General features: G+C 32.3%; 6 protein-coding genes across 6 annotated transcripts; 3 read left to right on the top strand and 3 right to left on the bottom strand.

The window, feature by feature from the left end:
• Window positions 1-6,948: 6,948 nt before the first annotated feature.
• LOTGIDRAFT_238301 (hypothetical protein) lies at window positions 6,949-15,407 on the top strand. Its single transcript, XM_009049866.1, has 3 exons — window positions 6,949-7,830; window positions 10,886-10,943; window positions 13,835-15,407. Exons 1-3 carry the CDS (start codon window positions 7,336-7,338, stop codon window positions 14,089-14,091), a joined length of 810 nt encoding a protein of 269 aa, XP_009048114.1. The 5' UTR covers window positions 6,949-7,335; the 3' UTR covers window positions 14,092-15,407.
• A 3,200-nt stretch (window positions 15,408-18,607) lies between these two features.
• Window positions 18,608-18,967, bottom strand: LOTGIDRAFT_139816 (hypothetical protein; the record flags this gene model as incomplete). Its single annotated transcript, XM_009049865.1, has 1 exon — window positions 18,608-18,967. A coding segment is annotated over one exon (360 nt), but the record flags the coding sequence as incomplete, so codon positions are not given.
• A 12,902-nt stretch (window positions 18,968-31,869) lies between these two features.
• On the top strand, window positions 31,870-34,145 carry LOTGIDRAFT_139771 (hypothetical protein; the record flags this gene model as incomplete). Its single annotated transcript, XM_009049864.1, has 6 exons — window positions 31,870-31,939; window positions 32,400-32,488; window positions 32,624-32,698; window positions 33,055-33,179; window positions 33,560-33,658; window positions 34,013-34,145. Coding segments are annotated over 6 exons (591 nt in total), but the record flags the coding sequence as incomplete, so codon positions are not given.
• Window positions 34,146-34,861: 716 nt separating this feature from the next.
• On the bottom strand, window positions 34,862-37,900 carry LOTGIDRAFT_238298 (hypothetical protein). The gene is made up of 6 exons (XM_009049863.1): window positions 37,706-37,900; window positions 37,369-37,492; window positions 36,974-37,033; window positions 36,317-36,478; window positions 35,774-35,858; window positions 34,862-35,423 (listed from the first exon to the last, which is right to left on the bottom strand). Exons 1-6 carry the CDS (start codon window positions 37,867-37,869, stop codon window positions 35,167-35,169), a joined length of 852 nt encoding a protein of 283 aa, XP_009048111.1. The 5' UTR covers window positions 37,870-37,900; the 3' UTR covers window positions 34,862-35,166.
• A 2,818-nt stretch (window positions 37,901-40,718) lies between these two features.
• Window positions 40,719-41,849, top strand: LOTGIDRAFT_139782 (hypothetical protein; the record flags this gene model as incomplete). Its single annotated transcript, XM_009049862.1, has 1 exon — window positions 40,719-41,849. A coding segment is annotated over one exon (1,131 nt), but the record flags the coding sequence as incomplete, so codon positions are not given.
• Window positions 41,850-45,718: 3,869 nt separating this feature from the next.
• Window positions 45,719-50,507, bottom strand: LOTGIDRAFT_139785 (hypothetical protein; the record flags this gene model as incomplete). Its single annotated transcript, XM_009049861.1, has 10 exons — window positions 45,719-46,137; window positions 46,414-46,650; window positions 47,169-47,325; window positions 47,733-47,881; window positions 48,129-48,284; window positions 48,517-48,722; window positions 49,393-49,531; window positions 49,664-49,746; window positions 50,090-50,212; window positions 50,383-50,507. 10 exons carry the CDS (start codon window positions 50,505-50,507, stop codon window positions 45,719-45,721), a joined length of 1,794 nt encoding a protein of 597 aa, XP_009048109.1.
• Between the last annotated feature and the right edge of the window lie 6,284 nt (window positions 50,508-56,791).

Genomic DNA, 56,791 nt, shown 5'->3' with positions numbered 1-56,791 from the left:
CAACGTGTTTTTCTCGACTTATTAATAGATCAAACATTGTACACGGAAATAGGTGACGGATTCTGCGGCCGTTGCTGAGTTGGTTGCTCATGAAATATGGGTCAAAGTGAAGGATTCATAAAGAAAATCGAAATAAACCAATTTTAATTATTTTGTAGATTATCTGAGGAAACATCTAGGACATTTAAAAAAATTTCCGTTTTTTTATCTTTGACGAAATTCGGTGTTGAATCCTTATAACCACGAAAATAGGTAAACGAAAAAAAAAATTTATGTCTTAGATGTTTCCTCAGATATTTTACAAAATACTAGAAATTGGTTTATTTCGATTTTCTTAATGAATCCTTCACTTTAACCCATATTTCATGAGCAACCAACTCGGGAACGGCGGCAGAATGCGTCACCTATTTTCGTGTACAATGTTTTATCTATAAATAAGTCTAGAAAAACACGTTGTATGGATACCGGGTGATATAATTAACTTCTCTTAGTATTTATCTTTAATATCAATCCATTATAACTAGTGACAATTCCTTCAAAGAAGCACGATTTAAAAAAAAAATAGTGACTGACAAAATAAGATACGTTTTTTTTTTTTTCTTTTTTTTTACACTCAGAGTCCGTTCAAGGCATCTACAGCACTCTACTAGGCAATAACACAAGCTTGGATCCCTAACATTAAAATATTTTTGCCATTGACTAACATTATTTACATATAATTTAAAACTTACTTTAAAAACATATAGACAGATAGTGTTAGTATTGTTAGTCAGAAGGGGTGCAGTGATTAAAAGCCTAACACTATATACATGACAATAACAAGGTTCTTATGACTGATTTATCCAAGCTTATGCCTCATCACAGTGTACTTTTCTTTTGCTTTTATTAACAACATATATACAAGAATTTACATGAAAAATATCCAGCAACACAGAGAAAAAGAGAAATATATATATATATATACATAAATTAAATTAGAGGAAAAGGAAGGAAAAGTGAAAGCAAATGAAAAAAAAAAAAAAAAAAAAAATATTGTACGCATTATATTCGGAAATATACATTTTAAGTTGAATTTTTGAATTTTGAAATTTTTTGTGTTAATTTTGAAATTTTTGAATTTTGTTTTAGGATTTGCCAATATGAAATTATTCTAGAGTTTTTTGCCAAATATTAAGAAATTAGAGCCAAGAATAAAACAAGTTTGCAGAGTTAAATTTAGTTACAAAAATAGAACAGGATAAGTGAAATATAGAGATATAAGAAAATGTACAATACAATTAAAAACATAAAAAACTACTATTTGTAGGTAATAATATACATATAAACATAAATACAGAATAAAAACAGAACAATCTACTGTCTGTAGGTAATAATATACATATAAACATAAATACAGAATGAAAACAGAACAATCTACTATCTGTAGACATAACAAGCACACATCAAAAGGGAAACTAGGTAGGAAAAAAAAAAAAAACCAAAATAATGGTAATTATCTACTACCTGTAGACAAGAGAAACACTTGCCGAATTATTTTTAAAATCTTAGCTAAAATTTATGCTGAAAAAAGGAAAAGTGGTGCTGTGCTGAAAGAAGAAGGATGAATTGGTAAATTAGTTTGTTGTTTAGAAGTGCAGTGTTTAATTTCCTATTCTGCCAGACAGTGAAAGTGAAAGTATAGATAAAAGGAAAGAATTTTGGGTCAGTGTTAAGAAATAAAGAAGTTTCAGAGATAGAGAATGTGGAGGTACAGAGAAAGTTATTTATAAAAGTATTTACAAAGTGGCGGAATGGTTCAATGGCTGTACAATTTAAAAACATATGCTGTAATGTTTCTACCCCATATTTACAGTAATTACAAGTTGTAATAAGGTGCCTTAAACGTGCTGATAAAACTTCCTTTGTGGGGTGCGCATCATGCAGGGAGAGAAATAGGAAATCTTTTTCTTTACTAGAGTGTATTGTTGATAAATTTTTCCAAGTTTGTTTGAAATCTATGAAGGGGTGCATAGTAACAGTTTTTAAATTAACAGTGCGTGTGGCAAGAAGTGCTTGATATATCTGTTTGCATTTTTTCAAATTTCTAAGGTTACAGTTGTGATCTTTATGACTTGGGATATTTGTTGAAGTTGCATTGCCAAAACTTTTAGGTCTAAATTAGGGATCCCAAGTCCACCTTGTTCAGGATTTAAATGAAGGGTGTCACGTTTGATGAGTTCAAAGTTGTTATTCCATAGAAATTTGAAAATCGCAAAGTTTATTTGTTTCAGTGCGGACTTGGATGGTGGGACAATTCTTGAAACGTACACGAACAGACTAATGATATAAGTATTAATGACAATTAGTTTTTCCCTGAAACTGAGTTGTCTGTCTGTCCACCTTAAAGCCATACTTAAAGTCTTAGCCGCTATTATATCCCAGTTTTTCCCAGTCTGACCCTTACCAAACCAAATACCTAACATATTTATGACGTCGCGGATCGAATGTTGATTTTGAACGGGTATAAAGTTCCTGGAATTGTTCATACACAATATTTCGGTTTTCTCTACATTTAATTTGGACCCTGATACCTTACTAAATCTATCAAATTCCTGTAATATCAAGCCAAATGATTGTTTCGAAGTGGTAATAGAAGATAAATCATCCGCGTGTTGAAATATTTTAATTTCTCGACTGAAATTAGGGACCTTAATACCTTTAATACCATCATTGTTCTGAATATAAACTGCCAACGGATGAATTGCAATGGAGAATAGTGCCATGCTGAGAGGGCAACCCTGTCGGACACCTGAAGGCACCTGAAACCTCAACCTTACTAGTGATATCTTTGTAGAGTTTGCTTACCCATCTGATGAAATATTGTGGAAAATTTAGATATTCTAATAAAATGATAATGTAGTTAATCTCGATTCTGTCAAATGCTTTTTCTTGGTCAAAAGTAGAAAGATTAGAAGGAATGTTTTTCTGATTGATATAAAGAAGAAGATAATCAATGGATAGTAGATTGTTGATAATAGTCTTGTCCTCCCCCGCCCCAGTCTGAATGTCATACACAATAGAATTAATCACCCTCTTAAGTCGCTTAGTAATAATCTTATAGTCAGAGCAGAGAAGAGAAATAGGGCGATAGTTTTTGAGTAGTCTTGTCTGTCCTTTCCCCTTATACGCCAAACTGCAGGGCACAAGTAACGGGGCGACGTAGGCGAAAAAGTCGCCATATGGTTCCAAAAGTCGCCTTATATTTTATTCCTTGCGATTCAAGTCGCCTCAATTCAAAAATTCGGCCTCGAAAGGCGAAACAGCATGATTGTCTTCTATTTACTTTGGCTATTAATAGTTTAGTCGACGGTTATCAAGTCGATAGCGAAGGCCGTATACAAATTATTTTTGTTAGATAATCACGTCTATAATTTTAACCAATGGAATCCCTCTCAAGCATTTGATGCCAGTTTTTAACTTTTAATTACCGAAACTTTTAGTAAGTAATAACCCCCTCCCACATATCATCCCCTAAAATGTCCCAATTTTCTTCATAAAAAGCCTTACTTAAACCGTCAACCCCCGGAGTTTTACCATTCTTAAAAGTCCTTTATTGCCGCCAAAATTTCATCTTTCGAGAAAAAAGGGTCGCTGATGAGGGATAGATCAGTGTCAGTGAAAGATAATTGTGAATGTCGTGTTCTTTTACATGCTGTGAAGTGTAGAGTGTTCTGTAAAAGTCATGAATTATGTTAAGAATATCTTCTCGGTTTGTACAAATATCCCCCCTTAAATTTTCAAGTTTATCTATACACTTTTTTTTACCATTTTTTTATTTCTATATCTTTATACATATGTACATTTTCAACATTATTATTTACATGATCCGCTTTAGCCCTTATATACACCCCCTTAACCCTTTGGTGCTCAAGTGTAGTTATATTGTGCTTAACTATATTTATAAGTGATAAATTATAGTCGGTGTCATTTTCCAGTTGTTCTAGAGTGTTATATTTATGAATTAAATCCTTTTTTCTCTATTTACTTAATATAGCCGAATAATCTTTACAAATTTTGCTTTAACGCTTTTTGCCCTCCTCCCACCAATTAAGATAATTTTGAATCTGTAACTTTTGATCTTGCCATCCCCGCCAAAAGAATGAAATAGTATTTTTTAAGTTGGTATTGTATAGAATAGATTCATTTAATTTGAAATAGCCCCTCCCCCATCTAAATTTCTTAATGTCTATCTCCAGAACAACTGCTTTGTGATCTGTGCTATTAACAGGAATGTGTGAGATATTTATACAGTGTTGTGCTAGTGATTTGTTGGTGTAGAAGCGATCAAGTCGACTTCCATCACCCTGTGAGTTAATATAAGTGTATATACATTTTGTGGGGTGTTTTTCTCTAAAAATATCTACAAGTGCCAATTTAACTTTAAAAGAGTGAAAAAGACTTCTTGTGGCTGCTGGTGTGTTATAAATGTTTTTATTTTTTGAATCTAAAATATTATATATACAGTTAAAATCCCCAGTTAAAATTAAAAGTTGATCAGGTTTTACTGTAAAAGAAATATAGGAAAGGAGTTCTGTATAGAAGAGAGTTTTTTGGTGAAGATAGACTTGTGCATAGATGTTAAAGATGTGTGTCAGAGAATTATTGATAAGAGTAGAGGTATGCAACAGACGGCCAGAGAAAAAGGGTGGGGTGGGGATATTGGTGAAAGAGAGATAGTTGTTAAAGATTGTGCATACGCCATTATTATTGTTATTGCCATTATTTACAGTGAATTTAAAGTTGGTATCTTTTTCTAATTGCGTTATTTGCATTTTTAATGAAATTGGTCTCTTGGAGGCAAATTGTGCTACAATATTTAAATTTTAAAAGAATTTGATCGATTTTGGTTTTAAAACTTCTTTTTACATTAAGGGTGCAGATGTGCATTATATTAATATATTAGTATATTTAAGGAGATATGTACAGTTAAAATTTAAGATTAAATATTTTCCAGATTTAAAAATATATCACAGTTCATGTATCACAGAGACTTTAAATATTGCACTTAGTTATTATCCCCATAAACTCCCTTACGGGCTTTTGTAAGTAGGCTTGCGATAAAACTTTTATCCTTTCTTTTTTTGGGGTTTTCTATGGGCTCGGTGGTTTGCCTATATTGGGAAGCCTCAACTCCCTGGCCGCACATAGCATGCTGGGGTTGAGCCTTAGCTGATAGGGTAGGACTTATGCTGGAGATATCTTGAATCTTTTCAAGACCTGATGGCGGTCTTTAATTTGCGATGTCATCGTGAGGCGTTGAGGCATTCCGCCTCCTTTCTAGCATTTGATGGTTGAGTTCAAGATATAGACTGGAGTTTTGCTCTGATTCAGATATTGCTTCCGATGTATAGCTCGATGAATCACTATCATCAGTTGAGTCTTGATCTGACATTAAAGATAGATCTGACAAGTCCTGAGAGTTCAGCCTACTGCTTGCAAGGTCCATGCCTGGGTTTGGATTTTTTTCTGTATTTACAATTTCTATTTTATTTTCATTTTTTTTTACCATTTTCACTTATTTCATTTTTAGAAGTATTTACATTTTTAGATTTTTTAGATTGTTTTGTAACTTTTTTGGATTTTTTATTTTCTTGTGCAATATTTTTTTCTTGATTATTTACATTTTTTTCTGTATTTACAATGTTTTCAGTTTTATCATTTTTTTGTTCAATTTTATCATCATTTTGTTGCTTATTTACAAGGTTTATTTGTGACGACGGACGGGGGAGTCTCTCCACTGTCATTAGGACAGTTATTTGCATGGTGGCCATACTGCTGACAATTATAGCAGCGCTGGTTTGGGGTTTCTTGACCTTCATATTTCACGTTGAGTCTCCATCGTTGTACGTAAATTGTGGAGGGTATAGGCTTTTTAATTTTGCCCGTCTTCACATATCTGACTCCATTTGATATGTAACTCCCTATATCTTTAATATAACCCTTATTAATATTCGGGCTATCACAATAGATTTGCAGCTTTGATAATATATACTTATCCTCTAGTTCGTAGGGGGCACCAAAAACCGTGATGGTAATGAACTGGGGGATATGTGGGTCAGGGGACACATTCTCAACATAGTCGATTTTATAGTCTACCTCAAAATAGACAGTGTCTAGAAATTGGAATTCTAACATGAATTTTTCTGCATCCTCTTTGCACTCTAATGTAACTAGGATTCGGCCTTGACCTATATTTTGGAAGAAGAGCATCTGCCAAATATCCACTCCACGTTCAGAGATAGTTCGGAGGAATTCTGTCGTATTTGGCTTAACATCTCCCTCTGGCATGAGGATTAGGGTGTTTTCTCTATTAAGTTTTTCCATTGTGACTTAAAAAATCTCACCTCAGGGACAGCAGAAAAACTACTTCCTGGACTATACTTTATACCGGAAGTTGCTTTGTTTACATCTTTTTCCTTCTGTTATTCCTTGATTTTTACATAGTAAATCACATAAAATAATTATATACAATGTTTTGCCTATTCTATTACACTCTCTACTAAGTCTGATTTCTAATACACACCTGCACAGCTCAATATCCCGATCATAGAATCGAAACTCCGAATTATTACAAAATATAAATACCAAGTATTCTGATGGAATAAGTTGTAGATATATTATATCATACTTAACTTGCTAGTTGTACCCATCCTAGAGTAATCAATTTTAGAGATTCCATTTAAAAATTCAAAGGGAAGAAAAATGTATGTACAGTGGTGTAACCTATTTTCGTGGATATAAGGATTCAATACCGAATTTCGTCAAAGTTACCTTGCTTGAAACTACTGGATTCACTCTACTAGCTGATATTAAAGAGAAAACCCATGTTTATCAAAACAAACTAATGCGGAGGACGCGCAAGGTCGCTCATGTAAATTATTAAACCTTTCCGGAAATCCATGAATAATAGGTTTCCACGAAATTAGGTTACTCGACTGTATTACTCCTCATGATTAGAAGAGGAGTAATATAAACATATAAACCATTTTTGGAGACTAGTTTGTCAAGTTGACATGAGTTAGGTCGAATTACTGTCAATCCGGGAGAGGGGGTGGGCGGGGGATATTTTTATGCTTTACCGGTACTTACCGGAGTATTTTTTTCTTGTTACTTTCAGAGGAACATAAAAAGGTGAAAAGCAAACATAAGAGTGACAAATCTATATCACCTGTCACCGCAGGCATCAGTCATCTGTATTTTGAAGAGAAAAAACACAAAGACTCTAAAGATTATGTCATCGATGTGCCAAAATTGGCTGAACACTATCAGAAAGTCCATACTACCGGTACTCCCACTATGAAGGATGGACCAAAAACTACTCAAATAGTGCAGGAAAAAGATAGTGGAAAATTAGATCAAATGTTCCGTAAAATTAAAAATAAGACGATTGAAATTGGTAAAAAATTAAAAAGTAAAACAATTGTGGCTGGTGGTCATGTGAAGAACAAAACTATTGAACATTTAAAAGTATTAGGGATGATTAAACCAGAAAATAAAACTAAATATGTTTCCTACCCAGGAAAATTCAATCTTTCTATAACTTTAGAAGACATTAGTAATATTATGAAAGACACTGAATTTATGAAAAAATTACATCCATTAGACCTAAACGGCCCGATTTTATCAAGTACAAAAAATAGGACAGCAAACTTTACTTTCAATATGGATTATCATATTGGTTTCTGTGATTGTTGGGAGCGTCATTGTGTATGCTGTGCCCGTGTGGCTAATAAAAGACTACACCTAAACTCTACTATTTGCAGTAATTTCACCTTTATCTCTAAAACACATGTAAGTATTGAATTCAAATCAATGTTATTATTGAGCAAAATTATGGAACTGAAATACTTATTTATAAAGCTAATTGTGACAGGCAATGCCCAACACCATGCAGTTGGCAATGAGGAAAGAACCTTATTCAGGAAATCTTTGTCAAGTATTTTTACTGGTCTTCTTTTCAATTTTCTGGCTTTCCAGAGATGTTTAATTTGCTGAGTCATGTCTGATTGTGATGGCATAATATTTACCAGATATTATGATATTAGATGTTTTATTTGCAATCAGTTTACATACAAAGTAACTCCCGATATATAAGCTTATTATGTTAGTCCAAATTTGTAAAAGTGCTTCTTAAAATTGTTTGGTCAACTGTCATGGACTGGAGATTTCTTTTCAAGTGGAGGTTTGATTTCCGCAAAATCGATCTATAAGCTTATTGACAATTTTTTGTCGCTGTTGTCAATGAGTAAATGTAGATCTCAAGTCAAGTTGCAGATGTTTTTACAGAACATCTGCCTGAAAAAGAAACTTAATTTACAAGAAATATTATTGAGTGATTAAAGATAAAAGATAGCTTGCCAGGCAAAGTAACATACGCCCACTGGCAGCTGTCAGAAATGATTAAACAGTCTTTAGTGACTACAGCGTTGCACAATATAGCTAATAGAGTGAAACGTCAAGTCAGACACGATATTTCGGTGAAATAATATCTGATCATCGCGAAAATCGATAGGGATCATGTTCATAATGACATTGACATACAAAATAAAAATCAAAAGAATCTGTAAACAATTGTAGCCTGTAGAGTGAGCACGAGTTGCACAATATAGCTAATAGAGAAAAACGTCAAGTCAGACACGATATTTCGGTGAAAAATTATCCGATCATCACGAAAATCAATAGGGATCATCTTCATAATGACATTGACACACAAAATAAAAATCAAAAGAATCCATAAAGAACTGTAGCCTGTAGAGTGAGCACAAGCCAAATGTGAACGGACGGACCGACGGGGTGATTACAATATACGCCCATCTTACGTGTGGGCGTATAATAAATTACGTGCCAATTTCTTTGATAACTTATATTTTAAAAAGTTATCAGCCAATGAAGTTCATTAAAAAGAAGGATTATACACATCCTATTGAGATTATTGAAAAAAACTGTATGATTTTGTAAACAATTTTACAGAAAATACAACTTAGCAAGCAAACTTATCATTGTCTAAGTCCTACCAGCTATAGATATTTTGAGTTTGTGTGCTTTATTAAAAAAGTCAAATAGCCAGTACAACATAATATTCTGATTGACATTCCCCTGACTCTTAGACATGTTGATGAGAAAAATACTGACATTTTAAACATTCTTTGGATCTGATGAAACCCTCGACCTTCAAGCTTGACATTCCCTATAAAAAGTTTATCTATTATTGATATTTTTATCCAATAATCAGTTCAGATAAGACAGTAGTAATGATTATGTAATGTCTATGATGATCAGTAGATATCTATAATTTACATAGTCTAATTGTTTACATTGCCAGGCTAACAACAATTTAAAAGGAATACCAAAGGTGACCGCTTGAAACCTTGTTTAAGCCATATTTGGTAATTTTCATATCTTGGTACTGTTGAATGCTTGTTAAATTTTAAATAACCCAAAATCACAGATTAAATAACACGTTTATTAACAGTCAGATTTAATACTTCATAAAATATGAACAGGTTTCTGTGGGTGAAAATAGAAAAACCTCTATACTGTACTATAATAGGAGTTTTTGAATAGATAGGTCAGAGTAATCGAATTATTATACAAGTTTAAATTGTCAAAGAATGAAAATAATAAATGACATTTTAACCAAATGCACTTACAAAGCTTTTAATGGTATCTCTCGAAAAGTAATTTTGCGTCCTATAACATCATACAAGGTTTCAAGCTCTCACACATTAAAATTTTATAGTCATCATGAATTACTTAACCAGCTGATATAATAAATATTTGAATAAATAATTATTGATTAAAACATTATTTTATTCAACATATATATAGATACATTATATAATTAGAGCCACATGTGGCACAGAGTGCGACTTTGCTAATGTGGCAAATTGCAAGAGATCAACCTTATTGGCCAATTGGCTCACGTGCTAAAGCAGTCAAAAACTCTCTTATTTAGAAGGTTGTTAAACTGGAAGTAGATGTCAGACATCAGAAATGAAAGTATCAGCAAATAGCCAAAGTCAATGACCTTTGGCTTTGTAAAGGGGAAGGTCAACAAAGGTCAGGGTCACAAGATATATGTTATCAAATTTGATGCATATGGCTATAAAACCAGAAGCTGTCGTTGGAGGATGAAGGTATTATTCTAGAGCGAAGGTCAATGATCTTTTGATCCTATAAAGTTCAAGGTCAACAAAGGTCAATGTCAGAATGAAAATATGAAAATTCTAAACTGGTTCCTTTTTATGTTAACTAAGGTTGAGCTCTTAACCAAAACTGGCCAAGTAGATGTGTGCAAAGTCCCTTTTTGAACAAATGTATCCTATGCCAGTTACGCCCTTGCCCAACATTAGTAATTTAACCTCACATTTTTTGTCATAGATTAATTCATATTAAAAAGAAAAAATTTACTCGGTCCCCGGAAAAGTTTACCGCACGCTATGAGCTAATTTTGCGCCACCTTAGCAGCTCAGTAAGGACACCTTTCCGGTGTGGCAGGGCTATTACATGCAATATTTTTTGTATTATTTATTGTATGCCGCCCCAATTAAGATCTGAATGGTTCAATTCGCATCGAGTATTTGGTACTTGCTGTGAATTGTTTTAATCCAAATGATTTTTGTGTCAGCTCATGGAAGGTTAATGACTCTCAAATATGATTTGAGGAGTTTTTAGTCATTATTGAATAGTATTTCCGTTTCACAAATGAAGGTTTCTTGGACAGTGAACATATTTCTGCTGAGGTGGTATAATCCTTTTTAGGGCTTTGGAATATATGTGATTAAGTTTGAATCAATCAATACCAAAAAGGTTTGTGATCGTAAAAATGACTTATTTTTGTTTTTAGGAGTTAGATCTAAAAGTTTTATTAGATGATCAAATTATACATAAAGATATCATATCAGGTAAGTGGTTCACAATTTGAAGTAAATTTTCACTTATCTCAAGTTTAATATAGTCTTAAGTCTAAAATGATGGTCTTAAAAATGGCTGAAGGTCTTAATCACTAACTGGTCAATCATGGATCTCTATAATAATAACATCTCTTTCATAAACATATCTTGTTGGATAGAAGAGTAAGCTTATAATACTAATATTGTATATAACAGAATATGTACCGTAACAACTGAATAATAGAGATTAACAGATATAATTTATCAAAGGGTAATAAGTCTATAATCTCTATTATTCTTAGTTGTTATATTTTTTCTGTTATGTTTAATTCATCTTAATATTTCATCTGATGATGACATGTGTAATTTGTGTTCAATTTTTATGTGTTTAATATTTGATTAAAGAAGTGTGCTTACACCATAATATTGTTTTGTGTTTGTGATATACAGCTATATCACTTTTCAGAATAAAAATCTGACTCAAATACTTTGTTACTAAATTGAAGACTAACCACACATGAAAAATGTTTGTTTTTGTGCTATTTATAGTTGAAAATTGATCTCCAATTGCATTAGTGATATTGTTAGATCACAATTAAATTTATTAAGCTTATATCTATATAGCACCCTTCATTAGCTTATTTAAAAATCTTTAACCAGCTTAATGATTATATGGATATTAAAGAGTATGGAAAGTCTTAATATGGTGTACTTTTGTATTTGATAAATAATTAATGATTGAATTGAATGCCACTATCCTTTTCGCGGAAAAAAAATTCGTGAGGGTGAAAAAGTGATATTTTGATGGGAAATCGATGATTTGTACGGAAAACCACGAGCACGTTCCGGAAATATATAACGTGCGTGACGTAAATTATGGACTTGACGCGGTGGTTTCTGGGAACACTACACTGACAGATAAACAATGTGGCGGGCGTTATGACATGTATTATAATGAAAACGATTCAAGCACTCACAGTTCATCTCATTCTGAAGACGAAGAAGATGAATACGAAATGTTTAGGGATGTGGTGGGCTACCAGTTCGAGCCAGTTAGGTGTCCTCGGGAAGGGGTGACTGACAGTGAAAGGCCAAACCAGGACGATGACAGTGCCGAAATTCATGAAAATGGAGATCGATTGGAAAATAAATTTATAATGACTGGTTCGTAGCGTTCATTTTGTATTAAAAATCGCCCGCTTCAAAATATTCATATCTTCTCTCGATGAAAACCTTTACAGAATTAAAATATCTTAATTAGTCTTTGAGATATTCCATGATGAATGGGGTAATAGTGGAGAAATATGGTCGTTATTTGTATGATTTCTTCACACTCATTTTATAAGTGATATACGGAACAAGTCGTTATAAGATTACAACTATTATATAATACATGTAACTTAATTATAATTTATTTTAAAGACAATAGGTAATTTTCATAACATCACGAGTTCCTACATTCCCAAATCTGAATTGGTAAAACACACACATCGGATAGGCCTAATGCCGATTTTTTTAGTATTAATTAAAAATAAGAACCTATAATATATTTCTAATGGGGTCTCATATGCGAATCGAATTTTAAAACACTTTTCTGGCTATGTCAACTTTCCAATTTAGAATATTTTCTATAAAAATAAAGAGTTTTGAAGTGAAATAAATAACAGACTGAGAGTTTTCAGTCGACGCCTTGAAGTCAGCCCTTTTCAATTGTACGAATTTGACCCATACCAGCGTCTTTTGGAAAGCCGTGTTAACTGTTTTCTTTACAGGTATAGCTGCAAAATTTTGATGTGAATATTGTAAACATTAACGTAGTGAATATTGTAAACATTAACGTAGCCTATCAAGGTTATGAGGTTAACGATGGTTCCAAAAATGACGTCATGTGGTCATGTGATTAATACGACGTAATGGCGGACTGTCTTTGTAAACAAACGGGAATAAACACAAATCGTCTTTGTTTACTTATACATGTATCTTAATTATCCAGTATAAGATTAGAATTGGATACAATAGGATATATAGAAACATTCACGGTAGGTGTCAAGTGGCCCATAATTGACTTTCCATACATTTTAAGATTGACTAAATGCCGTCCCTATTTTGATAGATTATCAAAAAAAGAAAACTATCATTTATAAGATACATCATAAGCTATTAACTAACTTAAACTGTTTTGAAGACTAGTGACTATATTTAGGACTTCTAAATTTCACAAGTTTATCATTACTTATTGAATATAAATTGTGTTAGCTATTTTACAGTAGTAGTGAAATAGTATCTGTTTTAATAGTTCATTGCAGAATTAGAGTACAGTATAATGCTATAGTAAGGACACAGGCTGACATAGGTCAGTTGTATGAAAATCGCATAGCGTGACACAGGTTTTTTTTTGGTTCCAAATTAATATTTCTATTTCTATACTTTATCTAATTATAGCTTTCATCAATTTTAACATATTGCCTTAAGAAAGACATAATGATTTGCAACCTATATTGCCAAAATAAAAATTATTATAGTGTGCACATAATTTAAGAGTAAGCATAAGTATCCCTTTTACCAAGCTCCCAGAGATTACTGTAAAGTAAGCATATACCTTGTAGACAGAAACCAACCGTGTAGTTTGCCATTAGGTAAAGTTTGTTAACGCGACTCAATCCAGACTACTCTATATCAGGCTCTCAGACCTGCATTACTGACTGGAGTTCACCAGCAATTTATACTAGGATCAGACTCTAGTCCTCCAGCTCAGTGAGCTGAACTCATTGAACCAGTATAGCACCACAATCAGTCACAAGTTCTTGGAAGGCCATACAATTTTTAACCTACTATTTTTTAATTCCCATTAATGAGCAAAATACTGACTTTTTAATTTAAATATTTTAATTTTGTACTTTCAGCTGATGAACCACCATTAATGTGTTTAGGTTCTGTCTCTAAAGTTGTAGATATCTGTATTCATTTCTTTAATGTGACTTTTAAAGTAAATGCTCATGAAGACCACAAAACTCAATTATTGGGGTGCACAGACTTCTCTCTTAATCTATTTAATAAAACTATAGGAGCTCATCCAGTAGACTGTTTTCAGATACCAGGGGATACAAACCAGAAACATAAAGAGCATTCATTTAATTTATTTGGAAATTGGATGCCATAGTAAGAGGTTTTCTTTTAAAAATATAATTATCATTCAAGTTCTATCTTATTGTTTGTTGAGCCTTTAGGGAAAATGTGTGATATCAAATGAACAAGTGCATGTCAGATGCTGCTTATATGGAGATTATAGTCAGGTCAATATATTATACAAAACAGCATTTATTTTTAAGTTGAATGGCTAGTAATGGAGTAGACACTGATCTTATTTGGATAAGGAATTTGCTTCATTTAAATTCATATCGCTTTTTCATTTACCTAATATTCTTTATGTATATAACTTTTTGGGTGGCTTATATTTGAAAATCACATCTATAAAACATGTGTAATTTATTTCATGTTATTCAACTTTCTAAAAATGCACTTGTTTTGGTCTATAGGAATCTAGAATATCTCGATGATTGTTCTAAATATAATGTGCCATTATTTGTAAATTTTTAATGCTGAAATCAACAGCATTTATGTCAATAAAATATTGATTAGCCCAATCAAGTGCACAAAAGTAGAACAATGCAATGTAGTGTGCCAATTAGTATTGGCTTTCAAATGAAATTTAGACCACCAACTGCAATGGCTCTTCCTGTAAACCTTTGTTGCAAATAATGAGATTAGTAGTGTAGATTATATTCTGAATAAAATATTTTTTGGTGCATTTATCATCTAAAATATTTGTTTCACCATCTGAAAAGCTCAATTTCAACAAATTGCTTTCAAAAATAAATATTTTATTTAGAAATAAAAGGACAGTTGAAATTGAACTCTCTCAGCTGCTGAAACAAACATTTGTGTATATCCTTAGTGTAATATAATTAAAGCTGGTTAATTTAGAAAATCTATAACAGGGTAAGAACTGAGTAAATGTTAAATGTCATATCATGATTTATCAAACTACAGATGTTTATAAATGAACAATTGTTAAGTATTTTATGTTATAATTGCATAAATATTCTATTTCTAAAATTGATCAATGTTTTACATGCTCAAAACACTACCTGTATGAGCATTTGAGAAAAGCATATTTTGCGATTAGTGACTTGTTTTGGTGGAATAGCAGGAACCACTGATAAGAAATTGAAATGGTGCAAATTGATGCTACCAGTGTTCCCAATCACATAAAATTGTTTTTAGCAAACCTCAATGCCTTAAAAAAAATTTTCAACTCATAAGTAAAGAATCCCATCTTTATTTTTCAAGAAGTTCAAGGGAATCATGGATACATGGATACATTCAGAGAATTGTTAGGTTGTAAATCTTTATTTTATTATCTGTATATATTTTAGGAGGTTTTTTTTAAAAGATTAAATTTTAACCCTCTTATTGACATTTAATGGTTATTATAATACACATCATATATATGATATATGACATGTCATTCTATAAGATCAGAACAAAGGATGTCAAACTCCTAAATAATTTGTAATAGAAGCAGTCAGTATGTACACATATCACAATTTCCAGCCATGATGCCAACATAGGTAAATATGGTTCATCTTCTGCAACACCTGAGTACTGCCGCCTTTCATCTACATCCCTAGTGATACTCCTTTAGTAACAGTCTCATACGTCCAGTGATCACTGTCAGGATGATAACAGAGCAGAACAGAGTGAACATCTAATCAGATCTCCTGGTAAACAGTTCAATTCTGAAATATAATGTATTCTTTCAAAAGAGATTCATTTGTTTAACTCATGAACACAGAGTCTAATTCAGATTTTCCATCAGATGTCGATGACAATTCAAGAAAATCAAATGGAATGTTTCCATAAATAATATGCTTATATAAAAAATGATAAAGAAATATCTTTAGTTACCTTCAAGTTGAGATAAAGATAGAAACGTAGCATGACATACTTGACATGACATCAACTGTAAATCAGTACATGATTGGAATGACTTACAACATAAACCTACAATTACAGTATTATATATATAGATCTTAACCATACATATACATTTATATTTTATAATTTGACTCATCAAATGAAATAAAATGGGGGTTCAGTATTCTTGTTTTTAGCAACAGATTGGGCTATTGATAATGCACATGCAATGAGGGAAAATTTGCCAAAGATGCATTGGCCTACTATTTATTAACAGACAGAACCATAGGAATTTATATAAGCTCTGTAACATCAGTGTCTCTATCCATCAGAAAAGCGCCTGAAATCAATCACCATGGCAACTACTATAAAAATTATAATGAAGGCTTAATATCTTACCAAATTCATGATCATTGGAACATTTCAAGGATATCACAGATAGATTATAATGTTTCTAGAGTTAGGGAATATATGAACTCAAATGAGAAATGCTAGTTGAGCAATCGTTGTGAAAGAAACCAAAATGCAATACCCCAACATGATATAATTGACATCATTACTATGTGTATTACATCAAATTTTACGTCTTGATGCAATATTTAATGCAGATTTTTATGAAGTTCCAAATAAAAAGGATATTTTCCCCACAAACAGCACAAAGATAGGGGTCATCATCACTTTTCAATCTTGATAGCTTCTGAATCAAAATGTCCTGCCCTGGAAAATTAACTAGAGCCCATTTAAACATCATATTTATACTGAGTTTATCTGAAATGAAACATGGATAATAAGATAATCAACTCATTACACATCATATAAAGGGATACAGTAATGTAATTTTCATCTTAGGAGATGTTAAAGATTAATTTAAGCTTTTCAGGGTGAAATTAACTATTCAGTTTGTCTACATTGATATAACCAATCTGGGCCATCTAACATAGTAACAACCGCTGAATTACTTCTAGGCACAAGCCATGAAAGGTGTAGGAAATGGTAAATTCATAAGGTAAATTCAAGTAGCAGCTTAATCATGAACATTCAGATAAATATATTCTGTAATAACCATCCATCTTTTGTAGTCAAACTCTTTTCTATTGTTTACACAATATGAAACATGGTTATAACAAAGAACAGCAATATCTAACCAAAACAGAAATGTAAGGAGAAACCAAGGAGCAAGAGCAATAACTCTTACAATTTATTTACTGTATTGTGTATAATATATTATGTTACAGTAAAATATAACTATAAACTTTCTCTGTAAGTTGTATAGTAGAAGATTTATTTACTGTACTGTGTATATATTCTAATAAAATATAACTATAAACTTACCTTTCTCTATAAGTTGTATAGTAGAAGATTTATTTACTGTACTGTGTATATATTCTAATAAAATATAACTATAACCTTACCTTTCTCTATAAGTTGTATAGTAGAAGATTTATTTACTGTACTGTGTATATATTCTAATAAAATATAACTATAAACTTACCTTTCTCTATAAGTTGTATAGTAGAAGATTTATTTACTGTACTGTGTATATATTCTAATAAAATATAACTATAAACTTACCTTTCTCTATAAGTTGTATAGTAGAAGATTTATTTACTGTACTGTGTATATATTCTAATAAAATATAACTATAAACTTACCTTTCTCTATAAGTTGTATAGTAGAAGTTTTATTTACTGTACTGTGTATATATTCTAATAAAATATAACTATAAACTTACCTTTCTCTATAAGTTGTATAGTAGAAGATTTATTTACTGTACTGTGTATATATTCTAATAAAATATAACTATAAACTTACCTTTCTCTGTAAGTTGTATAGTAGAAGATTTATTTACTGTACTGTGTATATATTCTAATAAAATATAACTTGTTACTCTCTTTACTTCCTTAATAATATCACTCTTTTCCTGACAAATAAAATACATTTTATAAAAATTAAATCTAGAAATATTTAAACAGAACATGAATCATGTTGTTACTCAAGAGTTTCATGTTATGTGATCTTCATTTGACATATTTTCAGCATGTGTCAGAGTGGGGATGTTGGCTGAATATAGGTCATTCGTCTAAAGATTGCATAGCATGAAACTCTGAGTAACAACACATTTTTTTTTTTTTGGTTCTGTTTTAATATTTCCTTTCTTTATCGCTCTACAATTGATGTATTGAGCACTAATTTAGCAGTGATATTTCTATATCCCTCTACAATATTTGATTTATACTATTATAACAGTCAAAATATTTTATTATTGTAAATTCAAATTTACATAGTTTTAATTGAAAAATCATTTCCGAAAAATCATTTCCGTAGGAAAATATCTATTTAATTGGTAAATGGGTATTCAAATGTTAATCACTGAACAGGGGCCAGAGATAAGTACGGAAATTCTGCATTTCATACAAACAATGACATGAAAATCTTGTTATTAAGCAGAATTTAAAGAACAAGAAGAAATTTTTGGACTATAGGATAAACAGTGTGTGTTCTTTCAGAAACTTACAGGAATTTCACTATCATCAAATTCTTCATCTTTTTTATCTGGTGCTATAGTGGATATTACCATTAATATATACCTACAAAAATATAATATTGAATTAAGTTGCTCAAGCTTTCTGTTTGATCTCTGATCATGCTCTGATTGATAAATTTTGCTTGCTTTAGATTTGACTGAATACAAAGTCAGTTTAAATTTTTACTGTACAAATACTTATCTTATAGACTGTAGTACAGTATTGGTAATTGGTATAATGTTTTACTGTATAAATACTTATCTTATAGACTGTAGTACAGTATTGGTAATTGGTATAATGTTTTACTGTATAAATACTTACCTTATAGACTGTAGTACAGTATTGGTAATTGGTATAATGTTTTACTGTATAAATACTTATCTTATATTCTGTAGTACAGTATTGGTAATTGGTATAATGTTTTACTGTATAAATACTTATCTTATAGACTGTAGTACAGTATTGGTAATTGGTATAATGTTTTACTGTATAAATACTTATCTTATAGACTGTAGTACAGTATTGGTAATTGGTATAATGTTTTACTGTATAAATACTTATCTTATAGACTGTAAGACTGTAGTACAGTATTAGTCTAATGTTTTACTGTATAAATACTTATCTTATAGACTGTAGTACAGTATTGGTAATTGGTATAATGTTTTACTGTATAAATACTTATCTTATAGACTGTAAGACTGTAGTAGAGTATTGGTCTAATGTTTTACTGTATAAATACTTACCTTAAAGACTGTAAGACTGGTGTAGATTGCTTGTCTAATATTTTACTGTACAGTTTGTTATAATCTATGTAAGTTTTTTCTGCCACTGATACATCGTAATATAAATTTCTTCTTACTAGGTCTAGTATATCACCACCATATAACAAATCAACTGAAACAATTCATGTCTACAACCAAATATGCATCAAACATCTTTTATATCTTAATCAAATCTCATCTACATGTATGTTATTTATTCTGGTTTTTCATGGTTTGTATAATAAAAAAAATTTAACAGGTAATTCATTGTGAATATCATCTATCACACATAACTACAAATAACAATAAAGAAAATTGTACCTTGCTGTGAAGAGACCAGAACAGGTAAATTTGATGGCTGAAATTCTTTTATTGGTATCATATGGATCTACAAGTATAATACACTGTTTAAGACACATATCAGGAAGATCCTGTACAGAAGTTCATTGTGGTCCCAGTTTGTTATCGAAATGTGAATTCTTTTTTTTTTTTTTTTTGTGGGACTTTGCTTTCAGCAAAGTCCCAGTTTGTTATCGAAATGTCTATTCTTTTTTTTTTTTTTTTTTTTTTTTTTTTTTTCGAAATTTACACACCTTCCTGAGCTTAGACTACAATAGTTGCACCAACCATTCAACATTCACGAACCATAGATATAGGCGACGATGTGCATAAATATATTTTGGATCTTTTTTGCAAAACCGGAAGTGCCACAGTTCAATATGTGCAAGAATAGTTAATCGGCTCTAGAAGTCGTATTTTTTGGTCGATTTTCTTTGGGTTTGCATTTTTGGAATCTACTGGCAAAATCTGAAAGAATAGCAGTTTCAAAATTTCAACATTCGAAAATTTGTAGCAGACATTTTTTTTGCCAAATTTTGCATTTTTTTCATTTTTTTTGCTTTTTGTCTGATTAATCTGAAAAAAATTGATCAAAGACAGTTTAAGAAAGTAAACAAAATGGTACAATAAAAATTTCAATTTCACTTCCGGTTTAAACAGGAAATCGATGTTCACTTTCGGTTGAATATCTTCCGGTGTAATTTGTATAGGACAAAAAAATTTATGCTGATAGATAGACAAAGTTATGACAAAAAAACGAAGAAAAAAAAATCCGGAACAGACGTGAAACTTTGGCCGCCATTTTGATTTCCCTGAAACTCTTCGATTTTTATTCAGCCAATTTGGCTGAACCGAATTTCAAAATTTTGGTGTCAAATGAAAGAACATAAAAATTAAGAGAGATCGCAGGAAGCCAATTTTTGAATTTCGATTTTGCTTTTTTGCAATTTGCGATTGAATTTTTTCAATATTTGATGGCGTATATCTCGTGACCTTGACCTTTGATGACCTTGACCTTTATAGGGTCAAAGGTCATTGACCTTGGCTATCATTTGATACTTTGACCTTTGACCTCCGACATGTACTTCCGGTTTTATAGCTATCCGTAAAAAGCCAAATTCGCAACTTTGGACTGCTCTAGCACGTGACCTAATTAACCTAGAGGGTTAATTTTTTCGATTTTCTAATGTGCTTCTCATGTACTTCACATAGATATAGAACAATTGCTTTTTTAAAGCAAAATTGAAATTCGTGATTTTTTCAAATTTGAGTTTAGTTTTACCATATTTGTGTCTTTTTGATCTTCGTGTATGTATATCTTATGACCTATTCTATGTAGAACCTTGAATACAACTAGACACTTTGAATATGAATTCACCTATGACAAAAAAATTGGGGTGGGCATGGCACATCCGGGTTGAATTACTAATTGTTTACATTTTGCGGCTGGGGCATAACTCGCATAGGATGCGTTTGTTCAAAAAGGGACTTTGCACACAATTACCTCATCCTTTTGGCCAGTTTGTGTTAACAGCTCTGTTGTTTCAGCTTTATAGTTTCAAAAAAGGAACAGGTTTTAACATTTGGATATTTTCATTTTTCGATTTTGACCTTTATTGACATTTGTTGACCTATATCTTTTGACCTGAATAATGTAGAAGCTTGAAATTTAAAACACAATGTAACATTTGGAATATCAATTACCCTATGCAAAAAAATTAAGGTGGGCGTGGCACATCCGGGTAATATTACTCATTATTGATATTTTTGGCCAGGAGCATAACTCGCAAAGTATACGTTTGTTCAAAATGGAACTTTGCATACAATTATCTCATGAATTGAGCCACTTTGTCTTAGAAGTTCGGTTGTTTCCGCTTCTTAGTTCAAAAAAAGGAACAGGTTTTGGAAATTCAAAATTTTCAATTTTTGACCTTGACCTTTGATGACCTTGACCTTTATTGGGTCAAAGGTCATTGACGTTGTCTATTAGTTTATGCTTTCATATTTGACCTCTGACGTCTACTTTCGCTTTTATAGCTGTCCAAAAACATCCAAATTCGCAACTTTGGACTGCTCTAGCACGTGACCTAATTAACCTAGAGAGTAATTTTTTTCGGTTTCCTAATGTGCTTCTCGTGTACTTTACATAGATATATAACAATCGTTTTTTAAAGCAAAATTGAAATTAGTGATTTTTTCAAATTTGAGGTTTTTTTTTTACAATATTTGCGACTTTTTGAGCTTAGTGTATGTATATGTTATGATCTATTTGATGTAGAACCTTGATATTTGGAATATAACTAGACACTTCGAATATGAATTCACCTATGACAAAAAAACTTATGTGGGCGTGGCACATCCGGGTTGAATTACTAATTGTTTACATTTTGGGGCTGGGGCATAACTCGCATAGGATGCGTTTGTTCAAAAAGAGACTTTGCACACAATTACCTCATCCTTTTGGCCAGTATGTATTAACAGCTCAGTTGTTTCAGCTTTATAGTTCCAAAAAAGGAACGGGTTTTAACATTTGGATATTTTCATTTTTCGATTTTGACCTTTGTTGACTTTTGTTGACCTATATCTTTTGACCTCTATTATGTAGGAACTTAAAATTTGGAACATAACGTAACATTTTGAATATTGATTAACTTATTGAAAAAAAATTGAGTTGGGCGTGGCACTTCCGGGTTAAATTACTCATTATTGACATTTTTGGCCAGGGGCATAACTCGCAAAGTATACATTTGTTCAAAATGGAACTTTTTACACAATTACCTCATATTTTGAGCCACTTTGTCTTATAATTTTGGTTGTTTCCGCTTCATAGTTCAAAAAAAGGAACAGGTTTTGGAAATTCAAAATTTTCAATTTTTGACCTTGACCTTTGTTGACCTTGACCTTTGTAGGATCAAACGTCATTGGCATTCGCTATCTATTTGTACTTTCATATTTGCTGTCCTATGTCAACTTCCGGTTTTATAGTCGTGTGCAATTAGAAATTTTGATGACGTATATCTCTTGATCTTGACCTTTTTAGACTTTCTCTTTTACAAGATCAAAGGTCATTGACCTTGGCTATCTGCTGATACTTTCATTTGTGAGGTCTGGCGTCTACTTCCGGTATTATAATCTTCTAAAAAATGAAAATTTCTGAACTTTAGACTGTTCTTGCGCTTGATCTAATTATCGTGGAAGGATGATTTTTTTGGGGTCTTTTGCAATTTGCTACATTTGCAAAGTCCCACTCTGTGCCACGAGTGGCTCTAGTTTTTATTTGTTATTGTATTTAGCTCATTAATTTTTTTTTTATATCATATATTTATATCATTTAACATTTCAAAAAAAGGCCTCTCTAGGTTAATGAGATGGTTAGTAATATAGAAAGGGACACCAGACCTATCAGTCTTACACTAAGAAAACCAAGCTACTGAAATTATAGTCAAAATGAATCATTACTTACAGACAAAGGAAATTTATTCTTCAGGTGGTCATAAAATTCTGCTGGGCTGAAAAATATATAGTATGAAAACCATCAACTAAATCACATATTGACAAAATGAAATATGCTAATACAGTGTCATTTTGTTCTTAGAAAAACAAACAAACTTCAACATCTTTCATATGGTTTCAATACATATTAAGTTGATAATATTAAAATAGAATTTACTAGAGTGTTTCTGTATTGGGCTAGGCCATTGTTTCTCAACCTCAAAAATTTAACTTTGTTTAAAACTAGTTTGCATGACATTAGAGGAATAAAGCACCAAAATCTTCAATGAAAGCTGTACAACAAACACAGTCAAATAAATTATTGACACAGACTAAAGAAATATTATAATTAGAAACTTATAGTACCCTCTGAGGTGTTTGCTGTCGCCCCAATTGGGTAAGATATCATATTTAATATAATGATACCGACCTGTATACCGAAATATAAAATACACCATTGGAGGTCAAACATCCACCATGACATTTCCATGGTACATTATATTTATGTTTAACCCCTACTATAGCTTTAAACTCAATAACACAACCTATAAAATAAATACAGATATGGTCAAAATCTGGTCGACTGGTGTTTAAATTTCAATTCTCAATATAGCTGAAAATGGATATGAATCTTATTTTAATGTTCATTGTTAAATTTCAAAGATATTCGGTTATTAACTACATAATAGCAAAGGTCCTTGAAGGCATCATCTATTAACTAAGTAGAATAAGGATGATTCTTTCTTTTCTGTCTTTTAACTGTATGGAGAAATGCAATTGCCTTCATATTTGGTCTATCCGCTGATTAAGCTATTACTTTTTAAACTGAAATTTGACATCTTGCTTCCTTTTATTTAAAACATGTGCAGTGAGCATTATATCACTTCAATCCAATAAGTAAAGTAACGAAATTCGAAAACTTAAATATTTTGATTAATGCCTCAAGAAAATCAAACTTGCACAATGTCTCACTGAAAACTCACCGTTATCATCATGGTGTATATTGACTAGACTAGATGTACCATCATTAGATGATAGAATGATCTCCCCTTTATGACTACTTAATGCTGGAATATAACCAAAAAGCTTAATTCTATATGACATAGATTGACTGAAAAATTTCACATATCATCTTCAACTTGTTATGGAAAACAAAATTAAAAATGGTTGCCTTAAGTTTTGGACATAACAGTCAACTCATGCTCAAAATAAAGATTTGATAAAAACTATTTTTACCTTTATGTTAAGGCTACATATTACAAATTTTTTCCAAAGTAACATTTGTTGGCATATGATAAAACAAATTTTAATAATGTTCTGGTTTGATTGTAGTATTTATCTAACATTTAGTCTCTTCTTTACTCTTGTATAAAGGCTCAAATCATAATTCTATTGAACTCATTTGATAAGTTTTTTTCATGAATAGCTAATAAATATACATGTATAATCTCATAAGTTGTAGGTCCCTCACATATTATTATTTACCTGTAGCTTCTAATGTATGTGTACCCTGACTGAAAGCTGTCTCGGTTATATCTAAAACTTTCTCTTGTAAATATAATATATGGGTTAAAACATATTCAGCTTTTGTTGACACTAAAATTAATCTGTCCTGAAAAACAAAAATATTTATGGGTTTATTACTTACAATCTAATTAAAATTAGAACACGAAAAACAGAGAAAAAATATCAGAATACAAAAAGATACGAAATTGTAATCTAATTTTATTAATAATGAATACTTTACATAAGACTTGATTATTTAGATTCAATTTCCCAGCAAAAATATAAGACTAAATATACAAGACTAGAATTTATAACATTAGATTCAATAAACAAGACTAGAATTTATAACATAAGACTGAATCAACCAGACTAGATAACAGAAATACTTACATTAGACTCAATCTTCCAGCACAAACAAGATACAGGAATCAAATCCTCATCATTATAGACAATAGTCTGATGTATTTGAGGACTGCTGATATTTTCATTGTCTATATTCAATATCAGAATTATTCCATTATCATACCCAATGGCCAGATAGGCTGAAACAGTTTTAAACAGACCATCTAATATTCTATTTACTATTGAAATTAAAAAGAATTATAAAGGGCATTTTAAAGTAGGCATTTTCGGGGATTGATTTGGGTCTTTAATGCACTTTAATAGTCTTAAGAAATACTAAAGATAGTGGACCACAGCCATATACACCCACCACAGCATGCGAATCAAATTCGAACTTGATCTTCGTTTTATGGATATGTATACACATACCGAATTTCATTTGATTCCATCAAAAAATCTAGTTTTTAGAGCGTTTACAAGCAAATGTTGATGGACAAACGGACCGACAGACCTTCGTTTCATGAATATGTATGCACATACTGAATTTCATTTGATTCCCTCAAACACTCCAGTTTTTAGAGTGTTTACGAGCAATTGATGTTGATAGAAGCACTTACTGTATAGAGGTTAAAGGGCGATAACTCCTCAAAACTGACGTAAGAGGCCTAAATCTTGAAAAAGCCTTAAATTTTAAAAAAATTAAACGAAACTTTCTCAAACCTTTCAATTTAGGTCCAATAACATCCATTTTAAGTTTCATCAAAATCAGTTGAAAACTAAGAGAGTAATAGCATATTCAAGATTTTGGGGCAAGGGCAATAACTCTGCTTCTAACAGTCGAAAATAGCTCAAATTCGAACTTGATCTTCGTTTTATGAATATGTATACACATACCGAATTTCATTTGATTCCATCAAATTCCGACCGACAGGTTTGCCGACAATATACGTCCACATAGAGAGATGTGGTCGTATAAAAAGCATGAAAATTGCATAATCCCTTCAAATATACCTCAAACTAGAAATTTCACTGTTTATTTCTATATATGTGTTTTCTATGTATGGCATAGTCTCACTAAAATTTGAGTCAAATTCTTTCACTTTCAAAAGTTACTAATTATGGATTTGAAGGCTCAAATTTCGACGATAAGCTGTGAACACTATTACTGATTATGTAAGCTAAAGAAATTTCTGATTCTGAAACTAAGGTATGATTGGTCAAACAGATAGTGAAGGTTGCTCCTTTAAAATAACCATGACGATATATCACGATTATATTAATCAAACACACTTCATCAATAGAAATTGCAGTCCTACTTAAGGGGACATTCCCATTTTTTGTAACATGTTTTCATTAGAAATTATACTTGAAAATATTTCTAAAGTATGCTATTTATATCTGTGTATCTACTTGATCAAACTGAATTTGTTTTAAAAGGGTTAATTAAAATCGAACAGTACTAATTGTTAATTAAACAGTTCGACTTAGTTTTGGTGTTTGGCTTTTTCAACATTTTTGGTGTTTAAAACATAACGGTTGGATTAAAAACTTTTACCTGGCCAAGATAGTGCTGTTGGATTATGAACATACCTGTGTTAGTATTGAGGTTGACATCTAACCAAGATAGTGCCGTTGGATTATGCACTCCAGTTGGTGTTACAGAGTGAATTGCAAAATCATGGCTGAAAGAGTTTAAAGACTCATTCATTTAAATCAAACTGAGGGTGTATATCTTTAATGCAACATATCAATTGTTATAGATAATAATATCATACAAATACATGTATATCATAGTCTGCATACATGGATGTAATCATTTTTCATAAACATGTTGTAGTATTTTTAATCATTCAAACCAAAAAATTGCATACGGTAAATTGTCAGCGCTTAGAAATGTGTTATTTGCATCAAATTACCTTGAAGTTACTGGATGCTTTACTTTCCATAAAACAATATCACCATTTTTCATTGCTGAAGCTAAAATACTGAACTTTTCACATTGGATCTTGATAGTTTTTGACCATAAAATTTCTGTAAAAGAGGAATTATTTCTCTGATTTCAAATTTCTAAATAATTTGTGATTTTTCAAATCTTCTTTGGTGATCTGGAAGAGTGCAATTCTATTCTACATTTTGATATGAACTATAAGACATTTCTAAATACCTGTAAACTTAAAACTTCTTGAACTATCTCTGAAAGAAGAGTCTAAACTCAAGGATTTGATAACTGAAGTTTATAAAAAAATTTTAGTAACTCACCAACAGCAGCCATTTTGTAAGCCTTCTCTTTGATCTTGTGTAACGTTGGATCATCACAATTCTTTTTATGTTTTTTACAATATTCTCTATATATTTCAGAGAGTTCACACAGCTATAAAATAAAGGATTGGATAAAAATCTACATCAAACATCACACGATACATAACTCAGCTAAGTTCAATAAACTTATTGAGGGGGATCAGTACTAAATGCGCTTTAATGCAACTCACAGAGATCAAAGACTAAACTTGATTATCACTTTGAGGCATTGTATGTAAATGCTGTGAATTTTATCATGTAATGATAAATAATAATTCTCACCAAAGAAAAGTCATCAGTACGCTTTGAAATGTAAATGATTAATCTGTGATCATGAGACAAACCTGCCAGCAAACATCTACAAATTAGATAATGTGTAATAACATGTATATACAGAAAGAACAGTAGTAGAAAAATTAAAATATATCAACTTCTACAAAAGATAATCTATAGCTTCAAAAGCAACTTATCTATCTAGTCCAATCTAGTAGTAGACAAATCATAATGTTTCTGGAAAGTACCTGCTTTGTCAATTGTGAATCAATGATATATATGAATTTTTGTTCATAATGTTAAGTTTATTTTGGTTTTTCCATTTTAGTCAGTAGGTGGCGTAATCCTCATAAATATCAACTTTGTTCGATTATAAAGTCAAAATGCACCATTAGCTATATTTCCACCACTTTTTTTACCACCATGATATATATTTCAAAATGTACTCTATTTGTATTCTGACATACCTCTGTAATGGGCCAGCATCATTAGGTGACCAAGTAACACCACATAATGTTTTATGACAAGACTGTGATAAAGAGGATGGTATAACAGTCTTATTTAAAATAGATGATTGTAATTCCTCTACAAAAGACAAAATATTTGAGTATGCCGTCTACTCTAAGAAGAATTTTGTCAGATCATAACTACATAAAAAAAAAGAAACAAAACAATCAGATCTGCATTTCATTTGTATTATTTTGAAGCAAACAATGCCCCACTGCAGTTGACAGCTCAGGGATGACCAATTAATCTAAAACAAACCTTCAGACAATACTTGCTCAGCTTGTTTCAAGCTAAAAGAATCTTCATTAGTGTTTTCCAGTTCTGATCTAGGTACAAATCTTTTCTCAAAATGTGGAGCGGAGTCTGTAAAATTTGCATCATATCTGTGTTCCTAATTTGAAAAAAGATTGAATAGTGAATTCAGTGAAAAAGTATATAAAATTTAATGCCATATTCACACTAGCAATTTCCTGTAAAATGATGAATAATCTTAAAGGGACAGGTGTGTCATTTTTTTTTACCAATCGAACCTTAGTCTCAGATACGATAATATTTTAGTTAAGCCAATCAGTAATAGTGTTCACAGCTCACCGTTTAAAATTGAGCCTTCAAATCCATGTGTGTCCAGAATTATTCGAAAATGAATGTTAAAATGACGACTCATCATTATAAGATACACTGTGATATAGAAAAGACATATATAGAAATAGTGAGTAAAATTCCTAGTTACAAGTATTTTAAAAGGAATTAATGCAATTTCCTTACATTTCTAGTACTTCTGAAGACTATTTACATATATTCAACACTCAAATCAATGCCCCTTTAACCTATCTTGACTAGGCTTGAGATAAACAAAGTCAGTCCTCATTCATTTCAATAGCAAAATTTTTTGCCCTGTTACAAGAGGTTGCAAAGTCAGCAAATAACCAGTCTTCATTGACAACCTTCGAAAGTAAAGTTACTTAATGGATAGGTGGCTTATCTCAGGCCTTGAATCAAAGACTAGCTAACGTAAACCTATAGGCAGGTTACCTCAATTTTGATGGTCGTAACCTAAAAGGTTACGATGGTTTTATTTGAAATATAAACGTTCCATTGCATTGTTCGATTTCGATTCGTCACAGACCCACTAATTCTTCATCTTTTACCTTATTTCGGCAATACAACACATACAAATTTTATATGTTTATTTACATATGTCATTGTTTTTATTCACATCCAAGTTGAAATCCTCATGGAAATCCTATGATTTAAACGTTCTTACACGGAAGGTCTCTCGCCACAAGATTGCTTTGTTGACGATACCATTACGGGTAGCCTGATAGTAGAATCCCAAATGGCTGCGCCCTTTTGACCTTACACTTTTCCTTTGAAATCCATTTATCAATCCTTATCAATAATTGGAACAATATGCCATGGAAAAGTGTATTAGGCCCTACTGAGAGTCTCAGATTGCCTTTGGGTTGATGAAAATGCTAACCACTGGAAAAGTTATTTTTTGTAAACATGACATGAAAAGTAGGGTATTTCTTGGAAGGGAAGTGTGTCTATTTCAAATGTCAAATCACTGAACCTTATATTTCTATTGACTCAAAGACATTGTTAGACCCAATGGCATAGAGTTTAAAATTTTATTTTAAATAAGCTTATTCATGAAATGAGAAAATTCAATTCAGAGCTCTCTATGTTGTCAGACAGTAATAGTAATATAAATAGTCTGCCTCTATTCCAGTCTCTGATGGCTGTTTTCAAAGTTCTCGGCTAAAATAAATAAAAATTGGCATGCTTGAAGTTTGGAAAACCGAGACACATATCTAAAAAAAAAAAAACTCTCATCAGGAACACTAGATTTATCTGACAACATAATAAATAATTACCAAAACGTAAAAGCCGTCATCGGTACATATTGCCAAGTCGTTGTTTTCTGAAATTTCAACACAGTTCTTACAATTCACAAATGCTCGAAAAGATACGACTATTGAACTGGGCGCTGCCATTTTAAGTGTTCGAGAAGTCGACTTTTAACAGCCGAAAGAACCTAGGCTTAATGACTTAATGAAATTTTCAGAAAGTTAACACACACCATATTACACGATTATGTGGGAAATATGCTTAGAAATATAAATAACACCCTGGAAATAAATGAAATATTTTGCAGTAACATCTGATTCGAATGTCTTTAAAAACATTTTCGGACATATTTTGTCTCAGCATATGACCTGGATAAGGCAATCGAATACAAATTAATGTATGTAAACAAATGCACATGGCTTAGTTATTCCTTACCTTACCTTGGTACATGAAATATATTTTATGAAGAAGAAATCTTAAAAAACATATATTTTTCAATGTCATTCAAATTTAATTTTTCCAGCTGCGAAAATAGTAAGTTCTAATTATAATTATCATAACGTCATTGAAATTTTTCTTCAGTCTTGAGAACTGTGTTTTTTTTCTTATGCAAACACATGAAAGAGAAAAAAATACAACAATATAAATGTACAAAATTCTTTTGGGCGTCAAAACTTATTTGTTTTAGAATTTGAAACTTTATTTTGGATTTTAATGAAATTATTGAAAAAATCAAATTCAGAAAACTCCAATGAGTGCATGGAAGGAAACTATAATACCATACTCATACTCTTTTTAAAGGTGACGTACAGAAGGAAGAGGAAAGTCTATCAAACTCCACAAAAGATGTAATTTCTTGCAGTAGAGAAGCTTTTGAAATATTTCCTGAAGTTGGTGAACAGGTCAGTATAAAATTAATGTAATTATTAGACCGAAACATCTGTCTCTATTCCAGCCTCTGATATATATTTGGACAGATGTCAGCTGGTGTAGAGGCAGAAAAATGGCCCTGTTAAATTGGGACATTCTGCATCTCTGCAGGTGCTGGGGTTTTAAACCTATTAAGACACCTCAGATCTGCAAAACCCAGGTATACATGTATTGGAAAGATGAATATTTTTGTAGGTTAGTCATATTATCATTTTTTCCCTACACCATCTATGTCATGTCTCCAGTTCTGTCAAATTTTATTTTTTGGCGAAACTAATCTAACACCGGCCATTTAAAACTGTGTAAGCAGCCAAAAGTTCAAAGGGCACAGAGACACGTGATGCTAACAAAACGAACGTTACGGTGATGCCCAACACTAATTTACAATCATCTTAAAGATGGGTTTCCTCATTTTTTATTGTCAAATTAAGCAAACTTTTTGATTAATTGGTGTTTCTAACGAATTACCATGTGTATTAATTATATCATTATGTTCTTATTGCATATGATTAATAGTATTTTAACTAATCCTAAATGTCCATGTATGAACAGTCTGGATAACGAAAAAATACATTTTGACCTTTCTTGATCGGTCACTCATTGGAATTCTGTTGGTAACTCTCTTCTAATTTAGCTAATTATGAAATAATCATGGACAAACTGGTATTTGAAGTAACTGGAACACCTCTACTTCGTATTAGCATTTTTCATTTTCATAAATGAATATAAGGGAACCCATCTTTAAAGGTAATCCAATATTATGTTAGAGAAAACGCATTTGGAGGTATGGAAAATCCCCTTTTAACAGGGTCAGTTTATTCTGACTCTACTCCAGCTGACAACTGTCAAAATATCCATCAGAGGCTGGAATAGAGGCAGGTGTTTTGGACAAATATGTTATAAAAGGCATTTAACGCTGTATATCTGTCCCACTTACAAAATTGTAGGAAAGTATCCTAGTGGACAACTACGACACTCTTCTTAGCAAAATTTATTATAAGGCTTTTGAATAAATCTGACACATTATTGTCATTACAGACAAAGAATCCCAAATTAATCCAGCAAAGGTTTGTTAATGGTTTTAACTTAACAGTATTGGATCCTAATGTTATAGAAGAAAAGGTCAAAACTCAGAGTCAAGAAAACCAATCTGATATATCACAGGCTCTAAATCAACAATCAGATCTTATAGAAGGTATTTATGAAGGTAGGTATTGAATGAAACTGAATGGAGTTTTACATCCTACTTTCCATTTCAGGATCTGGCTATTGTTGAGTGACTATAGGTGAAAAATTATCAATATATGGAATATATGTATTGCAGAAAAAAGAGATATTGTTGTTCTTATATTTGCTAAACTAGGTTAAGTGTTTCATTGAGTATTTGTATCACTAGTCAAAAGTTAAAATCTGATGTGGGATTAATACAATTCATTATGTAATTAGTGACAAAAGTCTTAATTCCCAAGACCTTGCATGCCATTACCATCCTAGAATGAGAACACTCTGATGCCAGGGCCAGTGTTCTCCCTGAGTTAGCTACACCTTTGACCCATGCCACAAAGATCAAAATAATATTATTCCAAGATACATTATGTTATAACTGCTAACTCTATCTTAAACACCAGCCATACCTCTGTTTTTTTTTTGTTCTTAAAATATTTTAGGTGGGTTGACAATATGGGAATGTGGTATAGATTTAGTCAACTATTTAATATCCCAACAAGGAGATTTCAATGGTAAAAATGTTCTGGAGGTATTGTATGAAACATTTGCAACATCAGATTTGAAATCGTTTTCAATTTGTGTTGGTTCAGTTATATTGAATTAAATATTATTTCATATCAAATATGTTTTCTTTAATAATTCTAACATTTCTATGTATAATTAGCTAGGATGTGGTGGTGGATTACCAGGAATATATTCTGTAGTCAATGGAGCCAAGTCTGTTCACTTTCAGGACTATGTAAGTAGAATTTTAAAAAGTAAAATAGCTGAAATGATTTGACTGGAATTGTTAAATTATTTATAACAGATATAACTAAAATTATTGAATGACTTATGACAATGGTAACTGAAATTATTTAATGATTTAAAACAGATATAATTAAAATTATTAAATGACTTATGACAATGGTAACTGAAATTATTTAATGATTTAAAACAGATATAACTAAAATTATTCAAAACAGATAAAACTGAATTTATTCAAAACAGATATAACTGAATTTATTCAAACAGATAACAATGATATTATGGAAAGATATAACAAAAATTATTAAATGATTTATAACAGACATATCTATGAATGTTATTTTTTAGAATAGTGAAGTTATAAAAGAATTTACTATACCTAATGTACAGTTAAATATTGAAGAAAGAAAGTGTGAATGTCGTTATATAGCTGGTGATTGGAATACCTTACCAACAGTTTTAATTCAAACTAAGTAAGTGATATTTGTCAAAATGACCTTTTCCTGTCTGCTGCATGGGCCTAATTCATACAAATCTATAGCCACGACCATCCTCATCCAATAATTATAAGAAACATAAAATTGACCTAGTCATATAACAGCACATCAGGTGATACATAATTAATTCCTAATTAAATAAAACAGATGCATCCATCACAAAAAAGGGTTGGATAAACTGTCTGATCACTCCAAAAAAGATGGACAAGTCTTAAAACAACCAATGACTGGCCCTATGGTATGAAGAAGGCCGAAGTGAAGCAGGTTACAGTAATATATAGTCAATTACAAGTATGAATCTACATAGCTGATATTGTTTTGATTGGTTATTGAATGATTGATATTTTCTATTATAGATATGATTATATATTATCAGCTGAAACTATTTATAATCCCAATCATTATACACAACTTGTTTCAGCTTTAAATTCTCTTCTACATCCACAGGGTCAAATGTATCCTTGATAAATATCTATATTTCCATTAAAACTATGGAATTTTAGGTGGATTTGGTGAAAATAAGATTCGATACAAATAATAAATGTTGAACATTCAACATTTGCTTTATTATTTATAAATTTACCCTTGCATAACACTTTTCAGAATGAAAATTCAAAGTTAACATAACTTTGAATTTTCATTCTTGTAGAATTGGATTCCAGATACCCATGAGAATAACCTCCTGGAATCAAACTGCTGAATTGGAGAGATTCAGATTTCAATTCCAAAAAGGTTTGCAGATAGCTGAATGTGGGCTCATACACATCATGTATCAGAACATAATCATTGATTTTCCTCAGCCATTGCAGATTAATTTCAGCTAAATCATATTATTTTGGTGTTGGTGGAGGAACTAGGTTATTTGAGTCTTTTCTACAAGAAAATGGTGTATTTTCGAGTGAAGTTGTACATGTCATAGAAGCTGGTATAATATTTACATAGACTTGTACTACATTTTCACTAAAATATGGCAGTTATCTGAAAAAACCCAAAAATATTGGATGACCTAATTTATTTGTTTATCTTTTAAAAACAATTACTTTTGTTCTATTATGCAGTGTGGTTAGTTTAATTTTTCAGGGCTCATTTCTGGTTGATCTCTAGATTGTAACTATCCATTGAATTTTTTTCAACTAAATATAATTTTCTGTTATCAATTTTTCCATATACTAAAATCATCACCCATTTCAAAACTTAAATTGGCTTTCTTGTTATTTATAGGTGTTCCAAGAGAAATTATCAGACTTAAAAGAAAACAGACCTAAATTGAACTATTGTATGAAAAAGACATCTTTATGACAATAATAAACTCATAGAGAAACACACACAGTAGTGTATATTTGGATTTGAGCTTTGTTGATAATCTCAGTTGAGGTTTTTCACAAGGAGCTCAAGATATACTTGTGACAACTGCTAGAAGTGATATAAAACTCAGTTTGTTAAAATTATAAAGATTAAGTTATATAAGTGACAAAGTGTAAAGAGACTGCTGGGTAAAAATCTTGGAATTGAATTCAATGTGATTACAATCATGAAATATATTTCATGGAATCTTCTATTTCTGTCTTAAAAGTTCTCAATGGTTGAAAGTTCACTGAAATTGATGGAAGCGGCTGACAGGAATAAAGCCAAGATACCAAGATAACAAGTGGAAAGATACTGGAATACTGGAATATGCAGCACTTTGAGGTTCAACCCTATATTTGATCATAGAACTTTAAAATAGTTCTATGATTGATGCAAATAGAGGCATATGATTCTTGGACATGTTAACTGCTCTACCAGACCTGTGTGGCAAGCAGCTTGCAAAAAAGCTCTTAATCCAAGCCCTTCTTATATATAATATCCAAGTGTCGAGTGAACAAATATAGGAGAAATGAAATGAATGTTTAGGTTTTATTTCAACCAAACACAGCATATTTATATCATCCTGAGTTATTAAATTTATTTAGTAACAACATCATTATTTCTTCAAGCTTATTTTGGTACTGTCAAATGTCTTTTCATCCAGGTTATCATTTAAACAAATATCTTGTGTTGAATTGGAACTAACTTTAGAAATATAAACTGTTGTTTTCGGTGATGCTTTCACAATATTAATAGCAGCTTGAAGTTTAAGTTTTATACCTCCAGTGACATCATTTACAGACTGTGATGTTTGGATATCCATGAAAATGTCTCCGTCTGTTCTAACTTGAATATGTTTTATAAGTTTAGCCTCTGAAAAATATCAAAATAAAAAAGACATATTCTGCTTATTTTTCTTGAACTTTCACCAATTTTTGTCAAATAAGTTCCGCAGCCAAAGCTGTTGGTATTGAACTTAAGAATTATCTGTAATCAGTTACAGCTGGGTTTACTAGAATAATATTGAAATATGATTTATTCACTTTAGGTCAGCGCTTTTTTGCACTGGTTAATATAAGAACCCACAACCTCCATGGTTTTACTCAACCAAATCAAGTTACATGAAGCTTTCAACATCTATTCTAACCAGGTTAGCCTCAATTGTAAATGTAATCTGATTGGCTTACACAATTAATTGATTTCAGTTTCCGATTTTAACTCACCTAAATTATTTGGAGGTTTATCAAAAATACCATCAACATCTGATATAAACACCACTTTTTTAACTTCAAACTTTTCACAAATTCTCTAAGAATGAAAGATTATATAAGGGATATAAATATTGTTTAAATATACCATAACTTCATTGATAAGGATGTTGAACAATAATGTTATGCTATACCATTTCTTCCCTTTCTACAATGTACAACTTGAGTTAACTAATATATATCTTCAGGCCAATGCAGATATGGGTTTGCATATCTTTCACATAGTGTGCCAGTCCAGATCTAGCACATCAAAAGTCACATTTGCTGCATTTTAAAATGAAAAGTTCAAAGTGACTAAATTCAGCTGTCAAAAAACTTGACAAGGAACAAAATACTCAAGTTTGCGAGTATGAATTTTGAAATAACAAGTTTTTCACAATTGTCCATGATTGTTAGATACATTATTGACTTCTTAACTTAAGCCATGAATTGAATCAAGTGAATGGGAAGGAATTCTATCTACCCTTATATCAGCATTCCCTAGTAGTCAAATCATACCTCAATAATGGTATCACCACTAAGGATGGTACAACCTAAACTCTTGTCAAACACAGCATCTCCATGTAACACAGGCATATAACCTTGATTTAAAACTGCGTGTATCATCTCACATCCATCTTCTTGTACTATTCTGTTATCTGTTTTCCAGCTCAAAAATGGCTGCAATGTTAAGACATACTAGTATAATTATTATTCCTTATGACCTCTGTGGTTTACCACAGGCTTTCCATCAGAAACATTCTGTTTATATTGAGTATTGACAATGTCCAGTGTCCAGTGCAGTATTATAGTATTATATCAACAGTACAAGATGGGAATTGTTTTCTCATTTTGTCCAGATATCTTGTGTAATCATTTAATCAGTTTCTCTAGTTTTTATTTTATTCTACATCAATTAACCACCACTAGAAAACAAACCTCATCCATTTGAAATATGAAGAGATCAATTTGTTGAAGTTATTGTTTTTTAACATAGTGTTTTTGTCTTATCATTTTCATACTATTTTACATTGCCAATAAATACTAGGGTTCTATACAGAATGCAGCCAACTTTTTAACATTTTGAATGATTCAATGCCCTAGTATTTTGCTCTAATTCTAGGCCAACATCTTTGTATATATATTGTCCAACAAGAATGGAATGATTCTACTCACAGACAATGAAATTGCAGGAATTCCTTCCTTGAGCAGATTTTCAATAACACTGGCATTAAGCTGTCAGAAAATAAAGTTAATCTGTATCAATCAGTAGGCCCTATTTGAAAAAATTAATTCAAAATTGTGTATATTAAGCCTTTAGCTAATCTCCAATCATTGATAATGAGAGTTGGAAATCTGGAGAATTCAAAATCAGAAAGCAAGACATAATCCAGTTTGGTAAATGAAATTCCACATCTATCAACAGTTTAAAATATAAATAGAATAAAAAACACAATACGGGGTTATTTATGTTTGTCTAGCCTAGCTACATCGCTAATGTACCGGTACTTAAACTTTTGTCACTGTATTTTATGTAAGTCTACTTTACACGTAAATATACAGTAGCCTACCTTCAAAACTGATTGTCGTGTTAAGGAAAATCCTAACTTTATTTTATCTGTTTCAAATTTAGTTGATAAATGACTGTATCCACTAGAGACATGGTATTCTTTAGCTTGATGATGTCCAAATGATCTGTGCAAGAAAAAGATAAGGAAACTTAATATATTAGGCTGTAATATAAGTCGTTTTGCCATAGAAAAAAAACAACAAGAAATGCGGTATTTACATGCTGAACAGAGACCATAATATAGCTATATGTAAAAGCAATGACGGTTGGTTACGTATTTGTATTAGTCATTTTACAATGGTAACGGTGTAGTATCTAAACATAACCAAAATACGTACCCAGCACCATGAACAATAACACAATTTTTGTCTGAATTCAAACATTTCTTTACTAAATGAGCGCACCATTCTAAGGCCGTAACCCTCAAAGTCTCGATACAGTCTTTATTTGTAATTGAACTCCCCCCAAACTTAATAATCAAGTCAATATCGTTTTCCGTCATTCCGCACAATTTGCGTCAAATCGGACAGAAATGGTTTTTCGTACCCAGTTGTAGCCAAATTTTAAATCCGACACTGTTAATAATAATAATCAGTCGATAGAAAAGGCCCAGATACCAACTCAAATCAAATTTTTTTCGCGTAGATATTCGATGACTAGTATTTCATTGTACAGAATGGACAGAATAACAGTTGCCTTGTTAATGCTATTAAAAGAAAGGCTTTTAAATCCTTGAGTGGATGATAGTTTATATCTTATTTTATCTTGGTTGTACAGCGACACCTGTCGTCATAATCATGACCTTCAAATAAATTCGACATGTATTTGGAGAAATGCTCCGTAACATATGTATTTTAACATTTAGTTGGTAGAGTTTTGTGTTTGGCGTTAATGCATTTGAAGATATGTTGAGCTAGATTTGTATTTGAGGATATTTTTGGCAAGAATATATAAATTCAATAATTGGAAAACCGAATATTTATCGAAGAATGTTCATTTTCAGTACAAATTATGATTTTTGTATATATATAAATGTTAAATTTTCAATAACAAATGTTCAATTAAGCGTGCAAATTAAGATATAAGAATTTAGAATTAAGAATTAAGAAATAGCAATGAAGAACATTGAATAAAAAGCCATAAATAATTGTTTCAATTAAACAAAGGTTTCCTATTCTGTGGTTTATTTCGAAAGTAATGAAATGTGCATAAGGGACCGTAACAAGGTTTTTCTAAACGTTTATGGTCTATTAACAATAAACATTCAAACACGTACACTTCAATAAAAAGAAAGAAGTTTATAAGATCTATGCTTGTTATGGCTTGTTATTGGGTAGCCTATGCGCTATCGTAGAATAATGCTTTTTGCAAGCCTATTATTTTGCAACAATCCAAGCGAAACAAACATTACACGTAATACTTTTTTGGAGAAACTTAATACTGAACTAGAGTTGAGGGCTCCTAATGTAATATACTAAGTTAATACAAATTCAAGCCGAAATTTAACCAAGGTAACAGAACAAGGAGACACATCTGTTGAACCAGGAAGATTTTAAATCGTGTAAGATGTAAGTGCTATTATATATTTTTTATCATTATTAGTCCTTCTTTTCTATTATAGTTTTAATTATATCTAAGCTATTTCAAGACCCTAGAAGGACGTAAAACTACATTCATTGCATTTCATTTTAACTGACTATAAATTATGTTTTAGAAAATAATTCAACATTTCGTTAGTAATTTAGATGGACAAATATTTTAATAAAAAATATATAGAATTCGTAGAATTATTGTAGTTTTGAAATTTTGCTAATTAATGTTTAGGAAAATTTTTATAGGTATACCAATTTGACAACTGCAGAGCGTCAAACACTTTATCTAGCTATTGTTTTTTAGAAACGGAAAGTCTCGTTAAATATTTCATTCATTCCGAACCTACAGCTCTACCCATATCACTTTTGAAATTGAAATTAGACCTTTGGTTCTCATGACATGACGTAACAATATCTATATAATATCTGTTTCAAAATGATAATTGGAATCTTTGATTGCCATCGCTTCCTTCGGTTGATTTATTTGATTGGAGATGAATGTGTTTATACGGGATAGCTTATCTTACAGACTTTAACAGCTCGTAAAGCAAACCACTATTTCATTTATAAGACCCATTTACATAAAATCCAATTCAATAAGAAACGAATGGGGTTTGATTTAATATACAATGGACAAGTCTTGTCGGATTGAAGATGGCCTGATATGAATTTTGAGCATTTCAATTCAAAATAAGACAGACCTGAGGGCATATGGTCTATATAATACCACCTAAATACGCCACTGCCCCAAAGTCAACCAAAAAAAGACAAAAAAAACCAACCCAAAAACGCATTTTGTTGTATTATTGTAGAGAAAATTATTGTAGACTTTCCACCCGTAGCCTACCATAAAATTTACACCTTAGCTATTATAAGAGAGATAAGGAAATTGTTGAACATCTGTTTGGCCTACATTCTTCTTCCCAGATGTTTAGTAATGCAATCTTTTAAAACTTAAAAAATATTATCAAGTTACCTTTAGGTATGGAATGAGATCAAGTTTCAACTTAACGTACATAACATATTGCATATTGACATTTATTATAGATAGCTACAGACTACAATTAGATAGTCCGTGTACCAGGTTAGACTCAGGTAATTTGTATTTGCACAATGTGCGATGTAAAGCTACAACATGTTAATGTTTTAATAAAAGGAAATATTTAAAATCCAAATATGCCCGATGTATAAATAAGCCTATATTGTTTATGCAATATTAGATATACCCTAAAACTGAACTTGGTAACTCGAAAGTTGAAATAAGTAACTTAGAAACACTAAAATTTCTTACTTCAACTTAATAACACTACAACCTAAAGTAGTAACAATAAATTCAACCTAGTAAAACTAAAAAACCCGATTATGGTTACTTTAAAATTAGATTTGACCCGACTGCATGTGTGACCGAAAAAATCAACTTTCAAATAACTCCGAAAGTTCAACTTTACAACCCTATTATAAAATTCGACTTGGTAACTCTAAAAATCGACCTGGTAACTCTAAAAATCGACCTGGTAACTCTAAAATTCAACTAAGTAACTCAATTTGGTAACACTAAAATTCCCTGAATTCAACTTATTAACACAAAATTCCGACTTGATTACTCAAAAATTAGACTTGATAGACTTAACATAATAGAACACAGTGCTTATAGAAAGCTTAGCTTTTACTTTTACTTTACTATATTTTCAGGATTACCCTTATTTTCGGTGATATTCCGGGAGGGTTTTTTTCTAGACCAGTAAGCGATTACATAACTGACCGATTGAATCACATCTGGGCTGTTTTTATTTTCTCCATCTTCGCCCTCATCGTCGTCTTGGAACAGTTCGTTGGGGACCCAATCCATTGCTGGTGCCCCGCCGAATTCACGGATTCCCATTGTAACTACACTGAAGCTTATTGTTGGATTGAGGACACTTATTATATTCCCAATGACCAGGCTGTACCGTGGGAAGAGTCAGCAAGACGCCAAGATGAAGTTAAATATTACCCCTGGGTTCCCCTAATTCTGGTATTTCTAGCAGGGTGTTTTAAGCTTCCGAACCTTATCTGGGATATGCTTAACGGTGTGACGGGGGTTAACATATCAAAAGTTATTGAAACAGTCGAAGAATCCACCATGGCCGCTGATAGACGTTTGAAAATTGAATTTGTGGCCAATTACTTGGATAAATGGCTTTTTCATTCACGAAAGCTGTCCTATGGCACACTTTACAAGTTATTTGAATCCTTATCATCGTTTATGTGCTTTTGTTTTGGGCAAGGAACTGTGAGTTTCATTACTGGTCTCTACATACTTATCAAATTCTGTTACTTGTGCGTAGCGGTCACTCTTCTATTTCTTCTGAATAAAGTCTTAGCAATGAATTACACTATTTATGGATGGGAAGTTCTAGATAACCTAATCAACGGAGAAGAGCTGGTGGAGTCGTCACGTTTTCCACGAGTCACCTTATGCGATTTCCAAATTCGGCAGCTTCAAAATATTCAAACGTACTCGGTGCAGTGTTTGTTGTCAGTCAACCTGTTCAATGAAAAAATCTTTATTTTTACATGGTTCTGGTTGGTAGCGCTCTCTATTCTTAACCTATTTGCTTGGTTGAGTGCCCTGAACGCGTTCTCTCTGCCATGCTCTCGTCGGAAGTGGATCAGAACACATATGGATGCCATGCGACGTAAAAGTCATGACGAGGTAAAAGAACAGTTTATAATGTTCTTAGGCATTGATGGAATTTTCCTCCTGCGATTAATCGAAGATAACTCCAGTGAAATAACCATTGCTGATATTATTTTGGAACTTTGGAGGTTATTTAATAAACGAGGACGTATCAGTTCAACCCCTGATGTAGGACAATACATACAGACCCTACGTTTCCATCACGAATAGATAGGGCAATGGGTTCGATTCTTTTTTCTCAACAGGTATATGTCTATTTTTCTTTCTCAATTTAGCTTTTCTTGAAATTATAGCTTCTAACATATATGTATAGCACATTTTAATATAATGATGCTTATGACATACATACTATATTAGCTTTTTATTTCTATAGTACAATGTAGTTTTTCTTTGGTTTTGTGACGTCTGGATTTCATTACACGTAACAAACAGGGATATCTCAATATATTTAAATATGAAGGAACATTCGATTGCATAAAAACAAGGCCATAACTTTAAACCTATGAAATTTGGATTGATACATAATCGAATTCCATTATATGCCAGTTCTCGTCTTCACGGCGTGGTAAAGAGTCAAATCAAATGTGACTTTCTTACCAAAAAGAATGTGTTAATGCATCCGCGGATAAGTTACATCTAATTATTTAATGAACGTGTCGTTGAATTTCTACGATGGGATTTGCACAAATATATAGACTATAATTTCTTCAATCACTTGGTCTATGGTTTATAATATGCGGAGTTTTGACTGTTCATAAAACGATTAGATTCTTTGCATTATCCTGATCTCACTTATCGATTAGCATCAACTATTGTTTAGAAATTCCTGGAAATCACCTCTAATTTTCCTTTTTTCCAGGAGTGTTGAGACATTATTTGGCTCCATTCAAGAACTGTTTTCTGGAGTGGATACGGATTTTTTGTCTGATCGCTTTAACCATGTATGGGTTGTAGCAACGTTTGCCGTGTGTGCCGCCCTGATTGGTATCAACGAATTCGTTGGTGATCCTATTGATTGTTGGTGTCCAGCACAGTTCACTGAAGCCCAATGTAATTATACGGAAGCTTATTGTTGGATTGAGAGTAATTATTACGTACCATCTGACGAACTAATTCCTTACAACGACCTTGAACGCTACCAACATCAGATCCAATACTACCCATGGGTTCCTGTCACCTTGATAATTTTAGCATTTTGTTTTAAGGCCCCAAATATTTTGTGGAATATGTGTAACGGAGTCAGTGGGGCCGGCGTTCAGAAACTTGTTCGTTTAGCAGACGAAGCTAATATGGACATGGAAAAGAATGAAAAATATAAATACGTTGCTAATTATATTTACAGATGGTTGGAGGTAACCAGAGTTCTAGACAATACAATTTTACGAACAATTGCTTTACATATGTCATCTTTCATGATTTTCTGTCTGGGAAAACGCACCAAGAGTTACATCACAGGACTCTACGTCTTCATTAAGTTGGTTTATTTTATTGTCACCATTGGCATTTTCTTTATCTTGAACAAAATACTGGCGTTAGAATACACACTATACGGATTTGAAGTTATTGATGCCCTTATCAAAGGAACGGAGCGTGCTGAATCGCCATATTTTCCAAGAGTAACTCTTTGTGATTTTCGTATTCGACAACTACAGAACGTCCAAACCTATACCGTTCAATGCATGTTGGCCATGAATTTGTTTATCGAAAAGATTTTTATTTTAACATGGTTTTTGCTCTTTGCAATGATAATTTTTAACGGTATATGCTGGCTTTTGGCCATAAAAGATCACTCATTTTATTATTCTCGACAAATATGGCTTCAGAATCGACTTGATATGAAATTTGAGAAAGAGAAAATGGAATTGCCTAAAGACCTTTCCGTCAAAATGTTCAATCACAAGTTTGTACGCTTCCTGGGATGTGATGGTATATTCATAATGCGTTTGATAGAAAGAAACACGAGCCCTGTAGCGAGTACTGAAATAATTTATGAACTCAGAAAGTTATTCTTTGAACATTTGCTGGAAAACCATTTCGTATGAAAAATTCCAAATATAGGCTGCTCGGGACAAACATGCATAAAACATTCCTATGCCATAAAATCATGTAGAGAATTGTTGGGAATGCTGAATTTCGATGACAGATGATACTATTTGGTAAATTCTCTAGTGGAGCTAATAGAAAATTATTCGTCTGAAAGCATAATTATTTAACCGCTTGAAACATGATTTTAATTTCAAAAGATACTTTGCAGATTAGTATAGCATATCTGGTTCTATTTCTTTTTACATGTATAATTCTTGGATGAACAATATCATTGACTTGTCCTATAACAGACTTGGAAATTCAGCTAAAGTTATAGTACCTCAATGTTGGTCACAAAGGTACTGATTTGTATTCACCAAGAGACTCATTGGTGGCAATTAAGTGACTCGTTGATGGCAATTTAGTGACTCATATCTTTTCATTCAGTGACTCATTGCTGTCCACAAAGTGACGTCTATTTGCACCATGTACCATTGCTGGTCACCAAGTGAATCATTGCTGGTCACCCAGTGAGTCAATAACATTGACAAAATTTTCATTTCTCTGAGTGATCACCATTAAGCTACGTTTACATGTGTACCGTGTACGTCAAGCTCAAACTCAAATACGATGATTCCGTCATTTTAGGAATCCGAGCGCTATAGAGTCAATAAGGAGGAGGAGAAAGTTCTATACAGTAATGATGTCACAAAGCTGTCCGTAGTCATCCACAAACGCATTCGATTTGCAAAGGATTTGGTCCATGTTTTATTTAGCTTGCGTACACATGTAATTGCAGCCTTACGAGTGTAGTCAGTCAGTCCTTAACATTTGCAATCCATTTATTCTGATCCACGTACTTATTGAATTCCTATCGATTCTTATTCCAGTTTTCCGACCAATACTCAAAACACATAAATGGTTATGGATTTATCTAACTATGCTCTATATTTTTATATACTTTATATTTTAACAATTTAATATTACTTATATTTTTGTAATCTTTATATACCAGTAAAGTATGTAGGGCTGAATTCATGTGTGTAAAGACATATTTATGTTTGATTAAATCATTATTTATATTAAGCCCCTTTGTGTTTGTAAAAAGCTGCGTATTTCGATTTGTTGATGAGCAGGGGCAATAAGAATCCAAAAGGATGTAAGGGAGACATCTTGAATAATTATGGAAGTACACTGATGTCATTTAACAGATTCTCTATTGATAAACAAGCGGTTCCTTTAAAAGGTCATACGCCCACAGTAGAAAACTGCATGGCGTACAAAGGCAATAATTTGTAACTAAAAACATTCTTCCATTTTAAAGAGGCTCTTATTTAATGATATGTTAACATACATAACAAATTCAGACATCTAAGCTCTACATAAGTACCTGTTTTCTTGAACAAACTATCAACAGTCCCATCAATGGGTGTATATTTTAATTTCTTTCATTTTGAAAGGTGATACAGTTGTAGCTCATGGTTTATCAAAAACATAAAATAATAATTATCATCTAAAGCAATAGAATACACTCATCTCAATGAACACAATACAATATACAATGACTTAACAACAAAATGAAAACTTAACTTAGATTGATCCCAATTACATCATTTTTAAAGATTAGCAAAAAATCTCAGAATCTTGTTTTAAACGTATCTTTAAAAGGCTATATTGAAAAGTTGAAATTGACATTTGAAGTGCAATTGTAAAATTGGGAAGCTGAAGATTCATAACTTCTTAACACAACTATTTTAAAACAACCGAATACTGAAGTATGATGTAAGACAATTAGCCATATATAACAAGTGATATAGCAAGTATGACTTCTCATAGGTTTTCTCTAGATCAACTAGTATCACACATACATACATACATATACAATTTAACAAGTGGAACAATTTCATTTAGAAGTAAAAAGAGTATAAATACTATTTCCCCTATCTGAATACCCTATGCAACACAAGTGTTTAAAAGATTTTATAACGTTTAAGACATGAATTAAAATACTAACACCCAAAATCATACACAAGAGATTACCTTACATACAATTATTATAATTCTTCTTTTGAACTTTTACCAAAACTAACTGTTGCATGTTCACGCATGAATTTTTCAAAATCAGCAATTTCGCGCTGACCACCATCAAATTTAATAGGATTCTTTTTATCCTTCGCTGTAGCAAAATATATCGTCGGAAATCCCTGAACTTTAAACTCGTCCGGCACATCGTTTGCAGTTGCATCTAGTTTTGCAACGATTAAATTTTTCTGATCTTTTACTTGTTTGGCTAATTTATTAAAAACAGGCTCAAGTTTCTTACAATGTCCACACCATGGTGCATAGAATTCTATTAACACATCTTTCGATTTATCCAGAACTATATCTTTAAATGTTTTCCCAACAACTACTTTAAGTGGTCCAGACTGTTTTTTAGGTACTGGTTGTGATTTTACCTCATAGGTCAGTTTTCCTGAAATACATAATAGTTATTAATGAAAATAACTAACAACAACACACTTTTTTTCTTTAAAATATATGGACAGCAAACAAATCAAGCTTACATTTAGAACCAGAATCCTACCCATTCTACATTAATTACCAAGTTATGTTAAATCAAAATTTGTTGCTTATTTTACATTCAAAAGGCATATTTCCTAATATTATATAGTTAAGTATTTCACCATTAATTTGTTAAAGTTCGTCCAAGAAAAGTGCTTCATCAAACTTCAATTCAGAAATTACTTACCTGCAATAAAACTGTCTAAAAACTCCCGAACTTCATCAGATTCAAAATCTTCCATGGGTTCCATACGGTAGCGTTTATTATCTTTACCAATAATACCAATATTAATATCTTCTGGAGAGTCCTCCAAGTTAAACTCTTTCAACAAGTGATCATGACTTTCTTCATCAGCCACGGCAAATGTTACAGATTTATAATCTTTAGCTATACTGGCTATCTTATTACGCCATAGTTGAGTCGCTGAAATATTAAATTTACAATGTTTTCCTCCATTTCTCTAAGCAGAACTTTCAAAAATGGCAAAACTGATGGCTGACATTGTATTGACTTTCAAAAGCACTGTCCATGGAAACAAACTTTATTACCTAGCAGATAAGCTCACTTAGTATCTATCTACCCTACAGCTTTACTCCTACCTTCAAATATAATAATTGCATTGTTAGATATGCTCAGCATGACATTAAAATCTTTTCAATTCATGATGATCAAGTTTCATAACATTGGTTGAAATTTAGTGATTTTATCATCAAGCAAATGGAAATGAGGTAAATTTTGCCAGGACAGCGGCATTAGCCTGCTCTTTTCAATTTCCAACTGGAAACTGGGTTGAAAAATCCGAAAGTATTATCTCGACTTATGCCGGGACCTTCAGGTTAGCGAGCAAGCATTTAACTCACTGAGCCCCTGCGGCTCCATCAAGCAAATGGAAATATTGAAGGGATGGGTGGGTTAATTTAACAGTAACCTAGGCAACCTACCTTCCCTATGGTCATGGCTCCAATCAACAGTATAAAATACTAAACATAGTGGCTTGAAATCACCATAAAACTTCTGTGTTGAGGTAGAATATTCACCCACTAATGGTATCTGGTGATTTTTTACAAACTCTGTTATGTCGGAAACACTAAGATCAGCCTGTTGACAGAGATAAAAAACTTTTCATATTGCAAAATATTCATGACAGCCAAGATAATTTCAAAATATTGCCCTTATCTAACTTTTGATATCTCCAACATAGTTACAGAGCTATAGTTAATATTAGACACAATAATAGCTTGTATTTGCAACATTCTGGACACTCATTCCTTTAAATCAAAAAAATATCTGTAGGTAAATCAGAATTGTTAAAACGAGCTCCTCTCCATTGACATTAACGTAAAACTAAATAAAATGGTATTATTGGCCAGGGCTTAACCACAAGTTTTGTTTTTTATGAAGCTGACACACGCTTGCCCTTTAATGCTACCAAATCTTTGCTATACCTTATGCATAAAAAAAGAAAAAAACATTTAAATACATAAGTAAAGAAAAAAATGTTCTACCTTATTTAAAACATGCCATTTAGGCTCAAATTTAGTGAAAAACCTTTCTGGATTTAAAACTATTACTGATCCAACATTGACTTTATAGTCATTTCTTATACTGTCATCTAATACATAACCAAAGGTAAAATCATCTCGCATATCATTTGCTGAAAAATTGAAAAAGAAATTCACTGCAATGACTGATAACATTTAAAGAAAAATAATAAAGTTTCAATAATCCTGGGTAATTAATTGTTAGAAGAAATAAATCATCATCCAAAGATATCAAAGCAATAATTCAAATAGAAAGAATCAGTTTACTCTTTCCTATTTGATCATCACATAAACCATGCTTAAAATCTCGGCAAATATCAAACTTGTTTAATATCTTCAGCACTTCAAGCATACACCTACCTGCATCCATATAGATTCTTAGATTAGGATCCTCTTCACTATCAAAGAATCCAATAACTGTGATAAACTGAAGCTGCTTGAATCGTTTTAAAGCTGATAAAGTTGGGAGAAGACGAGCAGCCTCTCCTGCCTGAGACAACATATAGTTTACAATACCTGAAAAAACAAATGTTAACATTAAAACATTGGATCTTGTTACTGGCAATTACTTGGATTTCATATGCACTGAAGCCACATGTAAGACAAATTTATCCTGAATTTTTAGAAAAACAGACATATATTGAAATCCCCTTGAAATAGATTCAAAAGTTTTACCAAGACAAAGTTATATGGGCAATGTAGTAAAGTATAGCTATTTCAATTTGGTAAGTACATTATAAATACATACCACGTTGATCTCTTGAACCACCATAATCCTTTGGTCGACCTTTACGGAATATTTTTAATGTAGGATAGCCAGTGACACCATATTCTTTAGCTAATTCGGTATTCTGAGTAGCATCCACTTTAGCTAATGGAATTGCTGGAGTAGCTTTTTTCAGTTCTTGTGCAGCTTTTTCATAAACTGGTGCCAACTGCTTGCAATGGCCACACCTTGGAGGAATGAAATTAGTATCAAAGGAATACTCTTAGAATGAACATAAAATTTAAGAATTTTAAACTTGGCCAATAAGAGCATATATTCATATGTAGATATACCTGGTGTCATAAATAACATAACAGAATCCTTATATAATCCGATAAATCCAAATAACTTAGTAATTATCCATAAATATGCAATTAACTATTGAAATTAAGATTAAGTGTTTTTCAATTATTTCTTTTTATGAATTTTCCAATTTTACAGGGATTCTGTTGTAACTTTATGACACCAGGTGATGAATATATACTCATATTGTCCATTCTTGAGGACTTAAATTTTATGATCATTCTAAGACGTAGAATCACTTTAAAATAACCTTTTCTTTATGAAGCAAACAGTGAAGAATTCTTGAATATTCAGCCACTACCAGTTGTGGATGAAAACTGAAAAAAGGCAACAGCAATACTGCTGTCCCAGAAACAATTTTCTAATTGCACACTGCAGCAGAAACATAAGGACATGAAACCAATTCATGTATACAACACAATCTAGGATAATCAAATCATTTAACAAAACAGCCCATCTTTGGTAAACATCTTCTAATGAGTCTGTTGGCTTTATGCTACACTATTTTTACGGAGAGTTTACCTTTGTGAATATTTGGAAGACGCTCAAACCTACCAAGGAGCATAGAATTCCACTAGCATCAATTCCTCATTGTTTATGGTATCGGCAAAGTTATCTGTATTTAATGTTATCACAGCCTCTGGTGGGGGCTTCCATGACGGATTACCTCTTTCTTTCATGTACGATACAATTCCTGAAAAGGAGTTCCTAACACATTTAGCACAACCAGTCCTAGACATTGAGATATGTCTTGCGCTATAAATTTTGTTTCTATTTAAACGAATGAAATGCAAAATAACCCTTTCAAATATTTATCTAATCTCACCATTTTTCTGTCTTGGACCATCATAATCGTGAGGATTTCCATTTTTGAAGAATTTCAAGGTAGGGTAACCAGTTACACTAAATCTGAAAACATATTTGATTGAGAGCAGTATTATGAAATGGAAAATTTCAACTATGAAAACTGGTAGTCTTAGCTTATTACAACCAGTAATTACAAGTTATTGTAATAGACAATTTTTTAGAGTGCTTACTGAATTCAGATCAGCATTTAATTTGATTCATTTCCATTGGCCCTTGAAATTTTTACCCAGTTTTAGAATTCTTTAAATTTATTACCTTATCTTTGCACCTTTGATCACAGGATAATGGACGTGTATATATCTATGAACAATATGGTATGTTTGGTACTGACCGTAACACTTGAGCAATACTAATTAAATGTGTAATAAGAAAAAAAGAGTTTTACCTGGTAGCCAAAGTTTCTTCAATAGTAGCATCAACTTTAGCCAGAATTATAGGAGGCGCTAGTTGTTTTAATTCTTTAGCAGCCAAAGCATATTCTGGTGCTAAACTTTTACAGTGACCACACCTAGAGAAAAGTACACAAGTTTCACTTTGTATTTTTGCAGAGGAGTCAGATTTGCATTTTGGACAATCTTATGACTGTAATTTGCCTTTTATCAATAAATTAAGTTTGACACTGTGGAAGGGAGAATGAGCCATTATGACAGTAGATTTCCATTTTCTTCTGAAACTTACCATGGAGCATAAAACTCTACAAGTACAGTATCTCTTGAATTAATAACTTCATCAAAATTTTCTTGATTTAAAAGTAAAACATCATCTTCTTCAGTAGGAGAATCTCCATCTTCTACAAGCAACATAACAAAAACCAGAATAACTTCACTGCTCTGTTTGGGTTGGTGCCCAATCTGCATGTTAGGATTTTAATGCTGATTGGGAATGTTTTCTACATATTTTTCAGTATGAATTTTTTTTGGGCATTTCATAAATATTCAAAAAAAACATTTTTCAATTGCCTGCCATGTGTGTTAAAGCGGTGGGTTCGTTTTGCCGCATTGCCCAACATGCCCAAGTGCCCAAAAACCACTAGTTAAACGAAACTAAAGGTTTCTGATAAAATTCGGAATGGCCATTCGTTTCACATGAAACGGAATATCTTAATCTGTTTTATTTATAATTTGGACCTGTTAGGGAAATCGAAACTTATAGTATTATAGTAAAATCTGGGATAAATAAATACCCAGTACAGATCAGAATCGCAATACAAAATAAATAAATCCATAAAACGAAACAAGACAAGTTAAATAAATGAAATATTGCTCATAACTTGCAAGAGTTATGTCCCTCTACTGCGCGCCTATAACGTTACCCACGTGCTAGAAAAAATGGCAACTGAAATGTCTGAAAGTAAAAATCTTCTGAATAGTAAATCAGATTATCAAGCGAGAAGTTTAGAATTCTCTTATTAGATGTGCCCTATAATTCGGCAGTGGCTCAACCCCCACTGGTTCCAGATAAGTCCCAGAATGTCCTGGTGGACAAGGTATAAGCTGGGGTTGATTGGCTCCACACTACCGTCGGCAATTGGAGACAAAAATAGACGAACCTGCGATTGTTTAGAAAAAATGACAGTTCAGACATAGAATGGATCCACAGGAAAATAAGTATTGCGGAATCTAAAACCGTGAGTATTGTCACCAAAATAGCGAAAAGTATGACTCTGTAAAAAGGCACAGTACGAAAGTCTTGAAACTATAGTTTCAATTTCCCTAACAGGTCCAAATTATAAATAAAAAGAAAATTGATGCAGGACAACAGATTGAAATATTTCGTTTCATGTGAAACAAATGGCCATTCCGGATTTATCAGAAACCTTTAGTTTCGTTTTACAAGTCGTTTTTGTGCAGTTGGGCAATGCGTCAGAATGAACCCACCGGTGTTACAGGGATAGTAAAGAGGCTTTCTAAAAATTTCTTAAGATGTGTATCAGGGACACTGGTAGCATCAATTTGCACCATTACAATTTTCAATCAGACTCTATCTATGGTTCTTGCAATTCCACTGTAACTTATTCTTATCGTATTAATCTAAAACCTGCAGTAGCCTACTAGCAAGTTTATATTTTACCATCAAGATCCTCTTCATCCACTTTGTCATCATCAGCTAAACAGGCTGTCAGATACAAAAATGCCAACAGTAAAATACGGTTACAAAATTTCATGGCTTTTTTTCGACAAGACCCAAACCTTTCTCCAACTTTACACTAAAAACATTAAATGTGTAAAACCTAATAACACCCTTAAACGACCGGCGGATATCTTTACGCGTATAAAATAGTACCTAAATATTATTACGGGTTTACGGTGATTAAAGAATTTAAAAACCATGAACGATTGAGAAATAAATTAGAATATTGAAAAATGAGTTGCATTTCAATTTAAGTGCCATCTTAGGTGAAAATTTATTATTTTTCGTATGAATATTGCTACTATATTTAGCCATCCAATTGAACGGTGCCAAGTTAAGGTTTTTCCTACTTTTACTTTGGTTGGTGCGATTCGCCTACCTTGTTATTGAGCATTGATAAATTCATTTCCTACCGGTACACAGGAAATTGTAAAAAAAAATTCATTGACCCCTTCTGAAGATCATTTACTTTCAGATCGGTTTGATACAATTTTACATTTGTGAGCTCTGGTAAAAGGGTTGGCTGTGGGGCAAAATAGAGGATCGATTGGACCGATTTGATTGGGAGAATAAGGTAGCCAATTATAGACAGTGATTCTGTAAGCATTCTCAATTATCCAGACTTACATTGTAAATTAAGTACAGATTTATGACACACTAGATCGAGAATAAAGAATAAATACTGTTGTATGCATAGCAACTTTATTTATAGCAACATGACGTATTCCCCACTATAAAAATCCGTTAGTGGTGAAATATACGGGACATTGAGAAATAGCTCAGCCTGTTGACGGTTGCTGTCTGTTTAAGGGATCTACTGGAACGATGGACGACTGGAAATGGGTGTTGTCGCGTATTCCGAAAGAACTTCCATCTGGATATACGCTTACTTCGTTTCTTTCTGGGGTTTTCAAACTCTGGAATACACAGTGGACGGTGTAAAAACTGTTCCCGGTCTGAGGTGACATGTTCATTAGCGCCCTCGCAATCGCTGTATATACAGTGCTATGAGGGAGAACATGTTTTCCGAGGACCTCATCCGATCCGACTTAGACTTGAGAATTTTACAATTGGATCAACTCAGCTTTGTTGAATCGGATGAGGCTTTTGGAACGTCGACGATAAGGCTAAGGTAAACCGGTAAGTAAATATTTACTACTATGTTAAACACTGTGGACTGTAATTATATATTTTTTTTTATCAAACTGGAACCAATAAATTATGAGTATGCATACAGTTTATATTATAAATGCTATTTACAACAATGAAATGACTCTCTAATAGGTAATATGGAGCTGAGATACAAGGATTTTGTACATTTCTGCCAGGGGAGTGTCCTTGATAAGGCCTACATTTCGATGTCATAGTACCCTGCGCAGGTGATGTTAAGTATTTAGGCAGGAGTAAACGAAGACATCCAGTGAGTGAAATTAACCAGCTTTTCATCATCTTGCACTAACCGAATCCGAGGGTGAGATGAATTTGAATGGTGTCCCCCTCCTCTCACTCTCTCAGTATTACATTTAAATAAAATGCACATTATTTGGAAGGAAAATAGTTACAGACCTACCACCGCAGGACACTAGAAAAACATTTTTCAATATTGTCATAAAAAGGTAAGTTCCAGGTCATTTAAGTGTAGTAAGTAGTAAGAAATCTTAACAGAGTATGAAAATGAAATTTGAAGGAAAGAAACGAAGTAAGCTAAAGATATGGATCGAAGTTCGAAATCGGTATACGCGGCAATATTCAATTCCAACATAGTTCTGACATTGTAACTGGTATCTCATGTCAAAACTCCAGACTTGCCGAGATAACACTTGGCACATCTCGGGTTGCAGAGAAGAACAGGAAGAATTTATTGATAAAAGTGCAGTGAGGTGTTTTTCGATATGTAGAGTTCTTTGTATTTTTGATAAAAGATTTTATGACTTGAAATGATATACTTTTATTTTTTGAACAGAATGAGCGATAGGCTATAGGCTATTTGGACTCTCTGGTTAGCATTAATTGTTCCAGAAGATTGAGCAGATATTTGTCAAACTTTATCAAAAGGTTAATTTTTGTGTGGAGCATTCAGTCGTTAGATATGTGCTCAAGATCTTAAAATCTAATGGGTTGAAGAATGACATCGAGGATAATCGTGTCACATGTCCCTAATTTATCGACACCTCAAAAGGTGCATGAACCAATCAACTGATGCAAGAAATTATAGGGGCCAAAAATGTTCACAAAGTTAAACAAATTTACTAAATACATATTTCGAAAATCAAAATGTCAACCTATCAATTACAAAGTTTAGAGAAATTCCTGGTTTACTGTTCAATCACAATAATCTACGTGTAAACATTCAAACTTTTGCTTTCAAGAATATTAACCACGCGTTTATCTTTTCTAATTAGGATACATAAGTCACACACAATGACAGTACCAGATTAACGTCCGGGGGAGGGCGAAATATCTGAGATTTCCCGAATTTCTAAATTAGTTATGAGATTTTTGCCTAAAAAACTTGATTGCACCTACCCCTCTGCCCCCCCCCCCCCCGTCCCCCTTTTGACTCCGCCACAGTCCACACGACAAAAAACAAAAATTCGCCTAAAACTGAAAAGTTTATAAAACCGAAGTAAAAAACAATTACATTAAAAAAATGTAAATTTCTAGTTAAAACGGACTGCTTCACTAAAGGGCTCAAATTGAAAAAAAAAGATCTTAAAAAGTTACAAATCCGCCGAGCGAAAATTTGAAGGGAATATCCAGCAAGGTACATCGGTCCGTCCGTCCACAATTGCTCGTAAACACTCTGAAATTCTTGACTGATTTCGACGAAACTTGATTTGATAGTTTGTGATCACCCAAGAATGAGCTTTTTTGAAAACCAGAAAAATCGAAAAATATTTAGTATGAGTTATTGCCCTTGTTCTTGAAACGCTCGTAAACACTATAGAAGGCGCAATTCCGGGCAGATTTTGATAAAACTTGGTGTGAGTTTTTGGTATCACCCAAGGATGAACCCTATTGAAAATCAGAAAAATCGAAAAATAATAAGAATGAGTTTTTCCTCTTCAAAACGCGCTCGATTTGAGCTTGTTAACACTCTAGAATGTTTAATTTTTTGACGGATTTTAACAAAACTTGGTGTGAATGTTTATTATCACCAAAGGATAATCCTCATCGAAAATCACAAAAATCAAAAATATTTAGTATGAGGTATTGCCCTTGTTCTTGAGAACTCGTTCAAGTTTTAGCCGCGTTTAGTTTTAGTACACACCCTCAAAGGTCAAATTCTTGAATAATTTTGATGAAACTTGGTTAATTATTCAGTATCGCCTCAAAAAGGTTGAATACTGGTAATTGTTACTGTACTGCCAAATATTTTATATTAAAAATCAAAGCTGCCAGTGGGCGTATATTAACTTGCCTGTCAAGCTACCTTTATCTTGAAAAGTTACAAAGCTACAAAGCTGAAATATTGCGCGGGCATATCTAGACTATTTGGACATTAACCGATTTGGCCCATTTTTTTTACTTTTCCTACCAATTAGGCTCTAGGGACTTAAAAAAAACAATTAAAATCTACAAAGCTGAAATTTTGCACACATATTCACACGGACCATCTAGACATCTAGAAAAAAAAAAGAGCTCAAAAATCTCCCATAGGCAAAAAGTTAGCTCAGGAGAAGTTGCCAATAGTCTGCTCTTACAGGCCATATGGAAGGGGGAACGTCCAGTACCTAACTTTGCGAAATAAACCGATTTGGCCCATGTTTTGGACTTTTCCTTCTAATTAGGCCTCTACAAAACAATTAAAACCTAATTAAAAACAATTAGGGGAAAAAATGGGCATTTCTTGTTACAAGGGACTGCTTCACGAAATGTGCTCATAATCAAATAAATTTTTATCTTGAAAAGTTACAAAGCTACAAAGCTGAAATTTTGCACACACATGCACGTGGACCATCTTGACATTTAGAAAAAAACAGAGCTCAAAAATCTCCCATAGGGAAAAAGTTTGCTCAGGAAAAGTTGCCGATATTCTGTTCTTATAGGCCATTTGGAGGGTAAACGTCCAGTACCTAACTTTGCGAAATAAACCGATTTGGCACATGTTTTGGACTTTTCCTACTAATTAGGCCCCAGGGACTTGGAAAAACACTTAAAACCTAATTAAAAAAAATTAGAGGGAAAAATGGGCATTTCTTGTTACAAGGGACTGCAGCACGAAATGTGCTCATAATCAAATACATTATTATCTTGGAAAGTTACAAAGCTACAAAGCTGAAATTTTGCACACATATGCACGTGGACCATCTTGACATTTAGAAAAAAACAGAGCTCAAAAATCTCCCATAGGGAGTTGCCGATATTTTGCTCTTATAGGCCATACGGAGGGTAAACGTTCAGTACCTAACTTTGCGAAATAAACCGATTTGGCACATGATTTGGACTTTTCCTACTAATTAGGCCCCAGGGACTTGGAAAAACACTTAAAACCTAATTAAAAACAATTAAGGCAAAAAAAAAGGGCATTTCTTGTTACAAGGGACTGCTGCACGAAATGTGCTCATAATCAAATAAAGCTGAAATTTTGCACACATATGCACGTGGACCATCTTGACATTTAGAAAAAAACAGAGCTCAAAAATCTCCCATAGGGAAAAAGTTAGCTCAGGAAAAGTTGCCGATATTCTGCTCTTATAGGCCATTTGGAGGGTAAACGTCCAGTACCTAACTTTGCGAAATAAACCGATTTGGCCCATGTTTTGGACTTTTCCTACTAATTAGGCCCCAGGGACTTGGAAAAACACTTAAAACCTAATTAAAAACAATTAAGGCAAAAAATGGGCATTTCTTGTTACAAGGGACTGCTGCACGAAATGTGCTTATAATCAAATAAATTTTTATCTTGGAAAGTTACAAAGCTACAAAGCTGAAATTTTGCACACATATGCACGTG

The sequence above is a fragment of the Lottia gigantea genome, assembly GCF_000327385.1.
Source record: "Lottia gigantea unplaced genomic scaffold LOTGIsca_140, whole genome shotgun sequence".
In the NCBI taxonomy this organism is placed as follows: domain Eukaryota; kingdom Metazoa; phylum Mollusca; class Gastropoda; family Lottiidae; genus Lottia; species Lottia gigantea.
Note: the sequence above shows the minus strand (reverse complement) of the source record. Positions and strands in the feature narration are given on the sequence as shown.

Bases quoted from the DNA above. Each gene is read 5' to 3' on its own strand.
- LOTGIDRAFT_238301 (XM_009049866.1), top strand. From the start codon at position 7,336: ATGAAGGATGGACCAAAAACTACTCAAATAGTGCAGGAAAAAGATAGT. The intron at 7,831-10,885 runs GTAAGTATTGAA...TTTTGTTTTTAG, and splicing joins CCTTTATCTCTAAAACACAT to GAGTTAGATCTAAAAGTTTT. The intron at 10,944-13,834 runs GTAAGTGGTTCA...TTGTACTTTCAG, and splicing joins ACATAAAGATATCATATCAG to CTGATGAACCACCATTAATG.
- LOTGIDRAFT_238298 (XM_009049863.1), bottom strand. From the start codon at position 37,869: ATGACGGAAAACGATATTGACTTGATTATTAAGTTTGGGGGGAGTTCA. The intron at 37,493-37,705 runs GTACGTATTTTG...TTTCTTGCACAG, and splicing joins GTTATTGTTCATGGTGCTGG to ATCATTTGGACATCATCAAG. The intron at 37,034-37,368 runs GTAGGCTACTGT...ATTTTCTGACAG, and splicing joins CACGACAATCAGTTTTGAAG to CTTAATGCCAGTGTTATTGA.